At 39.6% G+C, this 59549-nt stretch overlaps 2 protein-coding genes across 3 annotated transcripts in view; both read right to left on the bottom strand.

Annotated features, from left to right (window-relative positions):
- The window catches only part of sytl3 (synaptotagmin-like 3), a 6308-nt gene extending 2212 nt beyond the window's left edge, over positions 1-4096 (bottom strand). The window contains exons 1-10 of one of the 2 annotated variants that reach the window (XM_073493404.1): positions 3830-4096; positions 3230-3439; positions 2180-2247; positions 1654-1705; positions 1494-1557; positions 1329-1401; positions 799-926; positions 431-553; positions 94-263; positions 1-9 (exon numbers count right to left, since the gene is read on the bottom strand). The exon at positions 1-9 is cut by the window's left edge and continues 85 nt beyond it. In XM_073493404.1, coding sequence (XP_073349505.1) covers positions 1-9; positions 94-263; positions 431-553; positions 799-926; positions 1329-1401; positions 1494-1557; positions 1654-1705; positions 2180-2247; positions 3230-3439; positions 3830-3951 — 1019 coding nt within the window. In that variant the 5' untranslated portion in view covers positions 3952-4096. The remainder of the gene's footprint in view (positions 10-93; positions 264-430; positions 554-798; positions 927-1328; positions 1402-1493; positions 1558-1653; positions 1706-2179; positions 2248-3229; positions 3440-3829) is intronic. The other variant, XM_073493403.1, reaches the window with a different exon arrangement.
- A 5306-nt stretch (positions 4097-9402) lies between these two features.
- enpp1 (ectonucleotide pyrophosphatase/phosphodiesterase 1) lies at positions 9403-42760 on the bottom strand. The gene is made up of 23 exons (XM_073493402.1): positions 42551-42760; positions 37245-37317; positions 32287-32347; positions 30063-30160; positions 29901-29980; positions 28594-28713; positions 26923-27032; positions 26747-26812; positions 26576-26648; positions 25451-25559; positions 24357-24488; positions 24215-24246; positions 23950-24077; positions 22108-22177; positions 19901-19988; positions 18030-18214; positions 17018-17057; positions 16774-16934; positions 14699-14834; positions 13949-14023; positions 11485-11617; positions 10482-10626; positions 9403-10353 (listed from the first exon to the last, which is right to left on the bottom strand). The coding sequence occupies exons 1-23, from the start codon at positions 42680-42682 to the stop codon at positions 10201-10203; spliced, it is 2400 nt and encodes a 799-aa protein (XP_073349503.1). The 5' UTR covers positions 42683-42760; the 3' UTR covers positions 9403-10200.
- Between the last annotated feature and the right edge of the window lie 16789 nt (positions 42761-59549).

The raw sequence follows: 59549 nt of genomic DNA, 5'->3' as shown, positions 1-59549 counted from the left end.
TTGACGTATCTGCACGAAGAAACAACACATACAGGATGCTGAGGTCCGTCAACAAAATGAGGTCATACTGATGCAGACATTTCTTATCCTTACGGGTGACACTTCTTCCTCTTAAGATCTCCATAGGTGAGATTTCTGCAGGCGCCGACTGTGATCTCCAGACAGGAGGTGTTGGTGTTGTAGGCCAGAGCCAGCTCCAGCTCTCCTGCCACGCTGACGCCCTCGAAGAGGCCGCAGTCTGTGCTGATGCTGCTGTTACTGCCCTGAGGAAGTAAAATACAGGCTGTAGCTTCCCAGTTTATGATGCTGAAGGACTTTATTAACAAGAGTACAGAACATGCAGAAAAGGGGCTGAAATGAGAAAAGAGGCTGAAATGATTACAATCATCACAGGATGTTAATTTTTCTGTTATCATCAGCTTCCACTTACTCTCTTTCCTCCAGAGTACTCAGAACCAAAGGAAGTTTCCTCTTCTGCCCCGGTCGAGGAGCCTTCATGGTCGCTGTCTTTGCTTTTCTTGAACAGGTTTGGGAGACTGGGGCCTTTGACGAGCTGGAAAAAGAAGGACCAGTTCTTCACTGTGCTTTTGCAGACTGATAGTTATTCCTTCTTGTCACCAGTAGGGGTCAGTAAAGGTCTTACATTACTTCAAGACACTTGTTCCATTAGTGTCTGAACAAGCATGCAGCAAATGAATCAGTGGGAAATTTTTTGTTTTCTGTTTTTTTGGGCATGTCTGAGGCCCTCACTGGCTCTCGTTACCATACTGAATGTATGAAGTGCTGCAGCTCACTCACAGTGCTAGATTTGTTGATGTCCGTGTCAGACAGGCTCTTCTGGGTGGAGTAGTTGAAGCGGGATCCTCTCCGGCTGCTTTCGACTCCCAGCAGATCTCCCCGCAGGTCGTTCTGAGAAGTGGAAATCTCTGCAACCAAAAAAGAGAAGTTGGGCACTTTGAATCTTAGAAAGAAAAACAAAGTGAACAAGAAATAACCAAAATGTCCTTAAAATAAAACAGTTGCTTGGTATCAAAGGGGTTTTTGCAGTGCCGTTATCTCTTCTCATCATCCTGTGCAACTTCTGCTGACGCAGTCAGGGTGATGACATAAGAGACGTGTATGGGACATCACATCATTTCAGATGTATTTCCTTTGTGGTCATTGCTGCACTACAAATCTGATTATCATGATAACATCCAGAGGAAGTCATGCTTCTAACTCTCAATCTGCAGCAACATCTTCTCACCGAAGATGCACATGTGTTGCATTTTGTGTTGTTAAGTAAATATGAAGCGTTAAACTGATTAAATGGTGCTTAATGTTCTTACTTTTAATATGACTGGTGAAGTAAACCATCAGATCTTCCACAGATTTGGTGAAAGGTTTTGAGCTTTTCATATCCTGCAGATCAAAACACAACATTAATTGGCGCCCCGTTTATATATTTTACACTTCAGCTGTGAAATAATGGTGGAAATGTGCTGGCATTTTACCCCTGATCTGCTCAGAAACTGATCCGAGTAGGGTGGAGGAGTGGGCGGTACGACTGATATGTGACTGTAAGAAACATAAGAAATAACATGTTAAGTTTCTGTTTTGTTTTTTGAAGTATTTAATTCACAAAAAAAAACAACACGTTAAGATTCCTCGTACCTCAGCACGTTGTAGGTCTGTAATAGCTTCTCCCCGACTGTCTCATTTTTGTCTGTAAAGAAGATGAATATCATGAATGACACACGGCACCACAAGCGTGAAAGCCAAATGTTTGCATACTGTCAAAGAGATGGGTGAAGATCAGCACGACAGGACAATTTGTCATTTCAGTGACACTAAATAGGACTTCCCTGCGACTGTTCAAACAATCTAAAAGTCATTATACTCTCTTGTAGGGCCAAATCTGAAACACGTATCAACTATGTAAAGATTAATAAAACACAAGACACAATTAAAACGTCCCTATCGATCCAAGACTGACAAACTCACACAATAAAATATCCCCATTCAGCCTCTTCTGACTATACTTTCGCGGCTTATAAAAACACAGCTCAGATCATCCATATTTTATCACTTGATGTAGCTGAACTGGATGATATCAAGGGAGTATTAATAATTAATCATAACAGTGAAATTAAAAATAAATCAACTGTGAACACCTGCAGTCTGAATATTGTACACAAACCTGTGGTGACTGGAAATTTCAGCGCCCTCTGCTCCAAGAACCACTCTCCAGACCTGATCTTCACCTCCCTGTGAGCAAGAAAAGCACATTTCACATTTGAGAGAAGCCACTGATAAGTTTCTGAAAATGTGTTTCTGACAATGCAATGATTTTTTGAGTTTTTGCTCTCTTACAAGCTCAATTTAAAAGGACAAGTGAAAGTAAGTTTCAAAAAGTCAGTTACAGTACAGAAAGGCATTGGCATTAATCGCCTCCCTCGTCGCTCTCCACTGACACGTCGTTGTTAATTACCTGTACTCATACTGAAAAAGAAGAGGTAGTAAGTACAGCTACTGAAGTTACTGTACCTGACTACATTATTAATTTTAGGTTATGCTGTCCTTGATGCTTGGTGCTCAAACCCAACCAAAGTTGGACGCCGTTTAACTGATGTTGAGCTTTTAATGTGAAGATGCTGACCTCATCATCATCATCATCATCTTGTTGCTGATGACACAATTTTTTTTAAAATGCACTACACAATTATTTCTTGTTTGCGTAGCATGAAGGAGTCACAAACTTTCATTTCGTTATGCAACCCTGTGTTGTGTAATGAAAAAATAAATCACCATAGCTAGCATATCTAATGTTATGGAGCTCTGTTATCAGTCATTTGGAGTTGAGTTTGATCACTGTCAAGTCTAATATTCACCGTCTTTCAGCTCTTTAGCTCTGTGTTTTGTCTCTACTGGGCCCTCAGCAGAAGCTCTGGCTCTTTAGCTGCTAAATGCTAAACTGTTCACCAGCTAGTGTTTGGAGTGGAGAGTTAGTATAAAATGGGTTATTGTAATATATTATTCTAAAAATGTTGATTAGAGCCGTTTAAACAAATTTTAAATCAAAGTTTAAAGGAGCAAGACAAGAGCTGACGTAAATCCACTCATTACAGTTTTAGACGGAGTAAAAGCCGGAGTGAAGCAGACACATACAGTCATTCTGTGCTGTGATTTGAGCACCACTGACTCAAATGTCTCAGCTGCATTAAGCAGGTGGTTTAGCTCTGTACCGCACCTGTAGGCGTGGCAGACCGTGCACTTCCAGTCTGCCGCACCAACACGACACCTGCTGCAGATCCGGTGGCTGCAGCCTCGGCAGACGGCGCCCGAGTTCCAGAACTTTCCCAGCGGCCTCTGGCAGCGGGCGCAGGTCCGCTCGCCGTACTGCCGGGCAAAGCTCTTCGCACCTCTTCTCCGCAGCTCCTGGAGCTCACATTTCATCCTCCTGAGGGGAAGACGGAGGGAATCACAGACATTGTTAACTGTCAGTGTCAAAACTTTTATTTTACTAAACAAAACACATCTTCTGTCAAGGTTAGAGTGATGATTTGCAAAGTTTTAATCATCCTTTCTTTATAATTCGACATCCAGATAATAAAATATACTGGTCTCTGTAGGTAGATCAGTATATATTACTGAAACCATGTGCAAGTAGTATGAAGTGGTAGAAATACTACTTCATTTGGTAGCAGACAAAAGACAAAATCGACATGATCGCTTTCTATTATCCTTGTTGGTTGATGGTCTAGTGCAAAGGAGGCTGCATCACCTCCTTTCAGCATCAGTAACAAGTATTTCACAGAAGTATGCATGAAAATGGTCTAAAATGACTCACCTTATCCTGTCTTCTTCTATGATACGCAGCTGTTTGTCTCTCCGAAGAACCTCCAGTACTCTTTCTCTCTCCAGAGCTTGAAGCAAGCTCAAATCCATGTTGAAACAACAGTCTCTGATCATCTGTCACTCTCACTGGTCCTCTCTGTCTCTGCCTCGCTTCCTCTCTGCTTCTTCTTTTTGTTCCTGTCTCGTCCTCCTCTCCTCTTTAACCCTCCCCCTTTTACTGGCCTCAGGCTCAGACCTCCTCCTCAGTCCTCTGAAGCAGCTGAAAGAATAAAAAAAAAGAGATAGTAAAGATGATTTTGTTCAGATCCCCCTTCTCCTGATTCTGATCTCCACAGAGTCTCCATCCACGTCAGAGCCAGATAAAGCCTCCCTGAGCAGATATAGCAAGTTGTAGTGTTTTCTACTTGGATGATTAAGGTTCACTTATTACCCCCTACAACTGCGGAAATACCCTCTTTTAATATTCATGTCAGGAAAACGACAAGTCTGCTGCCTGATGACGCAGATAGCCAGAGTCACCTCAGAGCTCCTCGGAGCCATACAGGATCTGATGCGATCTGAAACTGAAACACACTTCAACAACATTTAGGTAATATTTTAAGCTACAAAGCCTGATTTACTTCCCCTCAGCTTTTCTCACACTACTCATGTACTCGTATCTGCTTTTATGTCAGTGTCACAAGGCTTTTTCAACCTCTCTCCTGGCAAACCACAAGTGGTTCCTCAGCTGCAGGAAGAGCAGTGATGTTTCACTGATGGCCGGGCTGCACAACAAACCAAATGCCAACTCCTGCATTATTGATGGCTTATGTGCGTCTGTGTTCTAGTTTCTTTTCTGTTTTTTTCTTTTTTCTTGCAGGTCAGTGGGCTTGTTTATATTGAGACAGCAAAATGCCCATTTCAAAAAGAAAGTCACCACCTGGAGCTTAACTTCTAATCCTTTTGTAAATAAAGACTACAAGGTCTGTTGTGAAAAAGTGAAAGTACAGGCATAATTTGCTCTTTTGCTTGTTTGCGAACAGTTAAATGAAACCTCTCATGTCTGTATGGTAAATATGCAGCAACAGCCATCAGCTGATTAGCTTAGCTTAGCAGAGGAAGGGAAAAAGAAACAGCTAGCCTGGCTCTAGTCAAAGGTAACAAAATCCCTAATACCAGCACCTCTAAACCTCATGGAAAAACATTTAATATCTTGTTTGTTTAATCCGCACAAAAATAAATACATAAAAAAAGGCAGAATGTGGTTTTGCAGGAGTTAATTAAACATGATAAATCGAGTAAATCAATTAGCTGAGGACAGCATAACCGTCCACTCCTGCTCAGTATGCTATGCTGTAGCTATCTTTTGCTGTAGCTACTAACTGCTGTTAGCAAGTGGCTCAGTTAGTTGTTTTTTTTATATACATTTGGACACAACCAGGCTAGCAGTTTCCCCCTGTTTCCAGTCTTTATGCTAAGCTATGCTACTCATCTTGCTTCATATTTAGCTTACATACAACATGACAGTGGAATGAATCTCCTCTCCATGGTCGCAAGAAGGTGAACAAACGTTCTCTCTAAAATGTCTAACTATTTTTTTGAGCTCTCTTAAGATGGTCTCATTCTTAGATAGAGCACATCCCTGGAATAAAAACCAAGACAAGTGAAGCATGGGGAAAGGAGAGGAAGTGGCTTGTTGAATAGCTGGATGCCAGCCTGTGTTTTTTAGATAAGAGCCTGTCCTTGTTACTATCCAGAGCTGCCAGGCTGCCGGAAAACAATCAGTGTCAGCTGTAATTAGGCCTCATGGCTCACAGAGGGACACACAGCTGTTATCGGTCCACGGTTGACGTGCACCACGCCTGAAGGGATTCTCTCAAGTTGTAAATATCGATGAGGCAACATGAGAAATATGTTACAGGAGGAAGGTTGTGTCTTCATGCTTGATTTGGTCATTTGAAGACCAGTAGCTCTCAGATTGACAGTTTGATTAGAGGCTATTTCTTTGTAAAGTGCATGATCGTCATCACGTTAACATAAGTACACTCATTTCACACTTGCATCTACTATGCAAAGGACCATAATGATTCAGGCTGTCCGTGGTTTCGTGGTGAGGTCACATCCGAGAAGAGAAGGTGGGAGCCATCTATCAGCCCACCGCAGAACAGCAGTGACAGTAAAGACCACCTGACTGGTTGCACTAGGACCCAAATACGGAGTCTCACTGCTGTGAGAAAGACTGAACTGATCACATGGTCTCTGACATGTTTCCCACCCAGGGCAGAGTTTCCTGGAAGACCCATAAGAGCGACTGCATACCTCTAGTCAGCCCTGTCAGCGTGGCTGCTCACCACAAGCAAATTCTTAATAATAGCCCATTGACTCACGGTCAAACTCACACACCACAAGCTCTGACATACGAGCTCTGGTGCTTTATTTTAGAAAGGATGACCTGTTCTTCCAAAACATGATGAGGTCACACAAACCCTCCTCTGAGCTAAAAGATTCTCAACATACTTTGCAGGAATTTATCTTCATAGTGTTGACATCAGGGTACATTTTTTACTCAGCTGGCTTCCGAGTAGTTTTCAACAGCTCGTCTTTATGCAGTTATTTACTTACAATTAAAATTCTGAAATAAATGTTTTTCTGAAATTAAATGTTAAAAAAAGCAGGAAACCCCATTTCTACATTTAATTTTCACTGTACTGCTTCTGCCAGCACATGTTTTTGCAAACATCCACCCAAGACTTAAAGGATAAGTTCACCCAAAAATCATTATCTGCTCAAACCGACGCAGATGTAAAGTCAGGTGACGTTTCATGGTCCACAGAAAGTTTCGGGAGCTTCACAGCATAACAGCATTCTCCTAAACAACTGAAGTAGATGCGGACTTGTTTTAAAACATAAGAAAAAACATCTGAAAACAAAGATAAGATGGCTCCCTACAGCTTGTCCGGCGTAATCCAAGGCCCATTCCCAATGTCCACACTCACAGACTCTGAGGCATGTTCCCGGTAAGTCTGCAAGGGTTTAGGGCTGTCTATTGGTCAAATTGATGAGGGCATGAAGGCTCCCTCGCAGACATTTTGAGCCCTTTTTGGCCACTTTCTGTAAGGCTGCATATCTGCAGACTAGCGCACAACCCATCTGAGTGGATGCAGGATCTTGTCCACAAGTATTGTAAATATTGTCTTTTCAAATCAATTTGGGATCTCAGGGCTTCCAGAGACTATGGAACCATTTTAAGGTTGTTTTGCATTTACCAAATGAGCTGCCAAGTATCAACATACTTGGATTCAAAAGCTGCCAAATCCGGATTTATGAAAAATATCACTTTCCAATAGGAGACGCAGGAAAAAATAGGAGAAAATATGTAAATAACTGTTACAGAAAGTTTTGTGTTAATGAAAGAAACTCACTGAGATGCTTTCAGGGACTTAAACATCTGTAGTACACTTTAGCTTTGATGATGTGAACTAACAGCACAATTTTATGGGTGAATTTATCCTTTAAGTGAAAAAGAAAATGATTCAAGTGTTACACTTTGAACCAAAACTGGAGTTAAGAATCAAAAGCTTTCTTGTACATCAACAGGTCAGTACACCTCAAGCATCCCGTGCAACTCCAGGAGAAAAGTACACAACACTGTAGTACACAGAACAGGAAATTTCAGTTATAGTACATTTATAGACTCTATACGACTTCTAGCAGCAATCACTGTGGACTTCCCAAAAATGTAACATGTGATTACAAAAGATTTACTCAACACACCTCTTTGTTGCTTAATCCTAACTGTGATCTTGACTTGATAATGAGACCATTAAGCCTGTGTCAGCACGTCAAAAGGAAAGCAAGTTCAGGTTTGTGACATGAGAACTAGGTCGCTGCAGAGTAAAGAGGTGCACAGCATAAAGCTGCAACATCTTACCTTGAGGCTTACTGCACTGCCAGAGTGGTCAACCCAAGGAAGTGGCAGGTTTTATACACCGAGGAAAAAAATACAGAGCTTGGTTTCCTTCCTTTTTGCGTTTGCACATACTGTTGCAATCTAGAGATGGCCGACACAGTGCAACTGTGGGTGGGCTGTATCTCACATTTTGCTTTCCTTTGTTATGTAACACAGTGTACAGAAAGTATTTCTGTGCAGCCCTGGCGTAGCTGTGAGGAATAAAGAGTCTCATGGTCAGTGTAGAAGAGTTGTTTTATGATGAAATGATTTGACCCTAGCTGCCATTTCTGACAAAACTGCACAAAGCTGTACACAGAATGGAACTGGATAAATCTCTTACTCTCCACAACTAAAGCCTCAACTTCCAGAGCACAAATAAAAACATTGAACTGTTCTGATATCAGAAATATTTTCAGCTACCACACAAACACATTTACACAAACAGTCATGGATGGATTACTGAATAGGACGACCTGGCACACACAGCCTCTCTTCCTCTACAGCACAACAACAGCCGCACTACCGAGTTCTGCTGAACTGCTGAATGTCACTGAAAGAGACGCAAACAGACCACTAGAGATGCAAAACGACTACAAAAGGGATGTGACATGACTACAAGGATATGTTTATCAACTACAAAGAGATGCAAAAATACAAAAAAAAGAGATTAAAAACTACTACAAAGAGATGTTTAACCACAACAAAGAGATGTAAAATGACAGAGATGCTAAATGACAAAATGACTACAAAGTGACATAAAGTGACAACAAAAAATGAAAAACTACCATGAAAACATGTAAAGCAACCACACGAGACAAAATATAACCTTAAAAAGGCGTGAAGCGACCATATGAGACATAATACAACTACAAACAAGCTGTTTTGAGAGATTGAAAATGCCTAGCGATGCAAAATGACCTTGAAAGGTAGCAAAACAAGAGACACCACTACAGAAAGACGCAAACTACAGACACAAAAAAAGTACAGAGACACAAAACAAACATGAAGAGATGCAAAATGACAACAGAGGTGTAAAACAACTCCTTAAAGATGCTAAACAACTATAAAGAAGCAAAATGACTTAGAAGTAACATAAAACCACTACAAACAGATGCAAAACTACCATAAAAAGATGTAGAGACCTCAGAAGACAAGATTACAACCTTAAACGGTGAAAAGCGACCACAAGAGATACAACACAACTACAAATGAGCTGTTTTTAGGGATTGAAAATGGCTAGAGAGGTAAAATGACCTTGAAAGGCAGCAAAACAACCATAAAGAGATACAAAACGACTCCAAAGAAACAAAAATTGAACATCAAGAGATGTGAAATGACCACAAAGACACACAAAATGACTGCAAAGATGACAAAAGTGACAACAAAAAGACATAAAATGATGACAAAGCGATGCCAAATGATAGCAAAGAGATACAAAAAGACAACTGACAGACACAAAACAACTCAAAAGAGACAAAACAAAACAACCTCAGACATGCAAAACAATTACAGAGACACAAAATAACTACAAAGAGGCACAAAACGAACATGAAGAGACGCAAACGACTACAAAAAGATGCTAAATGACAACAAAGAGAGGCAAAACAACTCCACAAAGATGCATCAAGACAACAGACAGCTGCAAAATGTGCTTTTACGTGTGCTCAGGGGCAAATTTGTCTCATAATCTATCCATGCATACAGTACACATACATTTACACCCACCCACACACACACACACACACACACAAAATTCAATAATTATCTCAAAATGGCATTTATCAGACCAGAAATTTACAAAATACTAAAAACAACAGTGGTGTTGCATAAAGAATCACAAAACTAACAACCATGAACATACAATGAGAACATTTGGCAGATGAAATGTGGCTCTTTGAGGAGCAAATCGTATGTTGGGTGTTTGTCAGGCGGCTGCAGCCAGCGCTCCAGATGTCTGGCAGCAGACACAACTGTTTCCAGATTTTCATGTTGTTCTCAAAGTGCTCCTGCCAATAAAAACAATTGTAGTATAAATAGATTCTCCTTTCATCAATAAATGTTTCTTTTTCCCTTTTATTTATTTCATGCCAAATTTTCCCATGTTAGGAAACACTTTGGAGCCACTCAGCAGATGTGACGACATCTTTGGTTCAGAGCTACAGAGTCTCATTAATAAAAATGCCCTCGGACTTTTCTCTATAAAATCATTTATAAAAACATGATCAAAAACAAACATATATATATATATATAAGACTCTCAGACATTTAATTATTATAAAACATTTTTTGGGAATCATACATATGAAAAAAAACCTGGATGGAATTTAATTAGGTCTGAACGGTCGTTTTACTGTGTTCAGGTGGACTGAGGCCTGTCGTGCAGACCAATATGGCTTCCTTTGGACATTAAAATGTCATTAGGTAATGTCTCTTTAAGCAGTCTGTAGATGCGTCTTGAGCTGTAGCGTCTCCTCCACTGATATCCTGTCGTGGTAGAAGCTGAGTCCGGTCAGGAGCTCAATGTCTCGGACTCGAGCTGAGTGAAACTGCAGCCACTCCTCCACCCACGTCAAGTCCGACCCATCCTGAAGAGAAATGGAAAATGAGTAAAAAGGCATCTACAATTAGGAGCTTTGATCATTTTTTCCACGGTAGGATCTGTCAGCAGGTTGCGGAGAAATGAGTAGGAGATAAGTCGTTGGTGTGAACTCACAGCACAGCTCTCTGTGTGGTCAGGTCTGTGGGGCAGGATGAAGGACTTGGCCTGCAGGGGACCCTCGCAGTTAACAGGGCTGAAGGTCGAGTTCCCACAGCTGGTCAGGATGATGAAGAAATGTGTCGGAAGAGGAGCCTCATTCCTGAAGAAACATGAGATCACAGGCTTTAAAATGTTTTTTGCCTCCGCTCTAGAAGGATCTCATTTTAACTTGTGATGTGTGCTCACAGAACATTTAAAAACACAGGGGATGATTGACACCACATGAACACACAGTTACCCCTCAGAACTACAACTACGACTCTTTTATCAAACGTTTTCCTCGACTAAGGCTAAAAAACATGTCTTTTTGACTGAACACTTGCATCAGAGCTGAGAGTGAAGGAAGGTTTCCTTTCTCAAGAATAAACTATAAAAAAAACCCAACAGAATAGATAATTATAGTATTTTAAGTCTGAAGAATGGTATTTTTAGAGGCTGAGTATTCATGAGAAGATTAAACCTCAATGTTAGTTTCAATATCAACCACGACCCATTACTGGTTTCCTCTATAACCCATTTAAGAAGGCTGAATTAACAAAATAAATTCTAACCTATGTTGCTGAGTTAGTTTCAAGGACCACAATGGGAACAATTGTTGAATAATCATTTTATCAATTGATCTGCAGTTATTTAGATAATTGTTTTAGTTATATTTCAAGCAAAAAGGCCCAAAACTCACCGTTATAAGCTTCTCAAATGTGAGGATATGCAGCTTTTCTTTTTCATATATGACAGTAAACTGAGTATCTTAGGGTTTTGGACAGTAAGTCAGACAAAAAAAACAGGCAATTTAAATATGTCACCTTGAGCTTTGGGAAGACATAAATGGCATTTAACCCTTTTTCTGACATTATTTGGACAAACAATCATCAGTTAATCAAGAACATAATAGGCAGATTAGCTGATCATTAAACTAATATTTGGGTGGAGCCTACATGAGTGTGTGCTGCTGACTTACCCTGAGATTGCTTTGAGTGCATCAACGTTTCCGTCATAGTCTCCATCGAATATCGGCCCACTCATGATGTTGACTCCGTTCATCTGTTGAAAATGTTTTGGAAGCAGCACATCGTGGACATGGGCCCAAACATCTGCAGTCAGGAAGAAGACGCACAAAAACTTTTGAGCTCACCAACAAAACATCACAAATGATGATACAGTGGTTGGGAGAAAAGCTAGCGATAAGCTTTTTACAAGTTAAACCTGAAAGGAATAATTTGACATTGTGGGAAACGCACTTATTCACTTTCTTAGAGTTAGATAAAATACAACTCTCGTGTCTACTTGAGTGAGACAGTTAGCACAAACATTGGAAACAGAGGGAAACTGCTAGCCTGGCTCTGTCCGAGGGAAACAAAATCTGCTTACCAGCAGCTCTAAAGAGCTGTAATTAACGCGTCATTTTCATATTTGGTGAAGTTTAAACAATCATAGACTGCTTTGATTAGTGAGCTTTAGAGGTGTAGGTAGGCAGATTTTGTAACCTTCTGATTACTGGACTACTCACTCTTCCTCCAAGCCACTGAGATATTACTGCTACTACTACTAGTGCTACTACTATGTAGACCTGCTGCTACTACCATTGAGCTATGACTGCTACTAGTGGTGCTACTCCTACTACTGTTACTACCACTACTACCACCACTAATACCACTACAACTACTACTACCATTGAGCTATGACTGCTACTAGTGGTGCTACTCCTACTACTGTTACTACCACTACTACCACCACTAATACCACTACAACTACTACTACTATCTACTCCTATTCCTACTACCCCTATCTACTACAGTCTACTCCTGCTACTACACACTACCACTACCACTACTACTACTACTAGCTGAGAATTGAACCAGAGTCCAAGTTGAGTCTCAAATAGTTTATTCTCTTTCAAGTCAAGTTGCAAGTCATCAGACTAAGTCACAATGACTCAAGTTCGCATTTCTTTACTGAAAATAAAGACATGAGAGCGTTATAGATCTCATCTATCTTTTGTCATGAGAAAGACTTTCCCTGAATTGTATTTCTGTCAATTTTAATATGTAGTAAGTAAATCTATCTATCTAAGTTATTCATGGGCTGATTGAATTGTACTGTATAAGGATTATGGAATATTGTTTGGATCAGATGTTGTTATTTGATCATGAAAAGTTATTTTTGACATTTGTAGTGATATATTTAAGTTAATAACTAACCAAAAAACTCTAAGACACTCTCTTTTAAACCACTAAAATGCCTTTTTTTTCACGGCATGGTCACGTAGTCAAACTCATTTTGACATGAAGCCTTCGCCAGGGAGTCAAAAAGTCTTTTTGACAAATGACACTAGGGAGGCACCTCTACCCTTATTTTAAATTGTAACCAACTTTCTGCATTTCCTGCCTCCTCCCTCATCTGAAACAGTTCACACATTGTAAACATAGTAATTTGCCACAAGGGGGCAGCATCTGTTAGCCGATCAATTTTGAGCCTTCCAACACACACAAACGGCAGTCGTTCAAAGGGGTTTTTCGTGGGGCCTCACATAAGTGAGTGAGTTTCCATTTACAGTATGGGTGGCCTCAAAGGAAAACCAACTGGAGCTGTGTGATCTGAACCTTTCAATATATTAATCACCCGACGTAATCAACAAGTTTCAACAAAGCCCGGCAGACAACATTACACAACTGAATCATTGATGACATCCACATACTCTCACATATGACACAGGTGGCGTAATGCTGTGAGAGCAGGTACAGACGTGGGATTCACAGCAGAATTAAGCAACTTATCTGTATGAGCAGAAGAACAAAAATGACAGGAGTGAACAAACATTCATTCCATTCCAGTTTGTAAATGTATGACTAAAGATCATATCTGTGTTTTTCATGAGCATGTTCTGGTGAATCACACAAACAGAACCACCTTTAAAGTGAATCTGATTGTGAAGAATACTGCGGTGTTCACAGAAGGATGGCAGGAGGATTAAGTCTGGAAAAAGTTCCTCTGACTAAACCTTTAATTGTGCTTTACAGAAAGGGCTTAAGTAAATTAAAGCACAGTAAACCCATATAATCACGGCGGTTTGGATTTTTGGACTCCTGTTATGTGTATTTAAGAACCAAAAGTATAGGCTGTTACTATAAAATCAGCTTTGAAAAGTATAATATTGAATAAAAATGGCGATGAGAACTGGCAACCCACAATACCTGCCCTCGGAAAACTTGAATGTTGAACAATTTAACAAAACAGTGCATGACATAATGTCTAGTTTTGATCTCTTCGGTTAATTAAATTGTTCAGCTCCCATTCAGCTCAAAAGCTTCTCATTCAGTTGGCAGATGAACCTTCCTGACAACTCTGGCAGTAAATTTTTAACTGATTCATCACTGTGACTCTCATTTTCATCTCTGGAAGAGGCGCTGATAAATATGACTCACCTTTAAATGCAGGGAACATTGGTGCCATGTTGCTTGTGAGCAGAGAGTCTGTCTCGGGTCCGTTGACACTCAGATCTATAAAGAGAAAATAAGAGGTGAGGAAAAAATATGTTCGCAATTTGGGTATGGATTCAAAGACAAACTTCATCTTGTAAAAGTCAAAATAAAAGAATAAAGATTGACTTCACATGTCGGTGGAGCTAAATTAAAAGAGGTAAAGTCATTTATGGCTGCAATTAACATTTACTGTCATCATTTATTAATTTGCCTGTTGATGGAAACACTCTTCACACTAGAGCAGCTGAAGCAATCAAATACTTGTCATTTTTAGTTGAAAATAACTCAAATGATTACTGAAGATTGACAAATCAATTAATCATTGCAGCTCTTAAGCCATTTAACTGCAGCAATCACAGTCTAGCATCACTTTCTACCACAGCCACGAGGAAAATAAAATGTCTTATTTTGGCAAGTTGAACTTCCTCACAGCTGTTGGTGGGCTTTTATTTCACTCTTTCAGTCTGTCACTTCCTTTTGTGGACCTACCTGAAACCTGAATTTCATTAAATGTACACAGAATCTACAGCATCTCAGTTAGGGGGGATGGGAAACAAGCATGAGTGCTTCTTTACATGAGAATGTGGCTCTGAAACACGTCAGCTTGAATTCAACACCCGGCTGGGGACGGCCTGTTATGACCCCCTTCACCACATACAGAACATACACAGTCACGAACACACACGCACTCACTGGGGGGATGCAGCAGGCCGTAGGACAGAGCGGGGTCGTCTCTGTAGCGCAGACACAGCTGGCTGGCGGCCGGTGGGATGCGGACGTCAGCGCGAACGCACGCCTCCAACTCTGGGCTCAGGGGTTGGACTCTGGTCTGAGAGAGAGGTTCAGTCAGTGGTGGACAGTGTGGAGAGGGACTCCGGGCCAGCAGTTGTGTAAGATCACTGACTTGGTTTTGATTCGCTTGTGTGCATGGGTCAGTGAGGGCATTGCACTGTTTTGTTTGCAGAGCGCTCTAAAATAATAATCTTATGTCACTCTCCTCTACTGCCAAAGAAGAAAATTAAAGACTTTTTAAAAATAAAATTCCTGGGCTTGTAATTTCCAAAAGGTTCCTTTTTGGTAAGAACTATGAAACTTGGTACATATTTCAATGTTCATTGGTGTAAACTTCCAATTAATTCATTCAAATTGATAGCCAGCACAACATAAAAAGTCTCTGACTCATTGAGCAGTAAGTCAGACAAAACTCAGAGTTTTGATAGCAGCTTCTGAGGCTGTACTTTCTGCATTCCAGTCAAAGATAGTACTTTCTTGTTGGAGTCAGAGTTCCTACCACTGACATTGCAAAAAGTCAACAAAAAAACTTGGCTGACCATAACTAAATGATGTCTTTTTGCCAAGAGTACACATAACTGAACACTCAGCAGTGCAGCCTCCTTGCATAAATTAAACTTTTTTAGTCTGAAACATATCTACAACATATGTACATGCTCCATTCACCAGCTTAATACAAATACAATACATCCTAACCCCTCCTCATGGGCGCTGCCATTGCTATGTGTGCGACTTTGAGTATATGTCAGAGCCTGTTCTTTCTAACTTTTATCTGAGTAAAGAAGTTGGATTATCCTTTTACCAGAGTCTTTTTACTTCTACAGATTGTGTGTACTTTTGCCTCCTCTGGAAAAACAGTACGACGGAACGCCACTCGAAGATGGAATTCCTATTTGTAAACTCAGGGCAAATCCATCGACCCCGACTTCATGCGGGAGCAGTATTTGTATTAGGCTAGGACTATTGAGATATGTTTCCAAATACAAAAGTGTCACAAAATAAAATGCATAATGGTGTCTGTTACCTCTTGTGTAATTTTCCTCCTCTATTTAATTTATACGAGAAGGCTGCACTGCTGAGGGTGAAATTTCAACTAGGAAATTCCGACCTCTGACTTTGACTGGAGCGCGGCACGAGACTGAAGGGAATGCCTTTAGTTTTGCGGTTTTTGTATTGTTAAAAAAAACCAATATATTTTACAAATTGAGATTTTGACCAGCCAGTGGTGTCAAATTAAACTTTCATTCCTATTTTAATAGCACCCATTTATAATGCGCTTTACAGAAACCTTTTGTAAAATTATAAGGAAATCACAGTTTGGTATTTTCTGATTACAAGCAGAACAAATAAGCATCAAAAGCTATGCATATTTTCTTACATCCTGTATGTACAAGAATAGAAATGTCAGCTTATTCAACAGCACCGCTTCACGCTTGCCACTGATTAATTGATTTTCTAGTAGGCAAACTAGCTTAAAGCTAGCTTTATATAGAGTTGTTAATGTTGACAAGCTGTGAAATTGAAGTTTTCTGTGGGTGTTCCAGTGCTTTGAGCATTACACAGTATGCTATGGCACAGATTTAAAACTAACACATTCTTTCAAGTCTAAATGAACAGAGTACAGTATGAGCCATATTTATCTCTTACTGTATTTGGATAAAGCTTGAATAATAACAAATGTACACACGTCCTCACTTGCTCCATCATTCAGACAGTATATAACAACAGTGTAAACTCTGCCGGGAATGTATCGCACTGCCTGAGGTCATGATTTACACTCAACCGCATAATGAGAAAGACAAGAACTGTTTGAACCAACACGAGCACAGAAGATGAGTAACAGCTGCTTAGAGAAGGGATTCAGATACTAAACAACCTCTTACAATCTCTTGCCAAACCCAAAACCACTGAAGAAATACAGCCAGGACAACTCAACTGTACAGGCTATGTTTAGAGATAAAAGAGAACGCACTCACCAGAGGCTGGATGGTGTACGACACCCAGAGGGGCATGAGGCGGTCTTTGCTGTACCCGCTGAGGTAGCTGGAGTGGTGGAGAAGACAAAAGGTGGCGTCTGGTTGGACGACTCGAGGAGTGCCAAAGGGATGGTGGAGGCGGCGTAAACTGGCTTTAACACCTGCAGGGAAAATGTATGAATGTCAATTAACTGATTCCATAAAAAAACATTATAAATGGAAAGAAAAATGAACTGAAACTCACTGGAATTAGTTGTCATGAGAGGTATGTTCATGTCCGTCTCCTGGAAAAAAATTTAAAAAAAGGAATTCCCACTTCTTGTTAGTGCACTTGTGTTGTCTAAAATATAGATACCACACTTTCACCATGCACGTCAGAATATGAAGCCTGTAAAGCTTCCAAGTATCTGCTCTTGAGTCAAGTAAAGTCTGATTGTTATCATACAGAAAAGATCTTTTTGTCAGCTTGAGGGTAGTATAACTTGTTTTGATCAAGTGGTAATTCATCATCTAAAAAATGAGTACTAATTTTAAAGCTGCTACATGGAACTTTAATTTTTTGTTGGTTCTGGTAGCCCTTTCAGAAAATGACGAATAAGTAAAACATAATGCATCTACTTTGAACTTACTCAGAACAAGGAGAGGGAAACATTACCTGCAACACCAAAAATGTAACAAATCATGGCTATGAGTCTGAAGCCAAGGCTGAGCTTTAAGCTACATGCTAACATCAGCATGCTATGATGCGCACAATGACGATCCTAGCATTCTGCTGTTTTATAATGTCCATGTTCACCATTTTTGTTTTGCATGTTAGCATGCCAACATTTGCAAATTAGCCATAAATAAAGGTATTGGACAGATTAAGATTTTCAACTAGCACTTGAGCACTACATAAAATGTTAAGGCATTAGCGTTATTACAGTGAATGTTTGAATGTTTTTATGGCAATTAAGACATGTTAAGACATTTGATAAAAAAACACAAAAGCCAAACTCAAGGTGGATGATAAACTAGATGAAAACTGGTAGATGTTGAGATATTTACAGTAAGTAAGAAGTTAACAGTCTGACTTGTAGGTGGCAGTAGAGGAAAACTAAAGAGATCAGGAAAGTCATTCTCTGGGACCTTGAATGTTTGCACAAAACCTCATTGCATTCCATCCATTAGTTAATAACCGACACTACTATCCTTGAGCCATACCGCTAGCATGGCTATAAACAAACACATGAGCTCGATAACCCGGTAGCACATACCATTTGTTGGGTTTGGGAACTACAGGTGCACTGCAGGTTGTCAGTGGGGATAGGGTCGCTAGCCTCACAGCGGATGTCATGTGAGAGCTGCGCTGGGTGAACTGGCAGGTAGACGGGTCGCTTCAGAAGGTGGTTCAGATTGCCGTGAGTCCCGTTGTTTGGAGCTGGACGAATATCAAGGAGATCTGGAGGAGATGGACACAATGATCATCTTCTGTCTGCTGTTTACATTTGTATACTAGATTTTGGAGAGCTTCTGTTCATAGTTCTACATTGACCATCAGTACCATACTTATTATAGTTGTGAGCATACTGTACACACAGTGTTCGTTTCTGTCCATTTTTAATTCCAAATGCTTTAGATTGCACAAGTGAGTTAAACTGGGGACTGTTTTTTAGAGCTTGTCTGTTCATCTGATTACTTGTCTTAGATGCTATTTTATGGCTGAAGTGGCTGCCTTTTACTTTCGCCAGTTCTGTTTTTGTAGGCAAGGCATCAAACTGAAACTCAATGCGGGAGAAGTGCACCTGTTTCCTCCTCTGAACCGTCTTTACTGTGTTGCTGCATCTTCTACAAAAAACCTGCTGAGTAACATGTTTTTATAACTAGGAGGAATGATGACTACAATAATACAATGGAGGAAAACTGTGATTTGGGTTTATTATTTTTTGGTGCAAAAGCAAAACATAAGTGACTTTATAGATACAATAATTATCTAAACGAGGATAAAATACACATGAATAGACAAAGGAAGAAAAAAGAACACCTGTGTCTACTTTTAAATGTTAATAATAGAAGGAATTGTGCACAGCAGTAGATAAGAGAAACCATGCGGACATGATGAGCTCACAACAATATTTATTCCAAAAAATATTTAAAGAGAATCTTTCATGCTGATTTTTATGTCCTTAGAAACAACCAATAATCTCATCAAAGGAACTGTTTGACATTTTAGGAAATATTGCTTTCGTGCAGAGTATAGTTTATCTGTGTTTCCCACACGTAAGCAACTGTTAATATACCTAGCCAGCCCGCCCAAGTACAGTCTTTGTGTGTTTCCACACATAGACTATACTGGGCTATATTAACAGTTGCTTAGGTATATTTGGAGACGCATTTTAGCATTTTTTACTTTAATGTTTTTCTCAGTACGAGAGAACAATGCCATCCATCATCAGTTAACTAGCAGACAATCTCCCTTCGCTGAACTCCTACCATCTACCAGAGATTTGTTTTCTGGAACTACATCGAGTCTATAAACACTCATTTTGATACGACCTCGCCTAGTTAACGTAGGCCTACTTATGTTGTTTTGTACAAGTCTGTACATGCACCTGGTTGCTGTGATGTCATTAAGTACCATGTTGTTTTTGGTAGTTTGATACGCTACATAACTAACAACAAACTTTCTTTACAGTGGCTCAATTGCTGGAATCAGTGGTGAAAAGATATCATAAACGTGTTTTTTGGGCGACTTTAAAAAACATACTACTGACAAAGAAAGAGAAACAGAAAGGGGTTAATGGGGGGTTAATATGAAGCTGAAGCCAGCAGTCAGGTCAGTTAGCTTAGCTTAGCATAAAGACTGGAAACAGCAAGCCTGCTTTTGTCTAAAAGTGACAAAATCTACTTAACACTTCCTAATTTTATTTGTGTATTTGTTTAATCCAGACAAAAACGTACACCTACAAACAACATTGTGGTTTTAAGGGACTATTTCTTGGCTGTGAACGTGTCAAAGTCTCATCAAGACTTCAGGACATGAGAGCGGTCCTTATCTGGTAAGTGTTGAACTATTCCTTTGAATACAACAGGAAAGAATAAGGAAGCAAGCACAGTGTACTCAGTGTGCATTGACCAATCAACTTACCACACATGAGGTTGTATACTTCAATGTTTTCAAACGGGGGCACAACAGTGTTGTCTTTAAATCCTGGACCGTAGCCAATGAAGATCGCCTGGATGAAGCAAATACACATGAACAGATGGACATTCATTCATTTATTTGGAGATAAACAAGAGCACACAGAACTATACAAACAACAACACCTGACAGAAATGTAGACCTTCATTTAAACTCCCTCTGTAAACAACAAGATGTCAAACACTGATCAGGCCACTTGTAAATATTTGAAATGAACTAAATCAGTAAAACAACCTCACATAACCTCGGAAATGTAAGTTCAGGATTTCTAGGAAAGGTGTTGGTTGGCTGGGATGTGAATTTATTTATATATTTGCAGGTGAGTCTATTTCAAGCACACTTTTGCTCTCCTTTTCTGCTGTGCGTAGGCAGGCTGGAAACCATTCGAAGAATAGTTTACTTGTCTTGACTCACAGCAACCTTGTAAGCTAATTATACCAAGTTAAATTCCAGTGTAAACCATGTCCGGAAACAAACACAGACGTATTGTGTGACGACTCAATCCGAAGCAGAGGATGTGTAGGTGGAGAGCAACCTCGCACAAGTGTAATTACTGTACGTGAGGGACAGTTTTAGAGCCAGAGTATTTTTGTGTTTGGCATTTTTCATTCACAGAAATAAAACAGCAAAGATGGGGATATGTTATATTTAGACTCGAACAAGAAATTGTATTTTATGTACAAGACCTTGTATAAGAAAGAAATCTGCATTCTCTGTCTGAGCCCCAAATGTAACGGAAGCAGAAACACTTGCTCTTGAGTAAAACATTATATTTTGATCGATGATTACGCGTTTCCTGGATGATCATTTAAGCCCTGTATGCAGCAAGACCGCTGACGCACATCCTGATCTACTGATGTGCTTCTTGTGTGATACTCTACTTTGTTGTAAGCAGCTACTGGGGAGTAAAATCTTTTAACCTCAAGTAGAGCTACTGAACCTCACAGGCAACAGAGAAGAGTTGTGGAAGTGTAGTGGCAAAGTATGAGCTCAACAAACTTAATTCTCTAAATTAAACAAATCGTTACATTTTTCCAGAGAAAAGTCTGGCTGCACTAATTACTATACTGGTATAAGGGGAAAAGATGCTCTGGCCTATTTGCATTTCTTTAAACCAATCACAATCGTTTTAGGCTAAACCCATGATGCAGCGACTGTGCCCCCGTCAAATAGTGTCAGGGTGAACTAGTTCTTGATGTGGAGCGGCGAGCCCTGGCTTTAAAATGGCCAAATCCTGGCAAAATAAAATTTAACAGCTGCTGGCTTGCTTACATTCGTTAACGACCAGGTTAGAGTTAGAATAACTTGCCTATTTCAGTGTGTAGGTTGCTAGCGGAGGATGTTGTTGTTTGCTGAAATAACAGGGACTTTGAAAGCAGTAACACACACAGATAGCGGAAGGTCGACTGAACAGTCTACATCCGCTGAGTCAGACTAGATTCTTAGTTTTGGCCAAGTGGTCCTTAGTTAGAGTTATCAGGCCTCATATGGTCTATTTAAACTGTGCATTGTAGAAATAAAAAACAAAATTAAGCATGATTTTGGTGCAGTGTAGCTCCTTTGTCATCTCAAAATTCTGCACAAACTGACATCTGTGGATATTTCAGGCCAGTAGTTCTTGACCTTTTCGATTTACAAACCCCAGAAAAATGAGGTTGGTGTTCACCATCCACCCCCTAGCAGAGGAACATTTAACTCACACCATCCTGGAAGTGCCAAAATGAAAAAAGAGTTGTGTTTTTACGTCTTGGTCCAATAGGAACTCTCACAAACATATTCAATAAATACTATTCTCAGGCTATTTATATGTCTGGTACAGAGCAGGGGAGGCTGTCTTCCTGCTAGTCTAAATTATTGGTTTTGTTAACAGTTTTTAACTCTTTGTGTATTTAAATTGCGTTTATGTCTAACGTTGCATCTTTTCACTATCAGCATTGTTTGTGTTGCTGCGACTTCGATGGTAGCTCACACCTGGAATGACACGTAGTGTACAGTATAAATAAGGTTTTACTTTCTTGCTTACTGAGCTCTGTCAGACTGTAAATATGTTCTCTCTATGTGTAATCAGACGTCCTGTTTTGTTCAAATTCACACAAAACATTGTGATAAACATTTATCGTAGTGGACAAACAAACACGTTTCCTTCCTCTGACCTGCATGCTGGTGAAGAGGTTATCGGAGCCGTGGAATCCACCGGTGCAGTACTTCAGTTCCTTGCGGTTTCTGTCAAAGTAGAATAAAAACATTTTATCTGAGAAGCTAAAATAAACACAAAGACAGAGGGAAATGGAGAGAGGAAGTTACTGTAACACGACTCTGTTAGTTACAGGCACATGTTTCCGTCTTATTTTGAAGGAACATTTCGTCCCAAATAATCTCCATTTCAGGGTCAGGAGAGTTTAATTTTATATAACATAAAGAGTGAGTCATATCACTCTGCAAACACCGTACACTCAGGTCGACTGAATTCTTCAGCCTGTAGCAATTTTCCATGATTACATGGTTGCTATCCCTCAAAAGAGCTGGACAACTCCACTCCAACATATCATGCTTCATTAATTATGAATGATTGCTTGCTGTAAAGGCTTCACCTTCTGTGTGGCTTTTATATACATTCACATCCATTTCCATACTTGCAAATTCCTGACTGATTACTGTAACGGCTTTGGTATCCTACAATGAAAATATGAAAAATCTAATCTTACTTTATGTGAATATGCCTACCAAGCACTCCATGGACATCAGGTCCATTAAAAAAGCACTATGGCAATGTATGTTTTACATTTAACAACATTTTTATCAATCTAAAGGTTATTAAGGATCTAGTTTCTTTTAAGCTTTTTGCCTTGAATTTCACATTGCCTTTAAATTACATTGACAGTTAGTTGTACATCACTCCTGCACTTACAATTCTCCATTGTAATTGATTAATGGGACACAACATAACTATTATAAAAAGCATTTATTTCAGTTGAACAGGCTTGGGCACCCTGTTTCAAATATTTCCCCATGCTTTAGTTTACTTTACTGCACCTCACTTGACTCGATAGAACTTAGCCTTACTATGCTTCACTTTACCTCACTTCACTTTACGTTATTTCACATTATTTTACCTTGCTTCACTTTATCTCACTTCACTAAACATTTCTTTAATTTATCTCACTTCACTTACCTTTTTTTCACTTCACTTTCACTCAGTTCACTCTACCTCGCTTTACTTAACTTAGCTCCACTTCACTTCAGTGTACTTAAACTTGCTTCACTTTAATTTACCTGGCTGAACTTTCCTTCACTCTATCTCACTTCACTTTGCTTCCATTTATTTTACCTCGCTCTGCTTTACTTCACTTTAAAACGCTTCCCTTTATTTAAATTTACATTTCACTTAATTTGAATTTACTTCACTTTACCTCACTTTAACTTGCTTCACTTTAAATTTATTTTGCTTAACTTTAATTCATTTTACTTTGATTCACTTAACTACACTTGACTTTACCTCATTTCACTTTGTCTACTTTACTTTACCTTGCTGAACTTCATTTTATCTCACTTCACTTAACTTTGCATAACTATACTGTACTACAACTTTTTTTTAATTTATTTTTTTACTTTGCTTCACTCTACTTTTGTAGCTTAACTTAACTTCGCTTCACCTTACCTCACTTAACCTCCCGTCACTTTAATTAATTTCGCCTTGCTTCACTTTACCACAGTACATGTCACTTCACTTCACATGCTGCAGTATGCAGTCTGGAGAAAACTCTCTTTATGCCTTTTTGAGACCTTTGTCAGGACCAGAGACAAACTGACTGTATGTTAAGAAATAATGTAAGCTCAAACGTCCACTGCTAGCTTTTGAGATTTTAACCACAGGTTCTGGTGGTCTTTTTCAATGAATGGAGCTGAAACATTCTTCTCCAGGCTGCTTGCATTTGTGAGTCTGTGTCTTTTATACTATAACACAGAGAACATTTAAAGACTGATCAGTGACTTACAGTGCAGCCTGCCAGCCACTGTTCATATACAGGTGTCCTCTCTCGATGCGTTTGTTGTTGGCAAAGTGCATCCTTTTAGGGAGATTTTCTTTGAGGTACGGCCTCATTGGCTGGTCTGAGCTCCTGCACTTCAGAACAGACATAGAAGAGGAGACTCAACACACAGCAGAGAGAGAATGGGTTTGTTTGACGTGAAGCCAAGCAAGCAGATAATTCTTTATTCTTCTTATGAACACAAAAGTCACATTTGGAATACTTCGCATACCGACAGGTTCTTCACCAGGCCTTCATAGTCGACTGAGGAAAGAAACACAGGACAAGGTCCGCACCACTGGTTACAAACTGACATTATGTGATATGTGATGCTACAAAGCTATGTAGGAGGGAAGTTATTGCCGGGAACTTACAGGACAAGAAGTTCTCTGGGAGGCGACTGGGTCTGATGCGAGCAGCCGGGCCTTGGATGACAGAAAAGTCGGCTGTATTGTCGATGAGGTTTGACACATATAAGGCCCTTTCACATGAAGCCTCCTCCATGCCTGTGAAAAATGAGAAAATATAAATTTGTCTTCAGCTGTTTATTGTAAATGGTAAAGATTTGTGATTGTTCTTGCCACGATGGCATACAAGGTTCAAGGATTCAAGGTACAAGAATTTAAAAAAAAAACAGCGTATGATTTCTCCTTTATTTCCCCACACTAATGTTGTTTAACTTCAATGTTCTTCCCCTGTTCAGGCAGAGATGTTTATCTTGTCAAAAATGTGGCTTAAGATATGAGCACTAACTTATAGCCCATAAGATTTACAGTATAACATCTGTTGACATCGTTTCGGGTGACATGTGACATCTGTCTTGTCCTTCATTACTGCAAACTCACAATTAGCAACGTACATCAAAATTCATCTTCTTTTGAAAATTATGTTTTTGATGAGGATAGCTGGGCATCGCCCTGAACCACATTCACTGGCGCGCATTGATCTTCAATATACCTACAGTAATTACAAGACTAAACATATGGTCTACATATGTCCAGAGAAACTTCTCATCACAAAATATCCTCCTAACATACCACTGAGAACAGTTTTTTTCCCAGCTTACTCGTACATAACAGACTCATTTTTCATCTGATTTCTCTCAGGCATGAAGTTTACTCCTGCAACAGGTGCAGTGAGTCAACCAAGTCAAACATTTGAAGATGACACTAAGACTCGAAAGTCCCCCTCAGTGGCATGCAGGCTCTAAAACGATGATTTGTCTTATTACTGTGAAACCGCAGAGATTTAGAGAGGATGCACAGTATTTGTTTGTTGCTAAGCAAACACACATATCTACTGAAAGACAAAGTAAAAGACAAAAACAATGGCCAAAATTACTAAAATATCCTTTGAATTGATGGAAGTGTCAATTTCTTTTTCATTGTACAGTTTAAAGAATTTGTTTCTTTTTCACATCTGTATTACTGATTACACTTTGTGTGTCACAGCTGTGTGGTTATCTCACCGTGGTCTGATACAATTATCAGGTTGACACAGTGCTGCAGGTTTCTCTGAGTCAGGCCATCCATCAGCGTGCCCACAATCCTGTCCACATTTTCCAAGGCGTCAACAACCTGAAGGCACAGCAGCATTTAATGGTTTAACAGGGTTAATGGTCAGTGTGTCAGGAGAACAATGTTCAGAGAAACTCCAAGAACATCATGGACGTACCTTGAGAACAACTTGCTTCAGCAAATAAATAATTAAATAAATGTTAGATAATAAACACTTTTAAAGAGCACAGGATGTAAACATTAATGGCTGAGCTCTAATGTCAGCTAGCTTAATTAGCTTATTTTGTTGGCAGGTGTAGCTCGGTAGAAAGAAAATAGTTGAAACTGCTCACAATAGTTTAATGACTATCTTTAAGTGTCTTTGGGTGATTATTTCTGGAAAGAGACATGCGGTTGAGTTTTTTAAATGGATTTTTTTGGGAGTTTCGAGCAATACAAGTTGACTTCCATTCAATTCCATTATATTCGAGAGAGGGAAGACATATGTCCAAAGTTCGGCAACTCACACAAAAACGATCTATGGATGGATAAACAGCACCACAGGTAAGGAAGAAAAATGTCTGTACAAGTAGGGTCTGATAAAGCAACACAAACACTTAAATTACAATATAATGGCCTAGATGAGTTTAATTCAATATGAAAGTGAATACTTTTAGGAAGTTTACTTCACTCATGACACAACAGCAAAAAGGCCTCAAATATTGAAAATGAAGGCTTTGCACAAAACGGTTAAATGCGAGCATTTTGACAAAACATATCCCCCATTTTGATTCTACATGGCATCTGCTGAGTATTTACACCTTAGGAACTAGAAGTATCTCTTCTCAAACATTTTCCTTGATGTTCCTTGAGTTTTCACCATCCTTCCCTCACATATACAGTGCAACCAATGTTACCACATGTTCCACATTAACTGTACAGGAAGTTATGTGATGAAATTTGAGCCTTCTCCATGACAACAAAGCAAACTCAATGCTGATGAAGACCATGGTGTGCAAATATAAGATGAAAAAAATCTAGTCAGTGGAAGATTAACAACCAGATTATAATGGTTAAATGTTTAGTGAATGTCTGACCTGTCTGCTCGCTGGTCCATAACGATGTCCTGACGAGTCAGGTTCATCCAGGTACAAAGTGTAGAAGTCAGGTCTAAAATTACAAAGACAACAGTTAGGTGTAATGTTCTGTGTTTTCTAAAGGTGACTCTCAACATAATCTTAATAATGATAATTAAGAACATGTCATACCTTTGTCCCTGAGGTAACTTGAGCCAGTCTAACACCATGGACACTCTCTTCTCAAATGGAGTGCTCCTGCACACCAAAAAGGCACCATGTTTTTATGGAATAAATCAATACATGTATATATTGTGTCATTTTTAAAATTAATTTAAATGTATGTAATGTAACAGCATCACTCTTACTTGTCATATATCTTGTAATAGTCTGGAAAGGTGCCATTGATTGCCACATCAGAGCCGGGCCAGAAGAAGGTTCCTGTTTTCAGTTTCTGACGCATGGCAGTGATCCAGACCTGGTGAGGAGAGGGGAGGGGAGCGGAGGGTAGAGTAGAGTAGAGCAGAGTAGAGGAGACAAGGAAAAGGGAGAGAATTAGAGAGGAAAGGAGAAGAGAGGAGAGGAGAGGAGAGGGAAAAAAGAAAAGAAAAGGACAGGATTAGAAAGGAGAGGTAAAGAGAGGAGAGGATGAGATGGGAGGGAACAGGAGAGGTGAAAGGAAAGGGAAGAAAAAAGGAGGAGAGATAAAATAAAAGTAAAGAAGAGAAGAGAAATTAGACAATAGGAGAGAAAAGGAAAATAACAAAGAGGAAGGGGAAAGGGAAGGAAAGGACAATATGTAAAAAAAGGGAAAAGAGGAGACAAATGTGTCATCTAGGTTCATGATTAATTCAGACACATTGAGCTGTAATAGACTAATACCTCGTTCATTGATCTCACAGCAGCAGTGTTTAGTCCATTAGTATAAAAGTGTAATCCCTTACAGCTCAGTCAAGACGGATGGAAATCTAACTGCATATGTTTATGTACAATCAATACTTATTCAATTGATCTGCACATGTTTTATTTATGCAGCAGGCTTGTAAGCATGTTTTGGCAGATGCACTAAGTTGTACGAGCTCATTATGAAAGAGTGCTTTCCAGGGGTCATCGTTCATCTATTTTCTTCTTCCTTCTTGGAAAGTCATATTGCTACTGTTTGCAGTCTGTCACACAGTTGAGGAATGAGATTTAAGAGGCATACCATTTAAAATGGGGACCACAAAATGTTTAAACAAGCCAACTCACAGCCCTCACAAGCTGTCATTTAGCACGAGCAGAATCCATAATTATATCAACAAGCTCATTACGTGGAGACCTGATTCAGAGCAATAAAACTCTGAATCAGGTCTCCTGCTGTTCACAGACAGAAAATTACAGCACAATGCTTCATATTTCTTACACAAGACAAGTTCCTTCTCACGATTCATGTCAGGTTTTCCACAGAATTAGGGTGTGTTAACCCTGACAAATTACAGAACAATACAGTCTGGCATGTGTCAGGAAAATGTTATGAAAGCAGTTCTCAGAACTGCCCTGCTGTTGAAATTTAATTCTCTTAAAATGGTTCAGAACTGTTTCATTAGGGCCCAGCATTGGACTTTTTAAGACTAATATTTTCTGAACAGTAGTGCTGGGGGAAAATGTAGACTTGATTCCTTATATGCTTCGCAATTCTCTCGTGAAAAATTATGTCTCGAAGCAGAAAAGTCAATAATGAAAAATTTTAAATCCCATTTTAAACCCTGCGATTGCCTCCAAGAATCTAGTAAGACTGGGCTACAAGTTCCTGAAAGCTGAACCAATTGGATGGTGAAATGTAAAATACAGTGCAAGTTTCAAGTTAGGCAACTGGTACTTGATTGCCTGGGTCTTGCCCCAAGATACATTTCATAAGCATTAGATCCTCAGTTGGAGCCTTTCTGGGTGTTCCAAAGTCAAGGCAAATAAAATCATTTAGTGCATCGAGATTCCCAACCCTACTGAACAGCCAATTTGCACCCTTGTACACAGTACTGAGGTCGCAGGGATTCACTTACTGGCTCTCCTTGATACCATTTTGGGTTGAATTTCTCATCAGATTTCAAGCTGAAGAAAGCACCTCGGGTCACGTCATACATTTTGTTGTCCACAATCCCATGAGACTCAGGATAAAGACCCTGCAAGAATCAGACACAAAAACACACAATCAAAGTGAGCTGTTTTCATACTGCGGCTGCAAGGATTTAAAGTGATTACCTCCTCTCTCTCATCCTTCTCTAAACTAAATATTGCTGGTAACCACAGCAGTTTATTCTAATTGAAGGATCTGGTTTCAACCAAGAGGTTAAATCCACTTTGTGAGCCCCCCCCCCCAGTCCTGCTGCTGTTCCTCTCCGCAAGCACATGTAAGCCATTAGGCCTCAGTGGTAACCTCAATACTACTGCGAAGAGCCGACACTGACTCGACAGCCACAGGGAAAACCCCCAAATTCATTTCAGATACATTTCATAGGGAAATGTTTTGCTATTTACTTCACTACATTTACGTGATTGCCATAGTTACTGGTTACTTTTTACTTTACTTTGAAAATTTTATAGAAAAAAACATCATAAACTAAATTGTTAAAGGATAACTTCACCTAAAAACTGAAAATTCAGCCAGTAGGACCCATGCTGATGGAAAGTTTGGTGTAGTTTTCGTAGTCCACAAAAGTTTTTTGGAGCTTCACATTAAAACAGCGTTGCAGCATTCTCCTAAATAACTTAAGTAGCTGGGGGTCTTAAAATGTAAAAAAAATAATAAAAAACAACCCTAAAAAAAACCCAAAACATAAAATGGCTTCATACAGTAATCCAGGTCTCCAGAAGCCACCAAATTGATTTGAAAAGCCGTTATTTACACCCTTTAAGGCTGAAATCTTTATTGTAGCTTCTAAGCTAAAAGTGTGGTGTGTATCGGGACTTGTTTTTTCTTATTTATTCTACAATTAACCATCTAGTGACCCCTCTGATTTATCTTGTGACCTGTCACAGGGGGCCAACCCCTTGGTTGGGAAACACTGGACAAAATAACTTTAATTTATATAAAATTGTTAAAACAAGCTCCACCTCAAACAGCTACTACAGTAAAATACCACTTGCACGTTGTTGCATCAAAATTTTACATCAGAATGAGTAGTTTTTGATACTTACATGTAAAGCAAAATTTGTTGAAAACAGTTTCATTTAAGTAGGATTTTGAACACAGGACTTTTTCTTGTAGCAGAGCACTTTTATATTATAGTATGTGTTGTTCATCCACTATTATAAACAAGTCAGTGACTAACTCCTGTCAATAAATCAACCCCAGACCAGGGACACTTACAGTCACAATGCTGTAGTGGTTGGGAAAGGTCTTTGTGGGATAGACAGGCCGCATGTATGGTGTTGTTGTCCCAGCGTTTCCTGCAACACAGTCATGTTGAGTCACACCAGGATTCATAGAAAACCATGATGAGTTACAGAATCAACAGTGTTGGTTACTTACGTAACTTGTTGATGACGGGAAGGTGGCTGCTGTGATCCTTCAGGTACTCTGCCCTGAATCCATCCAAGGACACCAGGATGAGAGGAGGCCTGGAAAAACTGGGCGAGGGGACAGGGGAAGAATGATGCTTTGAGTGGATACTGAGGTGGGTCTGAGAATGGAAAATGGAATAATTACTCAGCAGGAGAGATTGTTATCATTGGCACCAGTAGTGTTGTACAGTAGGTCGGTGTAGGGAGAGTACAAAGCAGCTCTTTGACTAAGCAGGCAAGAGGAGAAATAGAGACCACAGGAAGAGAAGTGGGACTCTACTGGCAAGAAATCAAAGACTATCAGTTTTGTTGGTCTCTGCAGATTTCTTTGTTCCACACAGTGCAGCATGGTCCCCTCCCAACTCAGTGGAAGCCCACATTGTCATTATCTGCAGGAGTTACACGTTTAAAAGCCATCAAACTATTGCAAGGGTAACAGATGCATTTGTGATATGTAGCATTATAATTATACACAATCTGTGTAAATAGTTGTAAGCCGACTTATTTGGGTGCCAGAGTCAATATGTGGAACACTCTAGAAACAGTTTCTGTACCACTACGTTCACTTTTGTGGGTGTTTCCTGCCTTTACCTTTCCTCTTTTCCGAATGTTCTCCATGGGAGAAGTAAGCGACATCGTTGTCAGAAACTTCTGTGTTTTAGCCTTCCTGTTACATTATGTTTCTAAGTTTTCTTGCCAGTTTAAAGGGTAACTCCACTAATTTATACATTAAGGTGGTCTTAAAGGGCTTGGGGAGTACCACTGATAGTGAAAAAAGTAGTATAAAGCCTGTGTGGGTCCAGAAGAAGCTGCTTCAAGTGATGTCACTCAGTGGCTTAGCTGCATTGTGGGTAATGTAGGCACCACAAAAGACTATATACTACTTTTTTCACATCTGCAGTAGTGTTTTGTTGGAAAAAACGGAGATGGTCTAGGCCTCTTCATCAAAATACAACGCACACACACAGTGCTAGACACTACCGATTACACAGGGCACTGATACTTAGTACTTTTTGAATAGCAACCAGTTTGCCATTAAACAATTTTAAATAAAGAAGTACATCTGTACAGTATAAATATAAATTCTAATTAAAAAGTGTTGCAATCAGCATCTTCTAGAAGAGCTTCTTCTTTGGATGTAAAAAAACAAACCACACATTAAAATAAAAGTGTGGTTTGCCAACAGAAACAATATAAACAACCCAGCGGAATGAGTGACTTTGATATATGAAAACACAGACAACTTTTATTTTGTTTAAAGATGTTTTCAAACCAAAAATAGCTTCATTTGGAGCCACAGGTTTCCTTTCCATAGTCTAATGAGTCTGTCTGGGGTTACTCCCTTACCAAGGCAGAAAAACAGACACACATGTGACCACACACTCATCTATGTGAACACACATACCACCACTCACCAACACATGCCTGATTAGTCATTAGCCTGGTTTCCATAGAGACACTTTTTCCACTTGGACAAGCGTGTCATAAAAACAAGAGTCATGAGTTTGGGTTATTTACACACTTCGAAACTTTCTTTCCATTTTTTCTCAGTCACAGTCTTGTGTCCACTAAAAACTGCTTACTGGGAACAATGGGCTCAACTCAACATACCAGGATAACTGTGGGCGATACAGTTGAAAAGCTTCATTCTCAGCACCAAAACATGCTGAAAGATATTTTACAAATAGGAGGAGAAGAGTGTGGGAAATTACATAGTTTTGAATTCAGTAATCAATGTTCGGTAGAGAACATATCAGGATGTGAGAGAAGGGGAGATTCCCCTTCACCTAAGGTGTGTTAGGGTTTGTTAGTATTAGAACAGGTCAGAAAGTCATATGAGGGGCAATTCTCTTCACCTGAGGTGACATTCACATTCCAATAAAAAAGGGTCACTACCCTGGGAAAGGCAAGATCAACACAAACATCAGGGGGTCATTGTTTTGGGAAGGACTAATTAACAACTGCTGTAAAGTATGTAACCACTGTATTTAAGTCAGAAACATTTGAAAGACTGGAGAGAACACTGCAGAGTCTAAATTTCTTTCGGAGAATTAGCAACTCTCTACCTCAACGAGGAGAATTTCCCTTACAAGAGATGGTGTAATGCAGACTAGGCCAGCTGAGATTTGAGGAATTGTTTCCTATTAAAACCATATGAGTTCTCACAACAGCAGAAAAGAGTATCGTATTACCCAGGTGGACACTTCGGCTGTTGAATTTCGACATCGGCCTCATTCAGCCAGATCTGACCTCCTGATGGAAAGAAAAGAGCATCGTCAGTGGGAAAAATGGTTGCATAAAGTGTATTTGAGCTATCTGACGTAATCTGGCTGTAACACATGATACTGACATCAGTAAGCAACAGATAGAGATTAAGGAACCAGACTTATTTAAGAAGAATTGGTGTTAGAACTTCCTTTTTTCCCTAAGGAACCTCTTAACAAATATTTGTTGCAAAATATTTGTTTCTTTCTGTTGAATTCATCTCTGATAGCTTTTTTATGCGAGTCATTTTGACGCAAGCTGATTCCATTTGCCTCACATCCCATCTGTTATGTTACCAACTTTGACATTTCATAACTTCCTCCTTATTTTCAGTTGCTTTTTTCTTATCTCAAGTTTTTATTGTCTCAAAAAAAGTGCAAAAAGAATAAGTGTGTGTAGTTCCTCTATACAAGTTCAGAACAAGCATATTTGATATTTATTGATAGCTTGAAAAAAAAAAAAAAAGGAAAAAAATCTGCTTCAATAGGCCTGTGTGGGTGTGGTTCTGTGCAGTTCTGGCAACTGTCATAAGATTTGGATTAAAAAATGTGATCTGGCACACAGGACTATGACATCACCTTTTTTTTTTTAATAAAACAGAGAAGCAATAATCTCTCATGTAGATCAACACTGTCAATTTTGTCAGAGTATCTTGTGTTCATGTAGGATCCCATCGCTCGTACTATGTGGCCTTTAGGTCAAATTGAATAGGAATCCTGAGTCATTTCACTGGCATACAGCAGGAAGCAAAAGTGCAGCAATGCCACTCTGTCATCCACATATTCATGAGATGATTTAAGACGGAGAGAAACTGAAGGTTTCCTGTGCCTCCCGGCCAGCAGAGTCTTTCCACTATTTTTTTGGAGCTAGAAGAAAGCTCTGCTCTGTGAACCACATGAATATGTTGCGTAAATGCACAAATGGATAACAGCACAGAGAGACGCCATGAACAAAAAAAGAAATACTCAACCGTCAGATTTTAAAGCCAGACTCTGTGGTGTACAGAATGTGTTGACACGCAATAGAAACCATCTGGACTTTGTTCTCATGGAAACAAAACAGGGAGAAAAAAACAGCTTTTCTTTAAGAGGTGTGATTATCTCATTTTTGTAACTTGAAACATGGGGCATCATAATCTCAGACCCATTTACTTAATGTAAGAAAATGTAAGAGAACTACAGGGAACAACAGAATCCTACAACGTGTTTAAAACCTGAACTAGTCTTTTCTTTTGGACACCTGGTAAGTACAAAACTGTTATGTTATAGTGAATGTTTTAGCACACAGTTGTGTATTTAGGTATACATCCGGCAGACACAGAGCCACATCAGCATTTGACTGACTAGTCTAAAACTAAGACTATTTATTAAACAGTCATAACCTGAGCAGAAATTAACTTATAAGGTTGAACATTGTTCAAACTGAGGTAAAACAAGAATGGAGAGCTGTGCTCACAAATGATGCTTTCTCGTGATCTCATGGGGAGGCAGACATAAACAAAATAGAGGATAGCTTGGTGCAACAACTTGCTGTAGCAACGCGTTAAGAAAAACAAAAACAAAAGCAGAAGGTAAAATGAGTCTGGATGAGTGGAGAAACGTGGTCAACACAGGTTTTCTATTTTGCTGCGCAAACTGGAGGTGTGATTTTAAGTTACTGTCAACAGTAGTGTGCTAGCTAATGTTAGCCTTAAGGGCTTATGTCTACCGTTGCTTGGCAGCACCATCAGCTGCTCCGGGCTGCCTCTCTCATTGGTTGTTGTAGTCTGGTTTTGATACACCTTGATATTTGAAGTTTAAATTGTAAAAATCAAATGTGTTTGATGTTATTGGGGCCCAATGAGTCTGTGAGCAGTTCGGGAGGCTTAAGACTGGATCTGTAAACCCCTCATATTATCAGATAATCTCTGTCAAACAGCATGTATTGAGCAGGCACTGCATTAGTTAATACAACTAGGTGTTTCATCCAGGTTAAATGGGGATTCTTCGATATTTTTTTTTTTTGCTTTGGTCAGTAGCCAGGCTGCTAGCAGTAGCCACATTGCTGTCTTTGCAACAGCAGTACCATCAGTAAATACCACAGGGAAACACTGGGTGGGAGGAATTTGAAAAGTTGCCTATTTTCGCTTCAAGTATTTGTCAAGCACTGATATAATATATACTCTATCGTTTCTTTCAAAGTGGCTCCCAGATCATTTGGGAACAAACTCTTGCTCGAGGAAGCTCTGGACCACCTCTTTCGCCTTCCAATTATCTGCCTTCCCAAAACATCTGTCAAGCCTGCTGCTGACTGGACACATGACAGAGGGAGTCTTAGCATGTTGGTGAGAAAGCCCCTCCTCACTGCCTCTCGAGGCCAGCGGTGTGGTTTGGACTGAACATGGGGATGCTCCGTCTCATGAGACAAGTTGCTGTGGTCTGTAATTTACGGGAAAACCCACTCTCAGTGTTTTATACATACTGTTAGCCTCCAGGAAGAAGTCCTGGGTTATTTTTGTTTCTTTTCATCTTACTCCAAAGGCCTTACCAAAAAAGCAGCTTTATGAAAGATGTAGAAGTTCCAACAAAGCTGCATAGATGTGAAAAATCTGGGTGAGTGAAAAGTCAAAATTTATTTTTCCCATATGGCTTTCATGTCAGCTTGGTAGGAAGTATAAGTTAAGGGAAATGCCACAGCAGAGAGAGCACCCCGCCCAGGCTGGGGACAGTTGCCCACAGGCACCACCGCTGCCCCTGAAAATGGAAGAGGGGTGTTTCGCACAGCGGTTTGCAACAAAGGGCACACTGACGCCGTTGCCCACGTCCAACCAGAGGGAATCTATAGCTGCAGTAAACATGCCAACCCCGGGTGAACATTCCTGTCTCGCTTAAAATGTGTGTTTATGACGTGTGTTTTGCAACAGTGGGCTAAAATGCCTGATCGCGCCACCCTGTCAGAAAAATATCCTGTGAACAAGTCATATGCAGGATAACACTCACTTGTGTCTGTCTTTCACTGGCTGGTTGGTAATTTGATCCTCCTTCAATGCTGCTTTAAAGACCGGCAGTTTAGAGTCTCTGAGGGATCGCCAGTGGGATGTTAGCAGCCTTCTATAATAGGTACTGGTAACTCAAACAGCATGTCTACATCCTCCTTACAGTAGCAGGATGCTAGTACTAGTAGATAATTGTAGTGTTTGTTTTCACTAGTCTACTGAATAAGAGCTCAAAAATGTAAACTGAGATAGTAATCTCTGTCTGTCTCTCTGGTGCAGCAGAGATATCTTCCTTCGCTGCACAGATTTTCAACTTAAAGCCAATATTTATACATTGTTTTAGTTAATATATTTCCAATAAGAGTGGCATGTGGCATATGTTTTGTCTCAAAGAATATAAGATAAGCCCAATGGAAACTGCTTTCAGCCCATTCATTCCGGTGTGTATTGCTGTTTGCCAAGTTTTTTTTGATCATACGACAAGGGGACGCCAAATCTGTAATCTTCAAATTCTATTCTATTCTGATACTGATCCCCTCAGTAATATACTCACTGTAAAATACTGTCTGTAAAACGCATGTCCTTTAAATAAAAAAAAAGGTGCCAGGTGGCAGGCCTGCTTTCTCAATAAACATTTGTTTCTCATGAAAAGTCCTTAAATGTGGTGGATGCATCTCTTTTCTCTCAAAACATCTGCTAAACCATGTGTTTAAAAATTGAAACCTTCATTATTGAAATCATGTATCTATTAAGGGAAATCTGGATACAGTGTCGTAGGCTGAGCCCCTCTCATATGAAAGTTGCTCAGTGGCAAATTATGCCAAAAAAGTTTACTTCCTGAATGTAAAATTACCTGGATCTTCCGCATTGTGCAGCCCACAGAGCATGTACACTAGAGACTGCAGCTGACCGAGTGGCAAACTTCCAGTTTAGCCCTCTGCTAACATGCATGGGAAAAAAACAATGTAGTGGTGCAGCTCTTCTAGACGTTTCTAAATGTTATCAGACTGTAATTTATTTCCATTTTTTATTTTCTTTATTGCCATTTCTTAAGAAACAAGTCATTTCATGGGGGTTGTGACACTCAAATAATAAAATATACACCGTTTTTCAGCCACTTCTTTCACAAAGTAAGCTTATGGTAAAAGGTCTTTTGGGGCTAGTTTGCATCGTATGATTGGTTCACATTCTCCACATTTGGGCATTGCAACTTTTCTTGGCAAATTACTGTCAACTACAATAACTCTCAGTTGCCAAACCATTGGCAGTAACATGTATTCCATCACTCTTGTGCTTGGACATACAAATACCACATTCACTATCATCTTTGTGTGTGTTAGGGGTGGGCAATCTGACCAAAAAATAAACAATTTCTAATCACTCAATTGTGAAATACCATGTAGACTATAGCTAGACTTGAAATAGCCTTTGAATTTCTCCATTTGTATCATTTAAACACAATATTGTCCTAAAGATAGTTCTTTCTGGGCACAAGCTTGTCATTCACGTCATGTAGATCTGATAGCGAATGAGGTTATGTGAAGTTTGGAAACAGAAGTAGGTACATTGAATACTGAGATTTTTTACAATTCCCCAAAAAGACGATATTTGACGCCTTCAACATTGATTACAATCTAAATCCGTCAGATCGCCAAACCCTGTGCGTGCATGAGATACCAACAAGATGGGAACCCACTCATCAAAACGTTGATCTTTTGTGATAGTAATGGTCAAAAACTCCACATGTAACTTTTGGATTGCCTTACGATACTGTAACTGAATTCCGTTGAACACTCCTACAGCTGGTGACTGTGGTGTGTTCAAGGTGTGGAAACACGATCAAAAACATGTTGTAGCTGTAAAATCAAACAGTGAAATCATGAAATCATTGTGAAAGTCATCATTGCCTACCGTTCTCATCTTTGCTCTTTCTCAGAGACAGCACCACAGCCAAGATGAGCACCAGTAAGCACAGCAGCAGAACCTAAAAAATACAGAGAACAACTGTCAGGATGTCTGTTAAGATACTGAAGATAACAGTTCATGGATCACATGCTGTTAACAAACATTACAGAAGATGTTTAGATTTACCTCTTGGTGAGTAGAAGGTTAAGCAAACAACTATGTCAAGCACTCTATGTTGAATAATGATCAACAATGTTCAGTGCTCTTCAAATGACCGACCAACCACCATTTTGCCTGTTGGCTGTCAGAAACTTAATGTAAGTGAAAACCAAACAAAAAGAATCAAATTTCACCCTGCTATTTTGAATGATATTGCGGTGAAAATGGCCTTGGCTAAAGCTTCTCCTACTTGCTCTCTAGACACAGTCAAGTGTCAGCTGCATGCCTGATAACCATAACACAAACACACTGTGACAGGCTTCTGGCCCTTAGAGAGAAGCCATAAACCAGGGTATTCTGCATTTCATAAACACCTCGTCAATCACAACAGACAGTTTTCTGTAAAGTAGCTGCACGACAGAAAAAAATCATTTAATCAAAGCTAGTAGCTTTGGTTTTAGCGCTGGCAAGTCTGTTGTCCACTTTGGTCCAGACTGAAATATCTTAACAGCTATTGGATGGATCGCGGGGAATGTTTGCAGACATTCATGATCGCTAAAGAACAAATCCTTCTGACTTTGGTGATCCCTTTACTTTTTCCCTCTAGCACCACCAGCAGGTCAAAATTTCACTTGTAGAGAGAAATATTTCAAATTTACTCAATGGTTTTGGCTCAAAATATTTGTACAGATATTCATGGTCCTCAGAGGATAAATTGTCAAAATTTTACTTCGAGTACTTTATGTACATACCAAACACCTAAAAATTCCGATTGCCATAATCCTACAGCTCAAGACCAAGGAACTGGTTGTGGACCTGAAGAGGACCAAGGTACCTTTGACCCCTGTTTCCATCCAGGGGGTCAGTGTGGACACTGTGGAGGATTATAAGTATCTGGGGGACCACACTGATAATAAACTGGACTGGCAGCAGGCTGAGGGTAGCGGATGCCAAAAGACTGAACAGACTGATCCGCAAGGCTAGTGACGTTGTGGGGGTGGAGCTGGACTCTCTGACGGTGCTGTACAAGTTGCATGTCATCTTGGACAATGGCTCCCATCCACTTCATGACGTGGTGGTCAGCCACAGGAGTACATTCAGTACTAGACTGATCCCACCAAGAAGCACCACAGAGCACCACAGGAAATCATTCCTGCCTGTGGCCATCAAACTGTTCAACTCCTCGCTCTGAGTGTCAGACACTCTGAATCAATAGGAGGACTATGGACGCTTTGTTTCTCAAATAATGTGCAATAACCCATATTTCAACTGTAGCATTATTTATTACACTGTATATATAGATATATTTCTAGTAGAATGTACATTTCTTATATTTTTATTCTATTTTTATTATTCTTGCTTATATATAGTTTTTATTTTTCTGCATATTTCTGAGACTTTGAATGGGAGCAGCTGTAACGCAAGCAATTTCCCCTCGGGGGTCAATAAAGTATTTCTGATTGTGATTGTGATTCTGATCCTCAGCTGGTAATTAGCAAATGTTAGATGCTAACATGCTAAACTAAGATGATAAACATGGTAGAATGTTAATTGCTAAACCTCTGCATGTTAGCATTGCAATTTTGAGCGTGTTAGCATGCTCAGAGAACTGTAGACTTTGTCTTTTCTTCGATTCCTTGATTAATTCCTTCATTCCTTCATTATTTTGTCTTTTCATTGTGAGATTTTTATCTTTGTGAGTCTAAACCCACTATGACATCACCCATTGGTTTGTGGTCGACAATTTTGAAGCCTTGAGTCTGACATTATGGCCCTTGTTTTTTTTGGAGCCAGAAGTGACCATATTTGGTTGAGAGGGTGGATCTGGGGAAGATTTCCTGAATGGATATAACTGAGAACCTGAGGACTTGTCAATCACAAGGTAGCCACACCATAAAGCTTTTAACAACAAACAACTCTAAATGGGACCATAATTTACAGAATGACCATCATGATTTGTTTAAGAAGACTTGAAACTCCTGATTCAGACCATAAACTACTGAGGAAACAGTTTACTGAGGTAATGAATCAATGAGAAGTAGGGTCATTTTCTCATAAGCTTACATACAATCAGACTTCTTTTTGAAACCGGTGGCGTCGCCCCCTGCTGGCCATTAGAAAGACGTTGAAGATGGGATAAGGGCCTTGCAGTGCTGAGTGGGCTATTATTTATTTCCTTAACCCTGCCCACCCAGTGTAATCTAATCCTTTCCACCTTCCCCCATACACCATCTCCAACTGTCCAAATGTTGGTCTTGGCCCTCTGTAATTGAAAAGTTAAAGGTGGACGAAGGCCTAGCTGCTCCTTGATATGCTGCTCGGCTCATATCTCCCTATCTGTTTGTAATTAGAGGGGCGTTTCAAAGTAGTCTGAATACGTATATTTAGAAAAGGGAGTGTACAGTTGTCATACTGCTGCTGCTTATTTTGAAGTCCCTGCAACACCCACATCAGGCCTGCAGAGGTTATCATGGTCGTTAAATTAATGTGAAGCTGAAAATGAAGTGATGTCAGTTGACATAGTTGACAACATGTCAATGCTGGTCCATGATTTGTGTAAAGGGAGTGTTTTTTCTTTTCTTTTCCCCTATCCCTTGAACCTTCTTGTGACCTCTCAGGATTTGTCTTGGGACCACTTGCTCTGGAAGTGGAATTTTATATGCTAACACATCACATGATGTGGTCATCAACCACTGAGAGCAATGGTTCACGCATGAGTTTCTAGAAATATATTAACTTACTCAGCAAAAAAGAAATGCTGCAAGAATGCCATTTCCTCAACGTGTTATCCCACTGTACCTCAACACGTCAAAAGTGGTGGAATATAAATCCTCTTTTTTCAATGCAGACGATCTTTTCTCTGTTCTGTTTCCAAAACTTTAAATTATGCATCTAAATCCAAAACAACTTATGGTGGATTTTTTACAACCCTCAGAGTCAGAGTTTCATGTCGCAGTCCTTCAATTTAAATCACTTTAAAAGCTGCAGTTGTGTGCAGTTAGCCTCAACAGCAGGTTCGTGGGAATCCTCACCCACAAGTAATCCATTGAGTGCTATTCACATACACAAGAATTCCTAGACTGGTATGAAAATATGCTGCTGTGTGCGCGTGGTGTCTGGGTATGTGTGCACTTATTCTCTCCAGCTATAGGTGAGCGGAGAGAGACAGAAAGAGAGAGACCTGGATTGGCTCCCATTGGGAAAGATGTGGTCTTTGTGGGCTGTAAAAGTAAACTGTCTGTCTGGTGGAAACCTGCACGTCTGACTCCAAAACACACTACAACATTCAGCTTACTCTATATTGTCTGCACAATAAAGATGTGATCAGAATGCTGGGAGTCAAAATCAAACTGTATAACAAAGTCCACATGAAAAATGTCTTCCTCAAGTCAGTATTTGTCTGAAAAACTCATCACCCACCCACTCGTTAGAGCAAAAACAGCCCTGCTTTTCGTCTGAAAAAGGATGTTGCAATCATCCTTTTACAAGACCTTGAATAAGACTGCAGTATATCAAGTACAGTAAATAACACAATCGCAAACAGATGTATGGTGGCTGATGTACGATAGGACAGAGTATTGTTGTCTAGACTTTGACTTTTGGCACTGATTAAATACACATGTGGCAGACTGCAACCGAAATCACTGCTTCTTGCGGCTTGAGCTGGAGTTTGCTAGTAAATAGTCTGAAAGGTGTGTTTACTGTCGCATGATTTCCTATCTGTACAGTTTATATCTGAGGTAGATTAGTGGGTGCATACAGTGGTTCACTTAAAATGTGACATTTGGCTACATTTATAAATCTATTTTAATCTTTTACTGTAAAAAATCTGACATAGCCCTCACCACAGCTGCATGAAAGAAATACCTAATATACAAAATGGCATTTTTCTTTGCAATTCTTTCAATTATGGTTTTGGTAGAAAAGTAAAGCCCCAAATGATTTAGTTTGTGGTGTATGTGTGGTTTGTCTCAATGCCTAAAGGAGTTGCAAACAATAAAAAGCTGCTGTTGCTTCTTATTATTTTCCTCTTGTGACAAAAATAATATTCTGAGAAATAAAAACTAAACTGTCGTTCTGGTTTCCAAGTAGATTCTCATGCTGGTTGTAAGACAGATAGAGGAAGTAAGTGAAAGGGAGCTCGGCTGGTTGTTTGTTCATGAACAGCCAACTGAAACCAAAAGCAGCAGTATTTGTCCTGTAAAGAGGAATACCTTTATCATCACACAAGCTATATGGTGGACGTTTCTCCAAATAACCTTAAGGTACCGTGTATGTTGGGGTTACAGTGGGAACTGATTCTCTGACCTTGTGCAGTGATGGCAAAACAAGGCTAGAGCCGCAATGTTTCGATGTTTAGTCAAGCAAAAGAAAATGTATTGGCAACTATTATTATAATCAATTCATCGTTTAAGTTATATTTCAAGAAAAATGCCAAAAGGTTGATGGTTCAGGGCTCTAAAATGTGAAAATGTGTTGCTTATCTTGCTCTTACGTTAAAGTGAAGGGAATATTTGGGGTTTTGGATTGTTGGTCACACAATAGAAGCCATCTGAGGGTCACACCTTGTCCTATGGGATGATGTGATCGCCCTTGTTTCATTGTTTTCACTGCTCTTACTAAACTCTGTCCAGTGCCTGTGTCTCTCCCTTGCACCGCCTCAAACATCCAGATTAAATGTCTGAAATAGGATCTACCGCAAAACAAGCTGCTGTAACAACCTATCTCTCTGACTTTCTTACTCTTTTGGATCACAATTCAACACCTTGGTCTCAAAAGCCCAGTCCTGCTTCATACCAACAATTGTGGACCATCTCCACATGTAGAAGCAGGTCTGTCTTCTGTCTTCTTGCACTGGAGTGAAAACTTTCTGTTTCCACCTTCACTGGCAGCACACTGACTGTCTGGGCTGTTTGACAGCTGCGCATTAATCACGCAGTAACATTTTAAAGCCTTATAAAGATACAGAAGATAAAAATGACATTTAGGAGACTTTATAAAGTCAGACTCACTATAAATGTAGACTTGCGAGACCCAATTTGTGTCAGCTTGCACTTTTTTAAAAACATCTTCAACAAAAGAGTGAAAGTAAATAACACCATGTCTGTGCAGAGAGGAGCTGCGTGGTCAGACAGAGGTGCACTGAAACGTACCCCAGTGATGATTTTACAGTTATTCCTCTTCTTTCGCCGGTCAGCGTTTCTCCTCTGGCTCTCCAGCTCTGATGTCCCAAATAAAGACGCAGCCTGTTCAGCAGAGCGCTGCTCTCCTTTGGCTGAGTCCATGCTGCTGCTGCTGCTGCTGCTGCTGCTGAGCGCAAAATACAAACTCCTGTCAGTGTTTTCCAGGAGGGAGCGAGTGTCAGGCGGAAAGAGGAGGGCGAGGAGTATATACCGTGATGTGACCCCGCTGCTCCAGCGTAGCACCGCCTTGTTCCTCGGCGTCTCCAACTTTACGAGGCAGCAGCAGGAGCAGCAGCAGCAGCAGCAGCATGTGATTGATCTGAGAGAGGCTGCTGATTAAAGAAAGCAGAGCAGACGTCAGCAGTCTGCTATTTTCCAACGAAGTCCAGTAAATCTCACGCTTGGCCACTTCAGAAAGGAGTTGGAGCTTTAATTAAAACAAACTGGCAAACCCATCCCGGACGTTTATGTTTGCACGTGCTTTAATCAAGTCTAATTTCTCAGACGAGCTGTTGAGGAACTTCAATAAAAACGTCCTGTACGTTGCCGCCATCTTGTGTTCAGACTGTAGTGGTGCGCGGGACCAAACGTTGAGTCCCATTAAAACAAGAAAATCCAAATAAAACACATTAAGAAGTTTTTGATTTTGTGTGTATGACATTACAGAATCAACAACATATTTTTTTAGCTTGAAATATTAACAGTGTTCATGTTATTCATCTCTTGAGATGGAGCGGTAGCATAAGGAAGCTAATAGGCTAACTATTACTAACTACTGTAAGCTAGCTGAATGTAGGGCTGACGTTAATTCCCAAACTGTCCATCAATTCTCATAAAAACTGCCACAAAAACAGTACAATTAAATACATAAACCTCTGAATTGCTTGTTTTGTCTGACCAACTGTTCAAACACCAAATATAAGCCTGTTTGCAGAGGCGGGGCCATCATATCATTGTTGCTACTGCCATGTTGGTACAGTGCAAATAACATGTTGCTTTTCATTGTGTTTGTGGACACGTTTTCAGTGTAGACTACAGTATGAAACGGAGGCAGGGAGATATCTCCAATTTCTTCACTAAGAAGAAAATTAGCAGGGAAAGTGCAGGTGACCAGCAGGAGTGTGAGAGTCAGAGTCGAGCTGAATGCAGCCGGGCAGCCAACACAGACCAACATTTCCAGGGCCAGACCAGCACTCATGGACCCCCAGGTGAAAATGCAGGTATTAGGGAAGAGCTTTAAAATGTGTAATGTGGTGTTCTGCACAATTTTACAGTTATTCAGTGAATGAAGGAATTTAAATCTACCTCCTTTTAATACCTCCTTTTTAATCACAGTATAAAACTGGCACTATGCACTTAAAATTGTGTGTTTGTTAAATATCTGCAATTCATGCTATATATTATAAAACAAATGATCATGTACGCTTTATTAAAAATAAAATTAAGTCATGTATGTTCAATTAAAAGTAGAATTAATGAAGTGTTGACTGTGTCAATCAATACTTTCAGATGCACTTGATCTGATTGTGATACAGAACACATAATTGTTTACAGTACACATTGTAAAGAGCTGAGCAGTACTGATTGTGAATATTGTTGTTATTGTCAATTTCACTGTGAGAATTTGAGTGGCAGTGGTGAATTATTTTTCTTAAGAGTAACTACGACTGAGAGCTTAAGCACTAAGAGCTGATTTAGAGTGTAGAATATGGTTAATGTTCTTATTTTTAGTGGTAGGTGGTACCTACTCTGCTTAAAACGGATTACTGAAGTGAACTCATATGTTTACTGTACAAAGCTGAGCACTACTGATGTTAAGTATAAATATTGTTGTTAGTGTTCTAAATTTCATTGTGGTGATGGTGCTTAATCATCATAAAACCGATAACTACACAGAACACTGAGATTTCTATTGCACAGACTCAGCATAACTACTGATTAAGAGTATAGGATATTGTTGTTTCATTGTGAAAATTTAAGTGGTGCTTACAACTGATTACTACACAGAACACTGCTATGTTCACTGTACAGAGCTAGAAGCACAAACTTCTGACTAACTCTGTACAGCAATCATCCTAGTGTTCTGTGTGGTACCACTTGGTAAGAGTACACCCAGCAGATTTAATGTGGTCAAGAAAAGCAAGATGAAAACATAAACAGTGTGTAACTGTACAATATAAATATTGAAGTGGGCGATCAGTGGCAGCCTTCATTTTTGTTACTTTTGGGCGCCCCCCCCCCCCCCCCCCCCCCCCCCCAGATTAATTGTTGTTACCCCCTGTGCCCCCCACCAGAAAATTCTCTGGACTTGCCCCTGCCTATTTGCTATTTGGATATTTAGCATTAGCATCAAATAAGACTTTGAAAATAGCCTAGCCTAAAGCTAATCAAATCCTCACATTTGAAAAGTAAATGTTTGCTGGAAAAAAATGACTTACCTCTCCGATTTAATCTCTAATAGATGTTAGTTGAAATATTGTGTACCTAGCCTATATCTTTCAGAAATACACTAACTGATGCAAAGCAGGGATGCCTGAACTTTTCCCTTGCTGGAGGGCTAAAACTGGAACTTAATGGTGGGCCGAGGACAAAAAGCAAACAGTTCTATTGTTAAGATGCAAAAAACAAAACTAGGATTCCAAGTTTCTTTAGCCTAATTGACTTACTTCCTGTGTCACTTTGCTCGCCATGCACAGATAATGAAAAATAGTTAATAATTCGGATACATTTATAAAGTATTTTTACCTCACAAACATAAAACAGCATTAACATTATTAGAATTATATTTTTTATATTTATTTGAAAGAAACATCTGGTTGATAGCCTGTCTCAATGCCTCCAAACTCTACCAGTGAACATATCAACCACAAATGACAGTTTTTAGGCCTACACACCCAGCCACATACTTTATCACAGGTTATTTGTTCCCTTGGTAAACGTCAAGTTGACATGACAAACGACATCACAGCACACTGAAAGTGACATTCACTAAGACATTTAAGGCCAACGAGTCATAAGTATTTATGAAGTTTCCTCCTTTTTTTTTGAAAGTGATATGGCATTATAATGCACACTCAGTTCTGAATAAAGCTTTGCAGTTGAGCTCCATGTACATACATCTCGTCTGATACAAGAAAGGTTAAGTTTGCCTTCATCCATTTTAAAATACAGCCTACCTTCTTTCTGAGTAGTTCTGCAAATGTTTATTTAGATTAAAACCATGTGAGCAGCTTTGTTTCTGGACTGTTTGTTCCTCTAGCTTGAGCCCTTTTATTAAATAAAGTAATCATACTGGAATTTCTGTGGGTCCCTTCCAGCTGTGAGTACCCCCAGTAACAACAGCACTGAGTCAACTTTTTAAAATATTGCCCTCAGTGATGTTCTCAGTGCAAACCCCAAATTGAAGTCTTGGAAATTCTTAAATTTTGCACCACCAGTTTATTTGTTTGATGATGATCCTATTCCCTGATTTGGGAAGTCATTCTTCCAACTTCGGTGTGTTCACGTGCACCTTGTTGGAATGTGTGAGCAACATGGACGGCAGAAAGAAGTAATGTTTTGCATTTTGTCATTCAGAGCGTTAAATCAACACGTTGACAGTTGTTTTCCAGTATTTGAGTGACAAGGAAGAGCAAAAGAAACAATGCAATGACAATACAGTACATGATTTGGGTAAAAGTTGCTTAACGTCAACCCATGGTTTACTTTCGTCCACCACGTTTCAGTGTCATATGACATCAACTTCACAACTTGTGTTCCAAATAAAAATTTGCACGCGTCTATGTTCGGTTCTGCAGTCTATTATTGTTCTCTTGGCGACAGATGTTTGTATGCACGATCCATCAAAAGGAACTTTCCTGAGTATTAAAAATCTGTGCATGCTGTATTAAAGCATCCACAAGATGGTGATGTTGCAGCGCTGTTAAAGTGACTTGACTGCCTTCTTTTGTGGCTGGGGTATTTTACTGAATCCAAAAGAAGTGCTATTAATATAACATAATGCTGCTCCTGATCTCTGACAGCTTTATCACAGACATATTTCAGCTCTGTGAGGTCCAGGTTTCCTTCACATCCAGTCGTTTCCTGTGGTGTGATAATGGAGATCACATGTGGCTGGAACCCCTGACCTCTGACCTCTGCCTGGTCCTGCACTCATAAACAGCCCGGAGTTAACTGTTCTCACTGCTGTTAGTCTTTGTCTCCCTGTGAGTGTATGTGTTTGCATTTCTGTGAATACTGTGTGTGAGTGCCTGGATATGGAAGTTTCATGTTATCTTTTTAAGCCAAAAGGGTGTTTGTGCATGTTTGTGTGTGTTGCTTGTGGTTCCAGTGACTGTGTGACACTGTGTTTGTGTGTGTGTCCTGCTCAGTGAACTGCATGTCTCTCAGCAGATTGTCTCCCTACAGCTGTCCCCAACCCAGCTGGACTTCACAATTTGACCTTTAATGTTGACCTGCTCATGTAGCACTTACTGTCCTCAGCACATGTTCCCCCCCCGACTTCTTACAGTCAAGAAACACTTTTCATAAATCTCCCCTAATCCTTGGTCTGGTTAAATAATTGGAAATGCACCAAAGGGATGTTGAGCTTCAAAGCATTTTCAGTCCTACAGAAAAATATTCCATTCTGGTCTTAGGTTTGAAAATTTGAACCCAGTATATGCTTTTTATTATTTCAAAGAATCCACACAACAAGCAGAAAAAGAATAGTGTATACATTGTAGAGGGAAAAAATGTCTTATGAAACTGAGACTCTGGCTGCCTCTACACAGTTTCCCTGAAGGAGCTTCAAAGTCATGATAAAACATTATTTATTTCCCCAGAGTATATGATAGTGTCACATTCAGTATATTCTTCTTCTGGTCCAACAATCTACTGAAACTATATCTATATAGATATATCATACTTATATCCAGGAAAATATTAGAATATACAGTTTTAATGGTTGTAGTGTTAAGCATAATTTTACACACAGTTTATTGTTATTTATAGAGCCTGACCGATGTATGTTGGCCATTAATATCAGCCAGTATTGACTTATCACAGATGTATCAGTATCGTGGTTTATGTTGCCTGATATGCGCTGATATGAAAAAGACATTGGGTCAATTTATAATTATCTCTGTTACATATCTTTGTCACAAGTGTTCTATTACCACATTTAAAGGATCATTGCAACACATGTGTGTATACCAGAATAGACCCCACTAACTTTTGGTTTGGATTGGGATAAAGAGACGAATCCAGGAATTCTTTCTCACTTTCTTTAACATTAGGTATGTGCTCTACTGAGTGCAATTCTAGTTTTATTACTGTATAGTCTACAATAAGTCCAATATTCATTATATCATAAACTTAAAGTTGAACCTTTCTTTCATCAGCAACAAGTGAGAGCAACAAGTGTTACATATTTATCAGTCCGACTGTCTGTGCCGTCTTGAGTCTGGTGCTCTAAAATCAATTTGGTGTCACTGCTGGAACAATTCAAACCCCCCGGCAACACTTGGAGTGAAGTGCAGAGTCTTGAACCCAGACCGAGCCGTGACTTATGAATAACACATCGAGGAAGAGCAGCAGTACATGTGCTTAAAGAATTCATCAGCTGACAGTTATAGGCACATCTTCCCCATGAGATTTTCTGTAGGCGCTTGTAAATCTGCCATGAATTATTAATTCGACATAACACAGTCCTCAGCACATTAAATTGAAAGCCTCTGTCTCCTCAGACCTATCTGTCACTGACTTCCTGTCAACCAGGATTTACAGTAGAGCTAAATGTCTTCGTTCTGCTGCTTGCTTTTGTTGTCATCCTGAAATAATGAGCACCTTTCAAAACTTCTGATAAACACTCACCCACAACAGGAAAATAAAATAATGCTGCCCACCCACCGACTTTGTGTATATATGTTGGTTTTACTTTACTGTTTTTGACTCTTATTGAGCTCTTGGGATGACAGCATTTGGCAGTAAAACAGACTTTCGTGCTTTTGACATGTAAAAAAGGTTTGTTGTATTTGTAAATCTAACCTGTATGTTTTATAAATATATTTCATATACTGGACTGTATAATGGAAGAACTAGTCCCCCCTAAAAAGCTTGTTCACGCCTACATCAGTCTGTCCAAGAACATAATGGGGGAGTGAATTCTGGTGTATGCAGTTTACAGCCTCATGATGAAACAGTCTTCTTGCTAATGATGCTGAGATATGCTGAGGTTGCATTTGACAGTTAAAAGAAGCCTCTGGATGTTGTCAAAGTTTTTCTTTTATAACTGTGAGAAGTAGCTCTTTGAATCTCTGTTTTATCGGCCAGTTTGCTGCCAAAATAAGATACAATTTTTGTGTTTTTTATCGTTTTCCATGCTTCATTATTAAGCATCAAGTATCTTGTTTATGTATCTTGTTTATCTTTGTTAGTGGTGTAAACACCAACACTCCTCTGGTGCTCCAAGCTCCCAGTCCGGACCACTAGATGGACAGTTAACCGAGCTAACTAGCTAACAGCAGCTACACTTAGCAGTGACTCCGATGAAATGCTACCACCTGTTTATTTTGAGAATTAATTTGCAATGAATTTGCCAATTCTTACATATTACATATTACAGCGAAAAAGACAACTTTTCAAACCCCACCCTTAGCTACTCATGTGTTACAGTTAGTGCTGCTGTCGCAAAGACAACTAGAAGCAGGAGAGGTTATCACTAAGTACAAAGTATAGCTGAGGCTGATGGCAACCCCATTAGCTTCACAACATTAGTTTTGTTGATGAGATCTTATATTTCCATCTGGAACAAAATTGTGGACCGGCTGATTGACATTGCCATCCAAAGAGCCATGCTATTAGCTTGGCTGAAAACCACAGAAGAAGAGTGAACTACAGAACAATAGTGAACAGGTAGATAAGAAGGCAATAGATTTGGACATGCTGCTTCATTAAAGCACAAAAAAGGTAAAAAGCCTTCAGTATTGCAGTTGAATACTACAAACGCTTGTCTTGCACATTGTGTTTTCTTGCTTAAGACTGGAAAGAAAATCGTGAGAGGTGAATGTCACTAGAGCTTTCTGTCTCTGTACTGGATATATTTTGAGAAATGTACTCTAGTGCAAAGAGAGCAGCAGGACACTAAGTCCTGACAGTGCACAGTGACAGTACACACAGACAGTGGTATGCCAACATCTCTCTAAATGTATCTGTGGAGGAGTTATAGTTAGTGTCTACACCTATAAACATTTTCCGGTCAAGATTAAATTCTATCATGCGGCCTGCCGACCCTGATCAGGAACATGTAACCTTTTCTTTTTCTTTTTTTGTCTTGCAGTCGGACTCTGTGTTCTTTTTCTCAGTGCAGCTTCTTCAGTCCTCTGTCTTCTGAACCTGAACCTGGGTTACGGCAACTTCTTCCATCCCATCAGCCATCAGGAAGCAACAGAGGCTTTAAGGTCATATGAGGGTTGTGAGGCAGGAACAAAATGTGTTATTATTACTCCAAGAGAAACAAAAAGAGAAAAGTCTTGAACATTTTTGTTGAAATAACATTTTTTTAATGCAATATCAGATGTGGTTTTGAGCTTGTGACATGTTGAACTTGTTTGCCATGAGGGGGAAAGGGACAGCAGTACAATACAAACACACAGGTTAATTCAGTGTTTCTGCATTGCACTTACCAAACATCCCTTGTCCATCTTCTTACTCATGTTCTATTGAGGAAATATGAGGTTGGTTTGGCCACAATGACGCATATATCTTTTGTCATGCGAATGCTAACCACCCCACAGTTTTCTCTGCCATTGAAAAATGAAGGAATCATCAAACCTTAAAAGAAGTTGGGACATCATTGTGCATGAGAAGAAACCGCTGAGAGTGAACTTTAAATGTCTTTCAGGAAAATGTGGAAATGGTGACTGAATCAGCTGACTGTAGAGTGTTTTCTGAAATTCAGTAAAACGTTGGAAACGCTGACAAAATGAATCCAAAGTTGAGTGTGCCAGTTGAACTCCAGTGCCCCTTAAAGATCAGCATGTCAAGTCAGTTATTAACAAAAATGAAAATACAACAAAAAACACATAGTGAGCATGTATTTCCTAAACATATCAGTTTTTGTTAAAGAAAAGGAAACTTGTAACTTAATTGCTGAAAATTATCTGTTATCACCTCAATTAACCTGAATTCTTAACTCTAATTATTACATAAACCTTGTTAATCTCTATCTGAGAAACATCTAAACAAGAGTAAACATTTTTGTTAGCATAAAATATAAATGACCTGAGAGAAGCCCGGACCAGCAGCCAGCCAGACACACAGATAGTCTCATGTCCAGTCAACGGGAAGCTCAGCTGGAAATCTAAGGAGCTGCTAAGTGTCTCATTACGGCGTGTGAGATGTGTCACTCAGCGGGACACGCCGCTGCAGCCATAACCCCAAGTTAAGTCTCTCAATCATTACCATCCATCAATATTAGAGGAGGGCCAGCTGATCAAAGGCTGTAACCTCAGAAAACCTTATGAGGTGGTGAAAAGATTGTCTCTCACTCACTCGTACATTTACTCTCTTTATGTCCTTAAACTGAGCTATTGTAGAGCAGCGTCCTTAATTGTCCTTAACTGTAACTGGAAATTAATATAAGAGAATGGCTAGAAAATGATAAGTTATTAGCCATAATCTAAATATCCATCTAATCACTATCAAAACATAGTACACCCACAGAACAGTGTGAGTATGGTTTTGTGTGATAAGCTATGCTGTTCTCTTGAGAAATCACCCTTTTACTTTATGAGATAATGAGATATTTACCGGTTATGTGAAAATTAGTTTAATTTTATGTGATGAAAACATAAAAAATCATGATTTATAAATATATATTTTGCGTGCCATTTATCCATATTGAGTCACTGTACATCAATAACTCAGAGCCGATACGTGACCTTTCACACTTCAGGTTTAATGAGGGTCATGCTGTCAATGTTTATTGTTGATCTATGGGGAGAAAAGCTGGTGACAGGCTTTGTAATCACTGCTGAAATATTCATATGAAGGGACAAGTGTTATGTAATATCACATCAGACATGTGACTGTGTTAATCAGTGGATGGTGGTAATGCAGGCAGCAGGGATTACTTGTTAGGAAGGACAGAGAGTGAGACAGACTGTGGGCTGACAGGTCAGTGTTTAAACAGAAGTAGACGTATCCTTGATTGTGATTTTTAAAGCAAAATCGAGCATTGAAGATTTTTGCTTTTATTTGTCTTCAGTGATTATTAACTACATACTGTACGTATTTGGGTTTTGGACTGTTGGATGAAACAAGACATTTGAAGGCATCAGCTGAGGCTTTGGGCATTTTTCACAATTTTCTGACATTTTTGAGACAAAAAAAATCTTCAGATTAACTAATAATGAAAACTATCATCAACTATCACCTAATTTTTAATGATACATTTTTATGCAAATCACAGGTTTACACCTCAGTATGCTTTTTTTTGCATACACCATAATATACAACTGTATCAGCTGCAGTTGGACCAATTGAGCCTAATGTATGCTATTACTAATACAAATATTGTCATACCAAACATAGTCTGAGAGAGTAGATTTGGAATTGTGAAATGAAAACCAGCATTTGTATTAAAATTTGCCGTGATAATGTCATGAATCATGAATGAATAATATGCTGTACCAGGATTAGCGTCCTGTTAAAGGTGATAGATGTAAGAATTTGCCACCTGCCAAATCCATACTCTAAACGACTCCAAACATAGCCGCTAACTGCTGCGATCCTATTAGCTGACTCTGCAGAGACTGGGAGCTCAGAGCAGCGGGGGAGTGCTGATGTTATTTACTATCAGGCTATCATCTTTTGAGGTACAAAGTGGTTAGGGGCTAGCTGGTTAGCTGGCTAAATTCAATAGATATCGCTGCAACCCAATACATAGATGTCCCTGACATGAAGTCAACACTGTTATTTCTTCAGATTTGGCTGATCATTTTAGCTGTTTGAATGTTTGAAATACAAATTCTTCCATATTGCACCTTTAACATGGGAAAAGCTGGTTCTGCTTAAGTGACAGGACGCTCCTGAAATCTAACTCACACTAAATATCATGGGGGCTAGGAATAAGGTGGATACATGTTGAAATATTTCAGTGTGAAACAACCATTTCTGTGATGTTTACAAGTTTGAAATTGGCCTGACACCTATTCATCCACATTTCCCAATAGAGCTAAATAGATATTACAGGCAAATAACTTCTATATTACCACCTTTCTAGTTTTTAGTGTATTTGTTAAAGTATGAAAGGGGGAAAGTGATACTATGATGTAAAATAGTGTAACCTGTCAGATAAAGCAATCAATCTGGAAATTACCCAATTTCATGCTTAATGATTTCAGGTTTGACCTGAGTCACATGGTCCAGTGGAACAACTCAAAATATAACAAAATACCCAAAGGTCAGAGGTGAAGTCCCATGAACCAGAACCTTCAGGTCACCGCTCTGACTGCTCTCCTACTTTCCCAGTTCTAAAAATAAAATCCACAATATCAACACCACAGTACATCACTGTCTGCCATCCTCTCCTCCTGAGGAGCAGTGCAGGTGTATCACACTCACTGGGGTGCTGAAGCTAATAAATAGATTCACCTCTAATTGGAGGAATGTTCAGAATAATTATCAAATGACAGCAGGAGCAGCAGCAGAGTCACGGAGGCAGAGCAAATGATGGGAAAATGAAAGACTTTAATTGAATGTCAGCAGGAAGCTGCAGGCCACGTTGAACCTCGTGTAATGAGATGTAGGCAGCTGAAGGGCACCCCTCCCAGGATGCTTTGCTGGTAGGGAAGCGGCGAGGGTGCAGACTGGGGGTGGGGGGTGGTGGGGGGTTTGGGATGGCTCCTGTCTCCCTGGCATTAATGATGTCCTCTTATCATTATGTAATAAGCTCTCCAGCGATGTTTAGTCAGCCTTGTGCACCCCAAGAGCGCAAGAGCTAACATGTGTAGCCAGCATGCTAGCTCTGTGTGTGTGTGTGTGTGTGTGTGTGTGTGTGTGTGTGTGTGTGTGTGCGTGTGCGTGTGCGTGTGAGTACACGTACACATACGGTATGTTGGTTATAGAAATGAGTTATTTTTGCCTGGATGGTCTCAAAATCAATGTTCATCATTTCTTCATGTGGTATGGATTTTTCTTTTACCTCTGAGTTTTCCAGTTTGCTGGTGAAGTACTAAAGAGAGTGAACTGGGAATTTGTGAATGGGACACTCATGACCGAACATGTCACAAAAGGGCCGGTCAATTTTCAGTCACAGGTTTGAAGATGCTGAATTAATCTGAAGAAGAGATTCTACTTATTTTGTACAAAGGCACATCAACAGTTTATTCTCTCCATCTATTCATGAGTGTTTCACAGACACAATTCAGAATTCTTCATTTAAACAGCACAATATCGCAAATTTGCCTCAAAGGGTTTTACAATCCGTACAAAGCTCTCTATCCAGTTGGGTCAGATAAAGAGAAACAGAGAAAGGATCCATCTTTTAGGACGGACAGACACGAAAGAGATGCCCTACAGAATATATACCAAAAACTCAGGTCCGTCAGGGGCTGTGAAAGCTCCGGGTTCACTGTGTCAGTTGTTTTGTGTTGATGTGATGATGAGAATACGCACCACGAAATTAGAAAATCAATGGAAATGATAACAGCCTTGTAGCCATGTGTGTAATTTAGGTCCAGTCTTGAACACACTTGTCCTTTAATTCTTTAGTCTTTAAGTCTTTAATTTATTAGACTGTTGATAAATGTAATGAACCAAAACATTCTTTAGTTCATGAAAATGCCATGTTTTCCACAGAGCCCAATGTGACATCATCAAATTGTTTTTTTATGTCCAAATCTTAAATGTTTTTAATTTATAATGATATAAAAATTTAGTCGAAAAATGACTAAATGACAAAATTGTTGTCAAATGAAATATTGCACACGTGAATTTTACATTTTCACATTCAAATTTCATAAATTGATTGGCTTTTTCACATGTGGCTTAAAATTTCCACGTGGAAAAAAAAACATGGCACGTTAGATCACATGAAAATGTGCTTTAACCCGCAGCACCTAAACATCTGTCGCAAACTGGAAGGGAAAGGTCTTGTCGAGTAAAGATAAGGTTACTAACTTTGCTGTGAGGTCTTACTTGTTCTTCCAGCTCAGTTGGAGTCACATGTGGATCCCGGTGACCTGCCTGTACCTCCTAAACTTTCCCCTGAGTGCCTTTTTATCTGGGTGTCTTTGCATATCAGAGGAGACACATTTCGAAGAGTATGTCATCAAACCGAAGGCCTGCACATGTGAGGGTGGATGAATCACTGCGAAATCACAGTTTGGAGATGCACGACAAATACAGTGTGACACGAATTTTGTCTGCTGGGTTTTCCTGTGTACTTGACTCAGCTTTAGATATGAAAAACGTACTACACAGGAGTTTACTTTTGCAATTGGTAAATGCCATTTTGCAGTGTCGCATAATTTACATTGTGCAGTCTGGAGTCATTAAAAATGAATGTGTAGTTTTCAGACATCCATTCTAAAGCACCAGAGTATAAATTAAACAACTAAATCAATATCTAACCTACTTATTTTTCCTCTCGGGATACTGACTCGTGGGAACTTTAGTTATGCAGCAGTGTACTTTTTGGAGGTTTTCATTCTGAACACCCACGAGGTTCAAAGTACATCAAAGCTCTGACTTCTTTGTGGACTTTGCAGCCTCTCCAAAATCGCAGTAATGAGGGTCCAGGCTCGATCCCCGGCTCAAACCGCCGGGGGTCAGAACAGCACTGCCACCGGAAAATTTTGTCTGATGGGTCAGTGGTTGCAGGAAGTCCTCGGGCTCACGAGAATGTATTGGTGATTTCTACTGATTATTGGTAGATATGCAGAGAGCTGAGCAGCCTGCAGCCGAAGCCCTGCAGATGAGACCGAGGCTCTTATTTGAGATTGTGGATTCATAACACACACACCTGCAAAATGAAGCACCATATTGACAGCCTTTTGTGTCAGTTCTGTCTTTTCATTGCAGGTTGGTTCTCATGACATTAATGCTTGTTAGGGCATCACCACTCTCATGCCGACTCTCATGCCGGCTGCAAACTGCCCCCGCGCCTGCTGGAGGTCACGGTACGATGTAGCCAGCAGAACTATGGGGGGCTGGGCTCCTTCTTAGAGATAGGGCGAGACGCTTGGAGTTGAACTGCTTCTCCTCAAAAGCAGCCAGCTGAGGTGGTTCGGGCATCTGATTAAGATGACTCCTGGACACTTGCTGGAGGGTTTACATATTTCCTCCGGCCTGGGAACGCCTTGGGATCCTTCGGGACCAGCTGGAAAGCGTTGCTGGGGAGAGGGATGTCTGGAATACTCTGCCTAGCCAGCTGCCAACACTACCTGACCCCGGATAGTCAGAAGAAAAGGGAGGGATGGATAGAAAATGAAGGTTGTGACAGTTTTGAGTGACTGCTATCTGCTATTTATTGCCTCAGCTCCACCCACTACCCACCTCTGATCCTGTTTGTGGATTGATAATAGGCAAGATGGCAGCAGTTGGATCCACCACACTGAGCTTCAAATACAGCTCTTCAGAAACCTTGGGGTGACATTATGGAGACTACATCTATGTTTTATACAGTCCATGCTTGGGACTAGAGTCCTCCTTAGTTATTGTGTAGTCACACTATTTATCTTTATTTGACTTTTATTATTACGACATAAAATTTCTGCACGCTATCTTGATTGATTGTAATAATTTCTCTCACTGAGAAATGATTTTTTATGTAAACTGTAACCTGAACAAAGCCTCTGTATGTGTGAAAAGGGGCTTCGATGCCGTAGACAGTGTCCTTGCTCTTTACCTTCCAAAGAGCATTATTTGAAAGGCCGCATTTTTGATCAAAGTGTCACGGATTAATTGACGTATTGATCCGGCCGAGGCATGCAGCACTTCAGTTTGTGAAGGGAGGATTTACGCAGGCTCAGTCACGGTTGACTTGACTGACCTGGTTATTGAAGCCAGAGCTATTTTTGGCCTAGCTCACAGTGTGGAACTTAAGATTGGCCAGGATCTATCAGTTAATGATAGAGCAGGTGAGGTGCAGCGCAGATGTCATCATCTGTCGCAGGCTGGTGGAGGTACGGTTATAGATATGTTTTTATGGAGTGGGGATGTGTGTAAGTCTCTGTAATGACACACTGGAGAATTAACAACTGGAGAGCGAGTTTTTATCCCTCAAAAGCAGATAATAAAAGCATTTTCTATCCATGAACTATGTCTACGCTCCTAAAGCAATAATGAAGGAATAAAAAAGCAACGAAATCTGATTGGGATTGCCTTGAACTCGCCAAACAGAGGCTCCATCTCCCACTGACGTACAACACATCAGGGAACCACCGACTGGAAACCAGTGACACTGAAGGTCATCATATTTGGCCCCAGTTAGACTTTCACTTGACATTTTGCCTCCCTGTGTCAAATCATCATCGTCACGCGCTTCTCTTTCAGCTTAAACACACATCATATTCACTCTACACGTACCGCTCTTTCAGCTAAATTGCCAGTGAATGTAAACATGCAATATTTTAACAAGGTTGGGAAGTTTCATAAGAGGTTTATTTAATCTTAGAGTTTGCTTTGCAGGGGAAAGATGAGGTCAAAGAGCAGACATTTGAGTTTTTCTTGGAGCCAAAGTAACAGCTGGATCCTGTAGAAGTTTTGTGGTGAGTCATGTTGCGAGCATCACTCATAAAAGGAGAAGTTTCCTTTCACTTGAAAAAAAAAAAAAAAACCCTCTCACAGCAGTGAATGTGAGTGAATAATGGGTCTTTTTACCCCCAGCTGCTCTGCTGAAGTAGCTCAGTGGTCACCAGAACAAGGCTGCTGTAGTTCACATGGTCTCTTGGGAATTTTTATGATTTTTCGACCAAAAAGCAAACAGGCAAGTTAGATTTGGAGAGTCAGTTAGTCAAGAGCCGGAGAATAAATAACTAAAATAAACGTCCATTAGTTAGTTAGACAATGTTCTGCACGAAAAATTACTTCAGTGATTAATTGATTGGCAAAAAAATTAGCTACTGACGCTCATATAATGACAATTAACAAATCAATTAACAATTAAAGGTGAGCTTTCTCCACCCATAAGCGTTCCCAAGTGGTATTATTGTTGCGAAGACCAATCGATCACAACCACCAACGACAAAGAACAAAACACGAGTTTCTTCACTCATTCAGTCTCTACTGGAGACGTGGCAGCAGACAGAAATGGTGCCAGGCTGCCAGCCGGACTGGCTCAACAGTCAGCCTCCATTTTACCAGGTGATTCCTTCATTTTCATTTCATTCTCGGTGGCAGACAAAATAACGTAGTGAAAGGGAAGTATCTGGAGAACCAGTCTAAACGCTGGCGGTGTCATTTTATTGCCATCACTTTGTGGAATTTACATTTACTACAGACTTATACAGTATAGAAGAAAAACTTGCCAGTTTAATAAATTACTCATGGAGTGTAACTCTTAAGTTTTCTGACTACTTTCAAAATTATGTATATATAAATGATAAAATATGACCTGTAGCAGATATTTTATACTTGCTGATACTGGAAAGTTGTCAGTGATGCTTATATCCATACAGAATAAATCAAAAAGACAAAGTTAAATGAATAATTATAACAGCTCTATTATCCTGTAGACTCCTGCTCATGTCCACTCATATTAGCCTCTGAGTTTTGTGTTTTCTGATCCTGTGCAGGTGAATTTTGAGTTTTTTTCTGATAAACTGAAGGATTAAAGGGGCAATATGTAACAATTTTAGTTGTAACTATCCAAAGATTAACGCAAATTATCAAGAGAATATGAAGAAATACTCAATAACATAATGATCTTTATGGTAACAAGTTAGCCCGTCCCAGTCCATAGCTCCTGTGCTAGCAGTGTAAACACCAAATCTCCCCTGGGGCTCCGAGCTCCCAGTCCAGACTGCTAAATGCACGGCTAACCGAGCTAACTAGCTAACGGCAGTGACGCTTAGTGGTCACTCTGGTGATACGCAGCCTCCTATTTGTTTTGAGTAGGTTGCCAATTCTTACATATTGCACCTTTAATAAGATATAAATTTAATAAAGTGTTCCTTTAAGGGTTAAGAGAATAAAAGTGGTTCTCACAGGAGCGATGCTGCAAACATATGATGATCATATAGAATATGATGCATCGCTGTAGATTAAACTACCCATCAGTACATACAGTGGTTAAATGTGCTCAACTTCTGACTTCTACAGTAGTAAAATGCAAAATACATATTAAAGCAGCGATAATATTATTTAAAAAACATCAGATATAACAGTGACATTATTTTTATGTTGTACATTTGAGTATTTTCACAGTTGCTACTTTTATGTAACCCTCATGCAACTGATAAAAAATGAAAACATTTACACAGACCACATTTAGTACAAAAAATGTTCCATGTCTAAAAACTGCCATAAAAATACTATATATTAATATTATTTTCCTCTTTCACTGGGTTACATTTTTCAACCAACATCAGTCCTGATAATAATAACTACTAAATATTCATTCATTTCAGGATTTTAACCCTTTAAATACCAGTTTGATTACAAGACGCCATTGTATTTTCCATAAGCTTAATATATAGTATTTTATGACATGGGACATTTTTTTGCACTAAATGTGGTCTTTTATCAGTTGCATGAGGGTTTAGTTTTATTATGAGGCAAAGGCCCACATAGGACACGAGGGTAAAAGCATGTATGGGCCAAAATACAGGTAAATTGCCTTATCCAATGAAATACATTAAAAATTACAAAAACTCATCCAGGACCACAAAATGAAAGCCTGATAACATGGGATGCATGATTTTATGCTGTAACGGCAGTGGGATGAAAAAAAAAAAAGAAGTTTTAATGGTTCATAATATTTACA

The sequence above is a fragment of the Pagrus major genome, chromosome 22, assembly GCF_040436345.1.
Source record: "Pagrus major chromosome 22, Pma_NU_1.0".
In the NCBI taxonomy this organism is placed as follows: domain Eukaryota; kingdom Metazoa; phylum Chordata; class Actinopteri; order Spariformes; family Sparidae; genus Pagrus; species Pagrus major.
The sequence above is the reverse complement of the archived record's forward strand: the minus strand, read 5'-3'. Positions and strand labels throughout refer to the sequence as shown.

Excerpts from the sequence above, each read along its gene's own strand:
- enpp1 (XM_073493402.1), bottom strand. The coding sequence starts at position 42,682 with ATGGACTCAGCCAAAGGAGAGCAGCGCTCTGCTGAACAGGCTGCGTCT. Across the intron at positions 24,489-25,450 it reads GATAATTGTATCAGACCACG|GCATGGAGGAGGCTTCATGT; the intron begins GTGAGATAACCA and ends CATTTTTCACAG. Across the intron at positions 22,178-23,949 it reads AGTGGCTGGCAGGCTGCACT|AAACCGCAAGGAACTGAAGT; the intron begins GTAAGTCACTGA and ends CTACTTTGACAG.